Source organism: Phyllostomus hastatus, unplaced genomic scaffold, assembly GCF_019186645.2.
Source record: "Phyllostomus hastatus isolate PE091 unplaced genomic scaffold, TTU_PhHast_1.1 phas_contig_477, whole genome shotgun sequence".
Lineage (NCBI taxonomy): Eukaryota > Metazoa > Chordata > Mammalia > Chiroptera > Phyllostomidae > Phyllostomus > Phyllostomus hastatus.
Window position 1 is genome coordinate 5,133,983 of NW_025333889.1, and position 66,961 is coordinate 5,200,943.

At 54.3% G+C, this 66,961-nt stretch overlaps 3 protein-coding genes and 3 non-coding genes across 7 annotated transcripts in view; 5 read left to right on the forward strand and 1 right to left on the reverse strand.

Annotated features, from left to right (window-relative positions):
• NMUR1 (neuromedin U receptor 1) overlaps positions 1–2,290 on the forward strand; it is a 5,702-nt gene extending 3,412 nt beyond the window's left edge. The window contains exon 3 of the mRNA XM_045845819.1: positions 1,992–2,290. Within this exon, the coding sequence (XP_045701775.1) occupies positions 1,992–2,290 (299 nt within the window). The remainder of the gene's footprint in view (positions 1–1,991) is intronic.
• Positions 2,291–27,517: 25,227 nt separating this feature from the next.
• NCL (nucleolin) lies at positions 27,518–37,403 on the forward strand. 2 transcript variants are annotated; one of them, XM_045845816.1, is made up of 14 exons: positions 27,518–27,701; positions 28,743–28,859; positions 30,282–30,771; positions 31,142–31,330; positions 31,440–31,526; positions 31,722–31,863; positions 32,595–32,719; positions 33,637–33,760; positions 34,265–34,422; positions 35,139–35,262; positions 35,492–35,625; positions 36,140–36,266; positions 36,612–36,835; positions 36,940–37,403. In XM_045845816.1, exons 1-14 carry the CDS (start codon positions 27,684–27,686, stop codon positions 37,014–37,016), a joined length of 2,136 nt encoding a protein of 711 aa, XP_045701772.1. In that variant the 5' UTR covers positions 27,518–27,683; the 3' UTR covers positions 37,017–37,403. The 2 variants fall into 2 exon arrangements, with proteins under 2 accessions (XP_045701772.1, XP_045701773.1); XM_045845817.1 differs by having other exon boundaries at positions 27,519–27,701; positions 31,142–31,327.
• LOC123823285 lies at positions 31,573–31,642 on the forward strand. The gene has a single exon (XR_006786516.1). It is a non-coding gene; the product is annotated as a small nucleolar RNA SNORD82 (small nucleolar RNA).
• LOC123823286 lies at positions 35,749–35,828 on the forward strand. Its single transcript, XR_006786517.1, has one exon. It is a non-coding gene; the product is annotated as a small nucleolar RNA SNORD20 (small nucleolar RNA).
• LOC123823284 lies at positions 36,305–36,439 on the forward strand. The gene has a single exon (XR_006786515.1). It is a non-coding gene; the product is annotated as a small nucleolar RNA SNORA75 (small nucleolar RNA).
• An 18,379-nt stretch (positions 37,404–55,782) lies between the features above and the next one.
• B3GNT7 (UDP-GlcNAc:betaGal beta-1,3-N-acetylglucosaminyltransferase 7) lies at positions 55,783–59,937 on the reverse strand. Its single transcript, XM_045845692.1, has 2 exons — positions 59,790–59,937; positions 55,783–58,157 (listed from the first exon to the last, which is right to left on the reverse strand). Exons 1-2 carry the CDS (start codon positions 59,798–59,800, stop codon positions 56,963–56,965), a joined length of 1,206 nt encoding a protein of 401 aa, XP_045701648.1. The 5' UTR covers positions 59,801–59,937; the 3' UTR covers positions 55,783–56,962.
• Between the last annotated feature and the right edge of the window lie 7,024 nt (positions 59,938–66,961).

Below are 66,961 nucleotides of genomic sequence, written 5' to 3' on the forward strand. Positions count from 1 at the left end.
GTGGCGCGTGCGTGCATGTGTGTACGTGTACAGGCGTGCGTGGATACTCTTTTGGATTACCATTCTAGAAACTCGCACCAAAGGTAGTCATGGCTCACGGAAGGATGGGCCGCATGATTTGCGGGGTAGAGTGCAGAATGGAAACTCAGATTCCCAGTTCAAAAATTATTAAGAATGTCAAGTGAGCAAGCTCGGGGCCCTGTGCTCGTGCGTGGGGGCGCACCCGTAACACCAGCCCTGGTCATGGGACCAGAGCACAGACGGGGCAGGGGATACCTCACTGGGCTCCGGGACGGTGGAGCTGTCCATGGCATCTACACCCCCCAGAGCTCTCATCTTGGCTCCCACAGATGTCTTGGCTCTGTCCTCCTCTCCATCAGCCTGGGAGGCAAGGTCACAGGCACAGAGAGGAAAGGATTCTCAGGGGCGGGGATAGGTCCTGGCCCACCCCCAGGCCAGAGTGACGGGATGCTGAGGTGACTAGACCCGCAGAGCCACACAGTGGGACATGGGGGCAGCTGGAGAGACAAGACGACGAATTCCTTCCCTCTATGTCTGCAGTCCCCTGGGGACCACAGGAGTGACGGTGGTCTAAAAGAGAATTGTCACGAGGTGTGTCTGTGACAGTTGGTGTGCAGAGGTTGGGGGAATCAGGGCGGGAGTGTGGGTTGGGGTCGGCCAGGGCCTGGCCTGCTGGGGTGAGGCTCTGGGTCTCACTGTGGCCTAGACCTGGCTCTTTGTCAGAAACAGTGGCCCTGGGGAAGCCAGACAAACAGATACCAAGCCAGTCATTGATTCCTGCCCGGTCTCACCCCACCCCAGCGGGGCCTGGATCAGGTGGGTGGGTGGGGTGGGCCCGTGCCAGACGGGGCTGGTGAGGCCTTGCTCAAGGCCTCGGGATTACAGCCAGCTCACTGGGGACCGCCCCGTTCCGAGAGAGGCCCACCCTCCTGACTGCCCCGGAAGAGGGTCCCAGAGTGTGGTGTCACTTGTCATCCTCTGGAGCTCCTTGCCTGCCTTGCCGGGGGGGGGGGTCCTTAAAGCCACCTTGCCTGCTGGCTTGGGGCCCTGGCTTTCTTCTCTCCCTCCTTCCCTCCCTCTACCCCTCTTCCCCCACCTTCCCTTTCTGAAGGCCTACTGTGCACCAAGCCGTGTGCTGGGGACATTGAAGTCTGGGATTACGAGGAAAACCGTGCCGGGGTGAGGTGGGAGAGACACTGCAGGAGAAGATGGCCAGCTGAGCAAGCACAAGTAATAAGAAACAGAAATCGAGGCAGAGCTGGTGACAGAGACCCCAGAAGGTCACGGCTGGTTAAGACGAGGGCTGGAAGGAGGCTGGGGAAGCGAGTGTGCGGCTCAGCCAGCCTCTCGTGTCTGTGGCTGGGGGGTGGGCTCCCCAGAAGTGGGCAGCTGGTGCAGGGCAGGGCGTTCGGCTGGGCCTGGGACAGCTGGAGGCCAGGGCTGGGAGGGCTTCTGGGGCCGCGGCAGGCAGGCAGGCGAGGTGGGCTGCGTGTGTGTGTCTTGCTCTCTGGCTCTCTGACCTCCCCACCACTGCTGTAGGATGGGCCCGCTCTCCCGCTTCCCTCTGCTCACGCGTCAGCGGGCATGGTCCCTGTGGGGGCGCCCAGAGTGGGCGTCAGCCGCACAGTCTGCGTCACGCCGGGGCTCGGTGTCCACAGCTAAGACTCACCCAGTTTGCCGAGTTCCGTGGCGAGGCAGTCGGGCTGGGCTGGCTTGGCTCCCGAGTCCGCACCTGGTCCAGTCGGCTGTGGACGGGGCAGGGGGCACACACCCACTGCCCAGTCCGTGACAGAGGCGAGAGCAGCATCTCCCAACAGGAGTGCGGCCAGGGCAGGCAAACTTCCAGAAACTTCCAGATGGACAACGGGCAGGGGGGTGCCCATGCAGTGGGAGAGGAGGTGAGGAGGAGCGGGGAAGGCAGCGGAGGGGGCTCCGGCGCGCACCCAGCCTCCTTTCTCCGCCCCCCGCAGTCGTGCTGGTCCTGGTGTTCGGCGTCTGCTGGGCCCTGTTCCACATCGACCGCCTCATGTGGAGCTTCGTGTCCGAGTGGACCGATGGCCTGCACCTGGCCTTCAAGTACGTGCACGTCGTCTCCGGCGTCTTCTTCTACCTCGGCTCGGCCGCCAACCCCGTGCTCTACAGCCTCATGTCCACCCGCTTCCGGGACACCTTCTGGGAAGCCCTGTGCTTGCGGGCCTGGTGCCGGCGCCGCAGACTCCGCGGCAGCTCCCGCAGCCTCAGCGGGGTGAGCACGGCCAGCACCCTGTGACGTGGGCTTCCTGCGCAGCAGGCCCGGGCTCCTCTGGCGGAGAACTGTGGTCCCGGGGGGCAGCGAGGGACTGACCCCCTCCGTAGAGCAGCCTCAGAGCAGCTTCGCCTGGAGGAGCCGGGGAGGGGGCCGTGTGCCGCTTTAAGAGCCACGCCTGCCCTCCTCCGCAGGGATGTCTTCACGTCCGTCCCCCTGTTTGCCCCGCCCCCCCCTGCAGCCACCTCAGTGACTGCCGCCTCCCCCACGTACCAGAAGGTCTGGCCTGCAGACCCCCAGGTAAAGGTCTCCCCTGCAGGACCACCGCAGTACGTTCACTGGCACCGCAAGTCTTCATCCGGGACGTCCGCACTCCTGCCGCCGGTTTCTGAAACGTTTTCCCCTGCGGGCCCTGCCTCTCCTTTGCATTTGTCGTCCCTCTCTAGCCTCCGGCCTCCACCTGGGACCCTTCTCTTCCCTGACCCCTCCCCAGCCCCAAGTCAGTGTATTGTCCTCTGGGATCTCCACCTGGTGGCGCTGCTGGGTGGCAGGGCTGCCGGCGGTCTGGGGGACCCGGTCCCAGTCTCAACCCTGTCGCCACCTGGCTGCGTGGCATCAAGCAAATCAGTTCCCCTTTCCAGGCCTCGGTCCTTTATGCAAAAAATGGGAGGGTCCCCAACATTCTGAGCGCCACACTTTGATACTGTAGCTGTGTTTTCTGTGCGTGTGCCTAAGTCACTGCTGTAGCAAAGCCCACTGATACCCTCGGATTAGCAAGGCGGAAATCACTCTCTGCATCCTCACCCAGCGCCCACCCAGTCCAGTCCCTCCCGGACCTCCTTCCCGTGCTCCCTTCTGGGGACTGGCTGCACAGCAATGTGAATATACTCAAACAATATTAAACTACACGCTTAAATGGTTAAGATGGTAAATTTTGTTGTGTATATAACCACAGTTTTAAAAAGATTTTATTTATTTATTTATTCATAGAGAAGGAAAGGGAAGGGAAAAGAAAGGGAGAGAAACATCAATGTGTGGTTGCCCCTCACATGTCCCCATCTGGGGACCTGGTCCACAACCCAGGCATGTGCCCTGACTGGGAATCGAACTGGCAACCCTTTGGTTCACAGGCCCTCACTCGATCCACTGAGCTATACGAGCCAGGGCTATGACCACAATTTTTTACAAGAAAGGATTAAATCTAAAGGAAAAGAAATAAGAAACCACCCATAACTTCACTCTCCAGAGGTGACCACTGCATATGAGACAGGGTGGGGGGCTTCTCTGGAGAAAGAAGTGTGAGCTGAGGCTGTGCAGAGATGTGAGTGCTCAGTGTCACCTCTGAAATGACCTCCCAGGGAGCCTTGGGGTGGCGTGTGGGGCATGGCCAGACCCCACACTTCAGGCTGGAGCCTGCAATTCTTCCCAAAGGCCAACTGTGGGCTCCTGGGGGCCTCTTGCTTTCGTTTTTTTTTAATTAAAAAATATATATTTGTTGCCTTTAGAGAGAGAGGAAGGGGGGGGAGAGAGAGAGAAAGAAACAGCAATTCGTTGCCTTCCGCATGTGCCCTGACTGGGGATTGAACCTGCAACCCAGGTATGTGCCCTAATCGGGAATGGAACCCCCAACCTTCTGGTGCACAGGATGACACTCCAACCAACTGAGCCACACTGGGCAGGGCCTACAAGCCTCTTAAATGACAGAGATGACTCAAGCTCCCAAGGAACTTTGGTCAGCGTGTGAAGACCTACTGCGGGCAGCGAGGTGCTGGGTAGACTGGGGAGAGCGAGGGACGTGGGGTATCCGCAGGCGCATGTTCCTGGTGTAAACTCGGTGCGTTCCCTTCAGTGTCCCCGCAGCTTGTCAGCGGATGGGTCACACCCGTTACAGGTCACTGGTCACCCTGGAAAGTGGAAACAGCAGCTCTGGGCTCAGCCCCTGAGAAACGTGGATGGAGGTGGAAAGGACAGCCAGCCAGACCCTACTCTCTCTGGGAGGCACTGACTCTGGTAGCCTGCCCAGGGCGGGGGCAGCATTCCCGGGCCCCCAGGGCTGGCTCCTGTCACCCACACCCCTCCTCCTCCCATTGTCAGGACTTGGGGTCCTCTCTACTTCCTGTCTGCCCCACTCCTGCCATTAACCTGGGTGCCATCCAGGTCCACACGGATGGCCGACTGCTCTGGTATCACCTCCTGATCTTCCCTGCCGCTGTGAGGCCTCTCTGTCACCCTGTCTTCTCGGCCCCTCGGTCACATCCTCACTGCTGGGAACTGCAGGCGTGCTTTCCTTTCGGACAGGGTGGACTCTAGCCCAGAAGTGCCTCCTTCCTGCCCTGACTCTGTTGCCCCCTGACTGATGTATTCTTCAACCCCTTCCGGCCTTCCCGGTCCTCCGCTTTCTCCTAACCTATCCGCTTCCTCTGACCTTCACCTCCCTTCTGGTGGGTCCTTGGGCCCACGGTCAACACGCACAACCCTCTCTGCCAGTATGTCTGAGGGTCAGGGTGAACATACTAGAATCACCCTTTCCTTCTCAGAAAACAGGGTTATTTTCTTAGGACATTCAAAGCCCAAGATGGATCTTATGCGCAAACAAAGCTGCGTGTGCCCACCCCTCCTTCTGTTGAGTGTCTGCCCGGAAAACGTCACGTGCACAGCACTCCGCACCTGTGATTGCTTCGTCAGGTGGTGTTTGCAAATCGATCTGACGTCTGGGAGCTCATCTCCTTTTGCGCATTTCTCAGTCTCCCTTCCCCATTCTTGTCTTTAAAAAATATTTTATTCATTTACTTTTAGACAGAGGGGTAGGGAGGGAGAGGCAGGGAAACATCAATTAGTTGCCTCTCACATGCCCCTATTGGAGACCTGGCCCACAACCCAGGCATGTGCCCTGGCTGGGATTCGAACCTGCAACCCTTCAGTTCACAGGCCAGTGCTCAATCCACTGAGCCACACCAGCCAGGGCCCGTTCTTGCCTTCTAACAGATCCACCAAGTTTTCTTTGTTCCAAGTTTTCCTTGTAGAGAGGAGTTGTCTTTGTGGGGGATGGGGGCTCCCTAGGATTTGAACTCCCTTTCCATTAAGGGGAATCCCTCAGTGAGTGACACCACAGAAGCGGGAAGGGTTCCCAACATTCTCCACTGCTGACATCACTGTGTGGCCCATAGCTGGCACACAGCTAGAGGGATGACCCACATGGGACTCCTACCTAGAGCAAGTGACACTAAGACCCATGACAACAGGGGCAGATGTGTCCAGGGCAGCAACATCCTGTCCAGGCTACTTCTGGGGATCCCTTTCTGCCTATTTTCTTGATATTCTGGGCCTTTCAAAAAATTCCTTTTCTGCTTCAGTTGGCCAGCATCGTTTGCTGTTGTCTGAAACCAAGAACTTGAACAGATCCACCCATCCACTGGTTTGAGGGTTACACATTCTGTTTGCCCCGTTAGTGTTTATCTTTACCCATTTCTAAGATAAGCAGATGTTATCATTTATTTTTTTAAACCCCCAACGGCAGTCTATAATACTTAATCATTCTGTTTCTCTGTTTTTAAAACTCTCTTTTTTTTAGAGAGATGGGGTGAGGGAAGGAGAAAGGGAGAGAAACATCAATGTGCTAGAGGTACATTGACCATTCGCCTCTCACTGCCCCCAGCTGGGGACCTGTCTTGCAAACCAGGCATGTGCCTTGACTGGGAATTGAACCCATGAGCTGGCACTCAGTCCACTGAGCCACACCAGCCAGCGCAGTATCTTATGTTTTATAAAAGAATATGAAAATATGTAGGCAAACCATTCTTCCTAAACCTCCTTCCTCCCATTTGGGACTCTCTGAACCTAAGACTAGGGCAAAACTATCCTTCCCTTCCCCATCCCCCAAACACACATCCCAAATGGCACCTTTTCAAATCCCAGTGTGGGGACAATTCCTAGGCTTTTGATCCTACTAGTGGGCCTTCTGTGCTAATGGTCAGTAAACAAACACTGACCAAACGAGCAGTGAAATGATGATTTCACTCCAACTAGGAAATGGTATTAAATAATTGAGAATGCAAAGCAATGGCTCTGGAAGAGTTCCTTAACTTCTGTGAGCCTGTTTTCTTAAGTGTGAAATGAAACTACTAATAACATCTAAAACACAAGTTTACTTTGACACGTCCATGATAAAAGTATGACAAAGCTACCAGTATCATGCCTGGCATAAAACAGGTATTAATGTGTTTTAGCTATAACCGTTACTATCATTAACAGCTTTGATGACAACCCCAGACGCCGTTTGGGAGCGAGAGGCGGCGCCCAGAGCCACGTGGCCGTCCTGTAGGTCCCACCGCCCGGGGTTGTGGTCTCCGCTCCGCCTAGCGTTGCAATATCCGTTATCTTCTCGGGTGCAGAATCGCGCTAGTACCACCAACACACGCGCCACTGAGCGGGTGGCGGCGCACCGGGGTCAACGGATGTGCGCGCCTGGAACCGACCCTCGCGCAAGAGCCCACAGCGCACGGCTGTTTTTATGACGGCCATTTTACCGCCCCATCGGTAGGGAAGTGCCGCGCTGTGTGACCGCCCACCAGGGCCCCTAACTTGCCAGGGCCTGCGCCTCTTTCCCGGCTAACCTGGGGCCAACCCCGGCAACCCCGGCGGCCCCCGCGCGGGCCGGGAATGCCGGACCCCAACCGTGCCACCCGGGACTAAGTTTTCCGCCCAGCGACCAGGCACAGCACATGCGGCCCCGACCCGAGACCCCGCCCCCTTTCTGGGGTCGGCTCGGGATTGGCCCAGAGGTGACGCGGGCTCTGATTGGCCGAGGGAGTGACGAGGGTGATATCATTTCCCAACATTAGCTCTGCCCGGGTGTGGAGTACCGGGCGGCTGCAGGCGTGGCGATGCTCGTCGGTGGGGGCCTCGGGGCCGCTGCGAACTCCTCCCGGGCGTCCGACCGCGCCTGCTGTGGGCGGAGCCCTCCACCCGCGTAGCCTTAAAAGGAGAACTGGTCCCGGTCGGGCCTGCGGCTTCCCTCTGGAAGTGAGGGTGGTAGGCTCTGGCTTGAGGCTCGGTTGTGTTGGAAATGTTGATGGGGTTAGAGGTGGGAGCTGCGCCAGTTAACTCTGGAAAGGTGGAGACACCTGAGTTGTAGGTACCAATTTTCTTCCCGTACGAGGCCTTTATTTTGGCCCTGTGTGCCTGCATTTGAGCACTCGGTCCTGGAATTAATTTTTAAAAAGTATTTATTTGAAAACGCGTGGTGAAGCAGATGAAGAGGAAAGGGAGGAAGTCCTAGAAGCTTGTCTCGTTTCCCTTGTGGAGTTTCCATCTCTAAACTGTGGTTCAAAAGAAGCTATGGGAGATCTGACCTACAAAAATTATCTTTTTCTACATAGTTTTGTACTCTCTGGTATAAGTAAAAGATTCCAAATGAAAGTAATTTTAGAATGAGGCCAACACGAGTTTGTTACAAGTGGAAACTTGCAAACCGTAGAGGCAAAACGTGCGTAGATAGCATGGAATGTGGAAAGCCCTGTGATGTGCCTAATAATCTTGTCCATTTTAAGCAGGAAAAAAAAATCAAAATGAACCGAAGAAAACGAGTCTTTCTCCAAAGGAGATAGAAGATGGGGAAGATGAGGACCGTGGCAGCAGAGATGAGGGGATTGTACGTACAGCACGGAGCAGTATAATTTATTAATGTCAACAGTCAAAAATCCAGACTAAAGCATTTAAACTACACTGTTTAATCTGAAAAGAGGCGTTGTGAACATTTTCCAGCTAGTTTCACAGGCCCACTCTAAACGTCATACCAAAATCAGATGGGTTCATTTTTAGAGAAGAAAGTTACAGACTACTCTCATAAACACAAAGCAAAAATCCGAAACAAAATATTAACAAACTGAGTATCAATGTTATCTAAAGAGAATTACGCATTCGTGACTATGTGCGGTTTACATTTGGGAATGCAAAAGTGTTTTTTTTTTTTTTGTTTGAAAGATGATATTGATTGCCTGAAAATACTGGTTTGACAGAAAACCTCTTGATTTTTATTTATTTATATTTTAAAAATATTTTATTTATTTATTTTTAGAGAGAAGGGAAGGCAGGGAGAAAGGGAGAGAAACATCAATGTGTGGTTGCCTCTCACATGGGCCCTACTGGGAACCTGGCCCACAACCCAGGCATGTGCCCTGACTGAGAATCAAGCTGGTGACCGTTTGGTTCACAGGCCGGCACTCAGTCCACTGAGCCACGCCAGCCAGGGCTGATGAAACTTCTGATGTGACAGAGGAACTCATGGACGTGGTACCTCTGGCAGGCTCAACATCAGGAAATGACTTATTTTGATGTGTTGAGAAAGGTCTTAAAAAATTTAGTGTAGACTGGTCAAAATTAGTCAGCGTTAGCACAGATGGTGGTTCTGCAGTGGTCGGTGTGAAACAACTGTCACAAAACTTAACTGTGAAGTGCCAGGGCTCTGGAAAGACACGGAACTTAAATCTGTGCATGGCCTCGTTGTGCAGGAATCCGTTTGTGGTGAAGAGTTAAAGACGGATCCTGTGACGGGCATAGTAATTTTCTCTGTAGCCTGGACACGGGCCCATGGCTCGCACCACAGGAAGTTCAGCACTTTGTTCAGTGAGTTGGATGCACAGTGTGAAAACCTGTTCTGCTCCGTGGAACTTAAGTGGCTGAGTCGTGGTATGGTGCTATGGCAGTTTTTTGAACTGATGGGAGAAATTGACTTTTTCATGTCTTCTAAAGGAGAACCTGTGACTCAGCTTACTAGCAAAGATTGGGTCAAAGACCTAGCCTTGTCGGTTGACATTGGGACTTATCTAAAGGTGTTGGAGATTTCTCCGCAAGGGCGTGCACGCGTGGTTACAAAAATGCATGATGCAGTTCGCTCTTTCCTAGCGAACGTGTGTCTTTGGGAAACGCATCTGGCAAGGAACAACTTGGCCCACTTCCCTACGCTGAGATTAGTTTCCGAAAATGAAAGTAATGCCCTGAACTACATTCCAGGAATTAAAGAGCTGAGGGCTGAATCCCAAAAAAGGTTCTCTGATTTAAAACTTGATGAAAATGAACTAATATTGTTGGGCTCACCTTTCTCAATGAATATTAATAACGTCAATGAAGAGCTACTATTGAATCGCAGTGCCACACTATAGTGAAAACTAATTATGATGATGTTGGAACCCCTGAATTCTACAGATATCTTGGGAATGGTTACCCTAAATCTGAAAAGCATTGGGCAAAAATCCTTTCTGTGTTTGGAAGTACCTATGTCTGTGAGCAGCTGTTTTTTCTGTTACGGAACAAAATAAAACTAAACATCGCTTCCAGGTAATGGACTTGAAGATGAGTTTGCTCCTGCACATTGGTGCACGGCATTCCCGGCCTGGCAGGGATCGACACCTTGGGACATCAGAAAGGGATGTCCGAGTTCAGATTTCAGATCGGAGGAGTCATGAATTAGGAAATTATTTTTTTTAATATTTACTTATTTATTTTTAGAGAGGGAAGGGAGGGAGAAAGAGAGAGAGAGAGAGAGAAACATCAATGTGCGGTTGTTGGGGGCCGTGGCCTGCAACCCAGGCATGTGCCCTGACTGGGAATCGAACCTGCGATGCTTTGGTTCGCAGCCCGCGCTCAGTCCACTGAGCTATGCCAGCCAGGGCAGGAAATTCTTAATAATTATTTCCATTTCCAAATTATATTTTTTCAATGTCAGAGCTCTAGCATCATATGTTTGTACCTTATAATGTATAAAATAAAGTGTGAGTATACTCTGGCAGTTTGTTTCTCCTGTACTTTGCCTTTCTGGTCCTTAGAATTGTACAAGTTTACAAACCTCTACCCTAAAAGCAGCCACATTTTTAAAAAAAGATTTTATTTATTTACTTTTACAGAGAGGGGAAGGGAAGGAGAAAGAGAGGGAGAGAAACATCAATGTGTGGTTGCCTCTTGCATGCCCCAAACTGGGAACCTGGTCTGCAAGCCATGCATGTGCCCTGACTGGGATTCGAACCGGCAACCTTTTGGTTCATAGGCCCACGCTCAATCTACTAAGCTACACTAGCCAGGGTTAGCAGCCACCTTTTTTCCTAAAGGCACTTGTGAGCCAGGGATGTGAACCAAGGAGCTGGGTGGGTGAATGGAATGTTTTTTTTAAAGATTTTATTTATTTTTAAAGTGGATGAATGTTTACATGCCTGGTGCAACCCCCTCCCCAAGGATGACACACCTGCGACAGTGACCCGTTGTGGGGCTCAGGGCAGGGTAACCCCCTTCCTTGGACAAAGCTGGGGCGGCACAGCCAACAGTGGCCTCTGGGCTCCTTTGTTTGGTGTTTCCAGTTTGAATTTGCACATTTCTATCGGAAGTTTGGTATTGTTGCTCAGCTTGCAGTCAGTGGTGGTGGCCCAGGAGCCATTCTGCCCCCTACAGGCGGGGAAGAGCACTCCTTTGCATTCGGACACTCCTGCCTCTGGGAGGGAGGTCCACAGAGCTTATGAGCATTTTTCCGGGGAGAAGGCCCCTAACTGTGAAATCAGAACTTGACTGCTCACTGCTGCAGAACCCCTGACATATATTGTAGAATGTTTTGGAGAATATAAACAAATGAAGGGGAAAACCTGTCATCTCAACAACCAGAGGTAACCCCTATAAATATTTAGGTGTGTTTTCTTTCAATTTTCTATGCACTGTTTTTATGTGGTTGAATGCATTAGGTATAGACCTTTTTTTAAAAAAAAAAAAGATGTTTACTTATTTATTTCTAGAGAGAGGAGAAGGGAAGGAGAAAGAGAGGGAGAGAAATACCAGTGTGTGGTTGCCTCTTGCATATGCCCTACTGGGAACCTGGCCCGCAACCCAGGCATGTGCCCTGCTTGGGAATCAAACTGGCGACCCTTTGGTTTGCAGCCCACGCTCAGTCCTCTGAGCCACACAGCCAGGGCAGGTATGGACCATTCTGAATCTGCTCCCCTCCCCCTTGTTCCCTCACTTAACAGTAAATCCTAAACATCTGCCAGTCTTCTGAGCTCAAAGCTGAGTTTATTTTGGTCTATTATGTTTTACTTTGTAATTTCTTTTTTTAAAGTATTTTTTTATTTTTCAATTATAGTTGATATACAATAGCATATTCGCTTCAGGTGTACAACCCAGTGATTACACATTTCTATAACTTTCTGAGTGATCATCCTAATCTAGTATCCATCTGACACCATGCACAATTATTACAATATAATTGACTATGTTTCCTATGCAGAATCTTATCGGGTTGGCCATAAAGTCCTTTATGCTTTTTCCATATGATGGCTCTAGTGGTGCTTAGTTGTCTTTAACTTCATTTGAAACAATTTTGTTAGGTTGTATTGTGACACCTGTCATATCAGTGTGCATTTAAAAAAACATCAAAATTGGGGAATTTTTGTGCAACCATTGTAATATTGAAGATGGAAGAAGATATGTAACATTTTCAGAATATTATGCTTTATTATTTCCAGAAAGGTAAAAACACCACTGAAATGCAAAAATGATTTGTGCACTATGGGTGAGGTGCTGTGACTGAATGTATCAAAGTGGTTTGTAGAGTTTCTTGGTACTATTGATATTTTGGTCAAATAATTCTTTGCTGTGGGGCTGTCTCATGCATTGGAAGATGTTCAGCAGCACCCTGGCCTCTCCCCACTAGAAGCCAATAGCAGTAGACAGCTGACTCCAATTGGATACTCAGAATATCCAAACCACCCTGGCTGGCGTGGCACAGTGGATTGAGTCCCAGCCTGTGAACCAAAGGGTCACCGGTTGGACTCCCAGTCAGGGCACAAGCCTGTGCTGTGGGCAAGGTTCCCAGTAGGAGGCAATCACACATTGATGTTTCTCTCCCTGTCTTTCTCCCATCCCCTCTCTCTAAATAAATAAACTCTTCAAAAAATATATCCAAATCAATAAAGTTATTGGTGAAAATGAAAAATGTCTTTTATTTCATGGAAAAAAATGTAATGGACGTGTTGGCCAACCCAGTACATCTCTGTGACTATTCTGTAACTACCAATTTGTACTTCTTAATCCCTGCACAAGTTTCACCCAGCCCTCCCCACCCCCCTCCCCTCTGGCTACCTTTAAACGTACCCAGCTCTATTCCCCTCCTGCTCCCTCACTTTGTTTTCTAGATTACACATCAGCCTGAAAGCACCTGGCTTTTGTCTTCCTCTGAGTGGCTTATCTCAAGGACTGAGTTGATTTGACTCTGTGAGGTGCGCGCCCTCAGGCCTCTGCCAGCCTGGGCGAGCTCTCTGGGCATCTCCCCAGTCCCAGCGCTGATGATGTCCAGTGCGCCATCCCGCGTCCTGCCGAGCTCAGAGTCGGCTGGAGAAAATCCTGTTGTCCCGGGAAGGAGCGGCAGGCAGGTCATATCCGATCACAGCCTCCCAGCAGAGGTCGTGGGACCACTCCTGAGCGGCGGAGAAGCGCAGCTGGAACAGCGGGCAGGGCAGAGGGAGACGGGGGCCGGAGGATTAGGAGAGGCCGGATTCTAAATAGGTGGCTCCCGCCTTGGCCCCGCCCTCGGTGCTCCCCGGAAAGGCTTCCATTCCCCTCGTCCCCTCATCCCCTCGTCCATGAGACCCCTATTCTCCCATGCGAGTCAAATCACACCACCACTGTTCTCATTCTCACTTGGGAACTTCATCTGGTAAGTAAAAAGCTGCCCTGCCGTCCCGTTTGCATTGACACACTTGCTGGGATCCCCAGCCTCCTCCCACGCTCCACACGCCCTTCCCGCCCTGAGCGCCCCTTCTCCCGCCCTGGCAGTCCCCTCCCCCGAGCCCCAGGAGCCATCCCTGCCTCTTCAGGCCTTTCCTCCAACTTCCAGCTCTGTCTTTGGGGCGTTTTTGTTTGTATTTGCTCCTTCCACCAATATTTAAACATGCCCACATCTCTGACATACTCCTTTTCATTTCCTAAGTAAAGTTTCAGCCCTGGCTGTTGTGGCTCAGTGGATTGAGCACAGGCCTGTGAACTCAAAGGTCACTGGTTCAATTCCCAGTCAGGGCACAAGCCTGGGTTGCAGTCCAGGTCCCCATCGGGGATGTGCAAGAGGCAACCAATCGATGTTTCTCTCTCACATGGATGTCTCTCTCCCACTTTTTCTCCCTCCCTTTCCCTCTGTCTAAAAAAATAAAATTTAAAAAAAAAACCTAAAATTTTAAATTAGGAAACACATTCACATGATTCAAAATTCAACAGGTACAAATCGAAAGGTCTCTAACCCATCCCCAAGCCCTCAGCTCCTCTGTGTGGGAGTAACCAGTGTTAATTGGTTCCACCGTTGTACATGAACAAGCAATTATGTTTATTTTTCCCCACCTGTTTTCTACACAAGAACTAACAGGTTATACACGTTCTCCTGTACCTTACTTTTTTTCTTTTGTAAGATTGTATTTTATCTTTAGAGAGGGGGTGGAGGGAGAAAGAGAGGGAGAGAAACATCCATGTGAGAGGGAAACATTGATCGGTTGCCTCTTGTAGGAGCACCGGGGACTGAACCTGCCACCTAGGAACGTGCCCTGACCAGGAATCGAACAAACCTGCTACCTTTACAGGATGATGCTCCCGCGAGCCACACTGGGCAGGCCCGTACCTTGCTTTTTTTTCACTTCAAGTATCTTGGAGATGGCTGGGTGGTTGGTGACGCGGGCTGTGAAATCATTCACAAAGAGAAGGAGATGCAGAGACCAAACCTGTACTCACTGTCCAAGCGTGGAAGGGGGCGTGGTGTGGAGAGAGACGCCAGCAGGGAGATGCAGGGCCTCTGAGTTCTGATTGGACGATAACTAACTGCATCGGATGAAAGGGGCGGGGTGCTGTGGCGTGGCCCCGGGGCTGTGGGCGGTGTTTCAACACCGGAGACCTCCGCTGGAGGTGCAGGAGCTGAGGTTTGCTCCCGTGTGATCATCTGCGGCGGCGGCGGTGGCTTTCCAGCCATCTCCAGTCCCGGGGACGCGAGCTCGAAGAGTGAACCGGCAGTCATGCCTGACCAGGTCGCAGGCCTGCTCGGCGAATGGTGCCACAGTGGCAAGTGGTGCCGGTTTTGTCCTTTCAGAGGTCATTCCACATCAACGGCAGAGGGCCACTCCGTCGGTTGTACTGCTGGAGGGTTGGATGCTGTGCAGGGTTTAGTTAACCAGCGTCTCGGGTTAAACAGTGGAACGGATGGGCCCCGCGTTCGTAGTAGCTCAACAGAGCAAATATTTATTTCTCACTCAGCCACGGTTCGGGGCAGTGCTGTGGGGTCGGAGAGGTGTCTGTCCGTGTGGTCACGTAGGGACCCGGGCTCCTTCCCCCCGCGCCGCTGTCCTGTTAGGGTCACTGGCAATCTCCTCACTCAGCAAGTGGACAGGAAAGAACAAGGAGGATCCGGGGTGGGGAACTTTGGAGGGGCCTAGATGTGTTGGCCGCTGCCTTTGGCTAGAAGAGGGGTGTCAGGCTCATTTTCACGGGGGGCCACACCAGCCTCACCGTTGCCTTCAAAGGGCCGGATGTAATTTTAGGGCTGCATAAATGTAACTACTCCTTAACGGCTATGGAGTTGAAATTGCATTCGGCCCTTTGAAGGCAACTTCGAGGCTGATGGGGCCCCAGTTGACACCCCTGGGCTACAACTTGGTCCGATGAGCACAGCTGTGGTCCCCAGGGAGTCTGGGGAATGCACGGCGGCTCCCCGCCCGGGAGGAGGAGCGGGTGGGGTGAGTGGCTGGCCAGTCTCTGCCACGCGTGTCCTGCTCATGCTGCCGTGTTCTCCAAAGAATCTAAAACGAGCGTTTCCCTCAACCACATCTGCCTCCAGGTCCAGCCCTCCTTCCATTTACAGCCTGCCTCTAGTTTCTCCATCTATAATTGCTTCACTTTCAAAACATTCTCCACTCAGCGAAGTGACCAAATAATAAAACAAACCCAAATTAGGTCACATTACTTCCCCGCTTAACGTGGTAGGAATCCAATGATTTCCTACAGTATTTACAATAAAACCCAAACTCCTCTAACTCAACAACAAAACCCCAAACAGCCCAGTTAAAAATGGGCAAAAGAGCCCTGGCTGGCATAGCTCAGTGGATTGAGCACGGGCTGCAAACCAAAGCATCGCAGGTTCGATTCCCAGTCAGGGCACATGCTGGGGGGCAGTTGCAGGCCACGGCCGCCAGCAACCACACATTGATGTTTCTCTCTCTCTCTCCTTCTCCCTCCCTTCCCTCTCTAAAAATAAATAAATAAAATCTTTTAAAAATGGGCAAAAGAACAGACTCCAATGTGCAGACAGCAGGTAAAGGTGGCCAGGGGGGAGGGGACAGGGTTGGGTGGTAAAGGTGAAGCGGGAAAAGCTGGGGTTCGGGCTGCCTATCACCGCCAGAACCAAAAAGCAGAGACAGGGGTTGAATCTTTATGCGATTTGCTTAGATGGCCGGCGATCTGAGAAGACAGCGGGTTATGTACCCTAATGGACCGTCTTAAATTCCATTTTACACCAACCCTTTTTATAAAGAGAAGAAAAGTGTAGGTAAGGGGTATGGAATTCAGGGGAAAAGCTAATCAGATAAAAAGCTCCATTCTGCCGTGGCTGGTGTGGCTCAGTGGGTGAGTGCCGGCCGGGGAAGCAAGGGGTCGGTGGTTCAGTTCCCAGTCAGGGCACAGGCCTGGGTTGTGGGCCAGGTCCCCAGTAGGGGGTGCATGAGAGACAACCACACATTAATGTTTCTCTCCCTCTCTTCCCCTCCAAAAATAAATAAATACATCTTTTTTAAGAAAAAGCTGCAGCATTCTTTCACCCGTGGGGGTGGACTCTCACCTGGAGGACAATGGCTCAGATAACATCTTGATTGCCTGCAGGCCTCCCCAGACACAAAGGTGGAACTGTTTCCCCGTCTCCCGGAGTCAGGGTGGGTCATACCTCCAGTTCCCGGAACAACAGCTTTTACGGGCATTGATTACTAACTTTAGTAGCTATTACCTAAACTGAAATTTTCCAACTCTTGGGTCCCCCATTAAGGGGATCAAGAAGTACGGTACAGATTGGCAGTTACGAAACAGTGCAGGGGATGCAAAGCATAGGAAACATAGCCGGTAACGTTGCAGCAACTACGTCTGGTGCCAGGTGGGTACTGGGAATATCATCGGAGGACCACTTTGAACGGTGCGTGATCGTCTAGCGCGATGGGGTGTTTTCCCCAGGTCCTCCGTGGACGCGGCAGCTTGCCCTTCCCTGATCTGCACTCAAGACCTCCGTTGGCTCCACCCCCGCCCTGCCCCCCAGCCCCCATTCCTCCCTCAGTTCCCCTCCTCCGTGGCCGCCCGGGGGCAGTCCGCCTCCTTTTCCAGGCCGCTCCGGGTGAGGCCCCTGCGCCCGATCTGGGCTGGGCCTTGTGTGCACACCCCGGGTGCCTTCTGCAGCTCCCGGGCGGCATCTGTCCCTCTGAAACCCTGCGGTATCGGTATCGTGACCCGCCCCGGAACGCTGCCACTGTGGACGGGCGGGAAGCGCAGCTGAAGGTGGGCCCTGGGACCATGCGTGCCTGCCCTGTTCATGGACCTACTGCCCGTGTCCGGCCAGCCTCCCTTTACCTGCCAAGTGAGGATTTCCTGCCCACTCCCAAGTCCCAGCCTGACCCCTGACCAGAGGCCAGCTCCAGCAGCCTGCTGGCCACACCCCAAGCTACATAGGGGACGCCCATCCTCCCCTGGGGGGCCCCCATGCTCCCCAGGCTTCCCTGCAGACGGCGGGCTGGTGGAGACAAGCATGACCAGGAGCCCCCGGAGGCTGGACAGAGGCACAGTAAAGGGAAGAAGGGCCCAGCATATTTGTGGGAAAGAGCAGTGAGGGGGTTCCCTGAGGCCACCCGCACCGCAGTTTTGGGGCCCAGTGCAAAGGGAAAATACAGGGTTCCTGTACAATTATTATGGTTTCAAGATGGCGTCAGCAAAGCATTAAACCCATCCCAGGACCCTTCTAAGTGTGAGTCGCATGCCCACGAAGCCAGCCTACTGGCACTCGGAGTCTGGGTTCCCAGGAAAGCTCTGGGTCTTTCTGGAGTGGGATCCCCTGGAGGTACCCAGCAGCCTTCACCCAGCCCAGGCGCCCCAGCTGCAGCAAAGCCAGGAATCGCCTCTGCGCTGCCACCTGCTGGCCATCCTGGGCCACTGCCCCTTTCCAGAAAGAAGGACCCTGGGTGGGTAAACAGGAAAACTGGCCTAGTGACTGCCAGGTCACCCAGCTTTTCCTTTGACTGAAAGGGAAACGGCACCCCATCCCAACGGGGGCCCGGGCATTCTGCACGAGGTCACAGAGCACCTCAGCGATGAGGGCGGCACTCACCTGTCACACTCGAGCCTGTCTGTCCTTTATAATCCCACAAAGTAGAGAAGATACACCATGGGGACGAGGGAGTGAAATTGAGTTGGAGTTTCCTGGCTCCTGTGGTTGCCCGCCATGACCCTTCTCTCTCGTCTCACCACTCCCCACCTGGGCCTGGGTTGGGGTGGTGGCCCAGCCCCACACTTAGCAGCATAATCCCATTACCTGGTGTCAGGATGGGCCTATGACCCAAGGGCAGTGGAGGGCACTCTTAGCTGGGGCAGCTGGGAAGGACTTGTCCAGCTCCCTCCTGACTCTGAGATGTGTGGCCAGGAGGTTTGTTGCCTGGACCGCAGCGAGAGGCATGTTGCCACAAGGATGAAAGCTGCTCGGAGCAAAAGCTGACATGGGGGCGGGGCAGGGAGACAGAAAAGCGAGTACAGGGTGACATCTTTGAGCTGCTGGATCAAGCCAGCCCTGAAGGGTGATCGGGCTGCCCAGCACTTTGCGCTGCTGGGAACCCGTGAATCCCCTTGAGTTTGTGAATAGCTGTGAGCAGCTGCTTGCAAAGAAAGGTGTCTCGTGCAAAAGTCTTCCAAACCTCTGTCTGCCTCTCTAGCCCCCTCTGCTGTGGATCTTCTGTTTTGACCTTGATTCCAAGTCTTCAAGCCCCTCGTCCCCCTTTGAGTCCTCAACAGGGCACCAGCGCTCTCTCTCCAGGGCCTTTGTACAAGCTGTGGTGCCTGCCTGGAGCCCTCTCCCCTCCCCTGCACAGACCCTTATGGTCTCAGCCGAAATGGCATCTCAACAAGGCTCTCTTTAACTCCAGTGCACTCCAGAAACACCTGCTGAGCTCCTGCTCTGCCAGCCAGCAGGCTAGGCCAGCACCCCTTGGGGATCTCTGGACATGCTAGTGATTTCAGGGGGCGGTGGGAATCCAGTGGCCACACTCAGGGCCTCGGGTGAAGAGGTCTGGGCCTGGAAGCAAGTGCGTGGCTGGGTGCATCTGGAGATTTCAAAGAAAGCCAGGAGGCTGGAGGGCAGAGGCAGGGGGGAGTGGGAAACAGATCTTACCGTCAGGGTGTTAATGGGAGAAACCAATGCATGTAAAGAATTACAGATCAGCACATCTATCAGCGTGCAGTCAGGGTTACTAGTGACCCGTTCCCATAGAAGAGAACGGTCCCAGCTAAGCAAGGGGGTGGGGGCTGGGGCACGATGAAAGGCATAGGTTCAGGGCAAAGCAGGCTGAAGGCCAGGATGGGAAGCCACCCCCCCAAGGGGCGGGGGGCGGGGCATAGAGCCAAGAGAGCAAGTCTTTTGTTCTGAGGACTTATATAATTGGCAGGATGAGGGTGAAGAAGTTACATATTGATGGACTAGTGAAGGTGGTGCCAGCTTTCCCTGGAGGGGAGGGGGGACGTACTACCCAAACTTAGGTATGTGGGGTGGTGGGGGGGGGAGTCTTTTAGGCCGGATCCTGGTCTTGCTCCAGATCCCTTTGTTTATCTTGTTGTAAAATAGGTATGTGGGACAGGAGGCAGTTAATCAAAGTTGGGGCACTTTCCCAGAGTTATTTATGGGCTCCTTTTGTAAGCATTAGGGACTCCCTTGTAAAACAGATAGTGACCAGAGGTAGGCAATTCACCAAAGTCGTTTTATGGGCTCTTCCTTTGGGCGCTGTGGACCCTCCCGCATTCCAGGCCTCGGGGTGAAAGCACAGCTTCAAGGCTTTCTTTCCCAGACAGTGGAAACGCTACATAGAACTTCAAGGACTCCCCCCTCCCGCGCTACCATGGTGCATGCTGGGAGGTCGGGACACCTGGCAGTATTGTCGGACCAGTCCCAGGACTCCTGAGTCAGTGGGTGAGACAGGTCTCCCTCCTCCCCCTGCCTCGGCTCGCTCTTCATTCTGCCTAAGTGGTCAGACGTGTCTCCTGGCAACCAGGATGCTGGATGTGGGCCAGGAACAGCAGCGCAGTCCCAGAGTTCTTCCTCTGCTGCCTTCTGCCCCAAGGGGTGCGGCCGTGGTGAGGAGGGCTGGGACTCTGGGTACATCGGGGAGGCAGTCCATCGGCCTCCATGTTTGCCAAGCTGCTGCTGACTCAGCTGCCACGGCAGGTCTGCAAATAACAGTGATAGTTCAGAGAGAGCTGTCTTTCTTCTCGGAGTTCATGTATTTTCTTTTTTTTTTAAGACTTTATTTATTTATTTTTAGAGAGGGAAGGGAGGGAGAAAGAGAGAGAGACACATCAATATGCAGTTGCTGGGGGCCGTGGCCTGCAACCCAGGCATGTACCCTGACTGGGAATCGAACCTGCGACACTTTGGTTTGCAGTCCGCGCTCAATCCACTGAGCTACGCCAGCCAGGGCTGGAGTTCATATATTTTCATACGGAATGTGTTATTGTGGTATCATTCACCTACCCTAATAGTCACCCTTTTAAAGTGTCAACGTTAAGAAACGGGTAAACCTGTAAGAAACTCTCATAAGAGTCTGAGTCAAACAGAGGACATTATTCTGGGGAGCAAGATCTCAAGGACTCCAGAGAATAACAGTTTTGCCACTTTTTTTAGGCACTGGGAATTCCGGGGGGGCTCCCCCACCCCAGCACGCCAGTGCCTCTCCCCCACGTTTTCTTTGCCATTCTCTTCTCCTAAGTCCCCAGAGTCCCCACCTTTTTTTTTGCCTCTGTAACTTGTTTCTTCTACTGCTGTGACTTTCGAAATGAGCTTTTGCTTGTGTTTGAGTTCCTCGGCTCTGAGTTCTTCCACAGCCGAGCCTGGGAAGGGGGTTGCTGAGCCGAGGTCTGACGTCGGGTGCCCTTCGCCATTCATAGTACCGTGCGCCGTTCATTCATGCCATCAGTTAACCTCCAAAGCGACCTCGTGAGTTTGGGGTAAGAAGAAAACAAAGAGATTAAAGAGGGAAAGTAAGGAACAGTACATGGAGGTGGGAAAAGCAAGACAGCAATTGGATTACAGGGCAGTTAATTACATAATAATTACGTGCTCTCTTGAGGGTGGTTATTTTCAGAGGTGTGTTAACCTGGGTGCACAGAAGCAGCGGAGGGGCTCACCTGGGGCAAGGACAAACCTTTCACTGAAAAGCGCTGTGCCTGGCGTGTGACTGCCCACCGGGACCTGCCCAGTTAGCAATTCATGGTCAGATCACCCTGTGAGGTTCCTTTCCATAGAACCCCTTTTTTTTCAGTCACAGAAGTGTGCAGTCCTGTGGTGGGGTTTTGTTTTTTTATTCTGTATATTCACAAAGTTGTGTGACCATCACAACTATTTAATTCTAGAACATTGTCATGACTTTATGGAGATAGTCATGAAATACTTTGAGCAGCCCCTCCCCATTCCTGCCCTCCCGGTCCCCCGGGTCCCTGGGAACCAGTGGTCTCCATCCTGTCTCTAAAGATTTGCTAATAGCCCTGGCTGGCGTAGCTCAGTGGATTGAGCATGGGCTGCGAACCAAAGCATCGCAGGTTCGATTCCCAGTCAGGGCACATTCCTGGGTTGCAGGCCACAGCCCCCAGCAAGTGCACATTGATGTTTCTCTCTCTCTCTCTCTTTCTCCCTCCCTTCCCTCTCTAAAAATAAATAAATAAAATATTTTTAAAAAGCGACTCTTTCTTTTAAAAAAAACAACAACAAAAGATTTGCTAATGAGTGGAGCCATAAACTATCTGGGGTTTTGTATCTGGCTTCTTTCACTGTTTTCAAGGTTGATCCATGTTGCAGCATGTAGCATGATCTATGTTGTAGCATGTGCCCTGACTGGGAATTGAACTGACCACCCCCCTCTGGTTCCACAGAGCCACACCAGCCAGGGCCCTTTTCACTGTCTTAATAGTGCCCTTTGCAACATGAAAGTTTTATTTTGCTGAAGTCTGGCATATCTAATTTTTTTCTTTAGTTGCTTATGCTTTTGGTTTTGTATCTAGGAAAGGATCGCCTACCCGCAAATCAGAAAGATTTAGGCCTATGTTCCCAGTCAGGACACAGGCCTGGGTTGCGGGCCAGGCCCCAGCAGGGGGCGTGCGAGAGGCAGCCACACATTGATGTTTCTCTCCCTCTCTGTCCCCCTCCCTTCCCCTCTGTCTAAAAATAAATAAATAAAATCTTTAAAAAGTCAACTATGAATGCATAAATAAGTGGAACAATAAATCTCTCTCTCTCTCCTAACTTCTACCTCTCTCTTTAACATCAATAAATTTTAAAAAGCCCTGGCTGGCATGGCTCAGTTGGTTGAGTGTCATCCCACAATTGTGGGTTCGATTCCCAGTCAGGGCACATGACTGGGTTGTGGGTTTGGCTCTCCTGTCTGGGCCCCTATGAAAGGCAGCCAATCAATGTTTCTCTCTCATACCAGTGTCTCTCTCCCTCTCTTTCTCTCTCCCTTCCCCTCTCTCTAAACACTCTCTCCTTTCTTCTCTCACTAAACGCGATGAAAGCCCTGGCTGGTGTGGCTCAGTGGACTGAACGCTGGCCTGCAAACTGAAAGGTTGCCGGTTTGATTCCCAGTCCAGGCACACGCCTGGGTTGCCGGCCAGGTCGCAGGTTGGGGACCTGTGAGAGGCAACCTATCAATGTCTCTCTCGCTTTCTTTCTCCCTCTCCTCCCCCTCTCTAAAAATGAATAAATGAAATGTTACAAAAATAAAAATGAAAGCAATGAAAAAATGTACTTGAGTGAGGATAAATAACAAACAAACAAATAAATAGCTGAAGTGGCAACAGTGAGGTGGTTGAAGACTCGGAGTAAGACTCGCGTCCGGGAGGCCGATTCAGAAGTGCTGCGTCGTTCATCCAGGCAGGACATGATGAAGGCGTTACTTAGACGCAGTGGGACATGGGCCGACTCCAAAGACACCTGAAGGCCAGGCCCTGGGAAGCATCTGCTGTGCGAGTGGAGGGAGAAGGTTGGGTCTAAGACAGCATCCGGCTCTTGGCTTGGAGGGCTGGACGCTGTAGTATCTCCTTTGCCGAGGTATGAAAGCTGGCAGTTCAGGGTGGAGGAAGAAGCTGAGGTCAGTTTGCGACACCCTGAATTTGAGGATTTGTAGGACACCAACAGGAGGTATCTGGAGCCCAGGAGGCAAGGTGTTCTAGGAGAGGGACCCTGATTTGGGCATCCTCGGGGGCGGGTCTCCACTGGGAGGTGGAGCCGTGGCTGCCAGCAGAGAGGGAGCTCCAAGCAGAGGGCAGGGGGTGGGGGTGTGTACAGTAGGGAGCGGGCGCGGAGCCATGGAGGCTATCCAGGGAGAGAACTTACAGGGGGAGAAAGGCAGGAAGCAGGGGAAGACAGTGGGGGCAGGGGAGACGGTCCAGAGAAAAGCAGTGCAGAAAGAGAAGGTCCAACAGTCTGCTTTGCGCTAGCGATCAAGAGGGTGTTGGGGGTCCTGGGCGGGACTGGCAGCAACTTTTCTCCAGTCTTCCCAGAAGCTTGCTCTGGTGCAGGACAACAGAAGGCAAGGAGAGTGTGGTGGGGGGGGAGGGTGTGGCTGAGATCTATGGGTGGGCCTGGGGGGGGGCGGGGGTCCCCAGGGAAAGGATATTGGTTTTTATTTCATTTTTTAAGATTTCATTCATTTTTGTTTTAGACAGAGGGGAAGAAGGCAAAAGGGATGGAGAGAAACATCAACGTGTGGTTGCCTCTGGCACGCCCCCCACTGGGGACCCGACCTGGCCCGCAACCCAGGCATGTGCCTCAACTAGGGATCGAACTGGCGACCCTTCGGTTCTCAGGCCAGTGTTCAATCCACTGAGCCACACCAGCCAGAGTAGGATATGGATTTTTTTTAAAAGTTTTTTAACTTATTGATTAGAAAGAGAGAGAAAAACATTGATTTGTTGGTCCACTTACTCATGCATTCACTGGTTACTTCTTGTATGTGCTCTGACTGGGGATCAAACCCACAACCTTGGGTGTCAGGATGATGCTCTAACTGAGCTATCTGACCACGGGGAAAGGCTATTGTTTCAGAGAAAGACTCCAGCTTCTCCTGGGCCTAGAAGGGGCGGGGGAGGGCGGGGGAGAGGGGGGAAGCGAAGGACCTGGGCTGTATTCAAATCCCAAAGTGGCAATGCCCTGGGGAGGTCTGTATCTCCCTGTGAAGTGCAAAATGGGTGACTCTGTTGAGAGGGAGGGGGTGGGGAGAGGTGAGGAGCCCCTCAGAGAAGACAGGAATCCAGGCTGGGGAGATGGAAACCAGAGGCCAGGTCCAGTGCAGAGCTCCTGGAGAACTTTTTGAGCAGCTGCTGAGCAGGACGGTTGGAGACCCGGACCTGTGTTATCACGAGATTTCTCTCCAGAGAGTCCCAGCGTCCTGGAGGCAGAAGGGAAAGCCGACCATGGGCCTAGACTAGGAGATGCAGCCGGGGAGTCAGCTGCGGAGAGCCTCTGGGCCCACGAGCCGCCCTCCAGCAGGCTCCGGGGGCCCCGGCCACTGGGTCAGTAGCGGAGCGGACGGCCGACCCCTGAGCTGGCAGTGAGCTTCTCGGGCTGCCTCCAGGAGACAACGGCCAGGTCCTCTGACTCTGGCCCCTGAGCCCTGGCTGCCTTGTGCATCAACACGCTGGGTAAAGGGCAAGCAAGGCCGGCAAGGGAGGAAGAGCTTAGAACCCCCTTCAGCAAAGGCCTCGGGGAACCCAAAAAGACAGAAGCTAGCCTGGCATGGGCTCAGCCCGTGTCCACAGCCTCATAGCAGACACCCTGGGCCTCTGGCCTCAGGTGGGCGTGGAGCACGGGAGCGGAGGCTGGCAACTCCTCCGGGGGCCAGCGGTGGTGCCCTCGGACCCTGGGCTTTGGGAAGCAGCCTGGGTCCCCCCACTGCGGCTCCACCTTCAGTGGAGGAACCTACTGGGGACCTCAGTCTGCAGGTGGCAGCAGTGTGTGGCTGGCGCCTCAGGTCCCATTTGGCGTCTCAGCAATTCTGGTAACCTTGGAACGGACTGCCTGCTTGAACTCCCTCCGTGTTAAAGACCCGACGTGATGTTCCTGCTCTGGTTGGAGCCCAGCCGATGACGCACTGGGTTCCGGAAGTTCTGGGTCTGGGGACTGGAGTGCACCCTTCTGAGGACCTGCAGACTTCCTCCAGTGTCTGTCGGACCCCTCACTGACGTGAGGCCCGCTGTGGCCCCACTGGGCTTCTGGGTCTGGAAGTGTCCGTGGATGCCCAGAGTGGGCACCTCAGTGCAGACGGGTGCACTGGGTAATGAGGGCTGGTCTGGCCATGGCAGTGGGCTGAGCCAGCGGTGGTCGGCGACTGCTCAAGTGACCCTGCGGCTCTGGGCTGGTGTCAGAGGCTGGCCAAACTCTTCAGTGTGGAAATCCAAGAGAAAGAACTACAGGGAAACCTCTATGGCATGTGGTAGCCTCACCTCTCCCGCACCCAGTCCCTCCTCTGCCTGAACTGCCACCAAAAATCCCAACCAAAGGTGGTGCTTGGGAGGGCATTGATCAAGATGTGAAGGGCAGCCCTGGCTAGTGTGGCTCATTGGATTGAGTGCCAGTCTGCAAACCAAAGGATCACTGGTTCGATTCCCAGTCAGGGCGCATGCCTGGGTTGCAGGCCAGGTCCCCAGCAGGATGCGCATGAGAGGCAACCGCACATTGATGTTTCTCTTTCTCTCTCCCTTCTGCTCTCTCTAAAACAAATAAATACAATATTTTAAAAAATATTTGTTTTCCTCCATAACTTTTTAAAAAGACTTTATTTATTTTTAGAGGGGAAGCAGAAAGAGAGGGAGAGAAATTTCAATGTGTGGTTGCCTCTCACGCGGCCCCTACTGAGGACCTGGCCCACAACCCAGGCATGTGCCCTGACTGGGAATCGAATTAGCGACCCTCCAGTTCGCAGGCCGGTGCTCAATCCACTGAGCTATGCCAGCCAGGGCAAAAAAATAAATGAATTTATAAAGAACTGGAATATCACTTGAAACTTAGTAGGTATTACGTAAGTAGTAGATACTCCTATTTTTCTCTCCCAGACTGACCCGAAGCAAGGCATTCGAACACTAAGTTGCACTGCCGTTCTCTGCGGCTTCTTTTACACACATACATCGCCCATTCATTTAACAAATAATTTTTACCTCGGCTGCAGGAACCCAGCAGAGAACAAAGCTTGTGTCCTCATGGTTGGGGAGCGACCAAACCAACAATGAGCAGCCAAGAAACATGCCAGGCATTGGTAAGTACCTGCAGACGGCAATTAGGGTGATGTGATGGGGAGTCTGGGTGGCGCTTCTCACTGGAGGGTTGGGGAAGGCCTCTTGAAGAGGTTATATAAACTGAGATCTGCGTGACAAGGAGCCAGCCGCGCCGGTATTTCTAAGTTCATCTCAGTCCCTGGATGGTGCCCACTGCTCATCTCTCCAGCCCCTTCCCGTGAGTGCATTAGGCTTTCTCTGTGCCTAATTGTCTGGAAACACCAGAATCTTATCCCACCCTGCCTTACCTCGTGCTATTCTTTCTGTCCCGTCGCCTGGTGTCCCCTTTGCCCCCATCCCCCGAGTTCGACACGTGACCTCCTCAGACCTTAGGGAAGCAGGCTGCAGGCCACGGCCCCAGGCTCCTCCCTGGTCAAAGCGCCCCAGCGGGTTGCTATGGGTTTCCCGTGTGTTCAGCCCCAGGAGTGCTCTGATAAGGACTGCAAAATAACCTGGCTGCTCACAAGAACCCCCACGGGCCTTTGTTAACGTACAAAATCGGAGCCCCAACCCAGACCTCTCTAATCAGCATCTCCAGCGGTGATTCTGAACATGAGTTCCGTTGGGGAACCGCGTCGTAGCTGAAGGTATCCTGGTTTTGTAGGCACAATGAGGGGCCAGATGCCCGGAATGTATCCTAGGGAGGCTGGACACCGAAGGAAGTGCTCTGGGTTAGGCTGGGCGCCAATTTACCGTGCCTCCAGTCACCTACAAGAACAACTGGCAAAGGCACAGGAAAGAACCTTCCATGCCCCCGCCATCGAGGGAGCCTTTCCCCGGGCTCTTTGGACCTACTTACTGCTGGACCATGCGGTAACGCTGACTGCTCGGCCACCAAGTAACAACGGAACCAGTGCGTGGTCAGAGGCACAGGTCAGTGGTCCGCCGGACCGAGCTCCCCACCCAAGTGATGATAACACGCTGGGACTGCCAGAAAGTTCCCTCTCCAAGCCTGCCCCCCCCAGGAAGAAATACCTAGTACCCGCGGTTACTTGGGATTAAATATATGTGTGCACTGTCCACAGTAAATCTCACAGACACACGCGACTGCCTTTGTTTTTATTTATTTATTGCCTTTACGAACAGCCCTCAGGAGGCAACTTTCAGGCACGTGGCCCGGGAGGGCATCACCTGCAGACGGGATTTTCTGGCCCCGGTTCGTCGGCGGGCGGGCGGGGCTCGGGTGGGCCTCGGACTCCGACGGAGTGAACCGTCGGTCGCGGCCCATCAGCAGGGAGAAGGGGGGCTCATTCCTTTCCCCACGGCCGCCGGAGGCTGAGCGTGGAGCGCAGGATGGGGACGTCGAGAACGTCCGCCCGAGTCGACAGGATCCGGACACAGCCGGGCACAGGAGACGCGTGAACCCACAGTAACCGAGATCCGCCACACGCGGCCCCCCAAAAAAACGTCCGCGCCACGGCGCAGGCTCCGCGAGCCGCGGAGAAGCGCTTCAGTGACTGCGCGCCCACCGCCCAATCAACGCCGGGCTTGCACAAAGCGAATCCTCCCCCGTTGGGCGCCGAAACGGAATCTCCTCCCACTCCTCCGGGGGCCTCGGCCCGCCCACTCCCCCCGGGCCCCGCCCCGCGCCGTTCTTGGTAGAGGTTCGCGATTGGCTCTTGGGATGAGCGCGAACTCTGGTTGGTTGAAGCTGAGTCACGAGGGCACAGTCGTCGTCTTTCCAGAGGCGATTACTGGGCAGGCTCAGTCTTTCGCCTCAGTCTCGAGCTCTAGCTGGCAGCGCAACGTACGCGCTCCGGATCCTCAGTACCAGCGGCCGCCATCGACGTCGTTAGGTTCCGTTGGGCTCATCTGCGCCACTCACGCGCCACACACTCGGCCGTCATAAGCCGCCATCATGGTGAAGCTCGCAAAGGTAAGAGGCCTTTCTCGCGTAAGCACGGACATCGAGGCCTGTTTTCCGAGCAGCGCGCGCGGCGCCGCCGCGAGGAGGAGGCCCCGCACGCCATCCCGGGCGCGTTCGAGGGCGCCATGCTGCGGGAAGTCTCGCGTGACGAACGCGGAGGTCTCGCGTGTTTTGGCTGGTGGGTGGCGCGGTGAAGAGCTTCTGCAGGTGTCGTGGGTGGTATATTCCTCGGTGAAAGACTTGGGCACTGAGCGTGGGGAGGGGGCGCTGGGCTTCGGGGTGGACCGATGAGGCCAAACTCCTGCGACTGGCGCGAGCGGGGCCCCGCCTCCCGACGCACGTGTCTGGGCGCGCGGCCCGCCACGTGGGCCGTGCCGGCCGAGTCGCGGCGTCTCCGTGGGGGACTGCGCTTTGAGGCGGGAAGCGGCGGGATTGCTGTAGATGGAGGCCTGCGGCCTGTGGGCACGAGGTGGGTTCCAGAAGGAAGTCCTGCCGCCTGCTCTCCGTGCCGGGCTGCGCGCACGTGGTGGCCTGAGAGGTACCCCACGTGGCCCCAGTGGGTCTGGAAGGGGCGGGGTTTCCCGGGGGAAGGAGAACTGCACGTGAAGACCAAAGGTAGTTAAGAGATGTATATTTTTTCCTCTAAGTTGTCCTAACTTAAATTCATAAAGTATGGTGGTAAAAGGTAACAGAAACTACCCTTTTCCCCTAGGTAAAGGGTTGTGGGTTGTTGGCCATTAAAGTGGCCCGACTGTAGGCTCCTGAGTATTAAGAAATTGTATCTGGTGTAAGAATGGGTTCTGGAAGTCGTTTTTAAAACGGGTGCGCTTCATGAAGGCAACAGGAGGAGGAAGGTACTTCCCTGAAGTTACCTTTTTGTTTAAGGTGGGCTTACGTTTCGCTCTTTGACAGTATGTATGAAAAGTGGGCTCTGAGAACGAGACGGCTGCACGCCCCCCCGCACATCGCTGTTAGGGGGAGTGGTGGTGAAACGTGAGTGTCGTCCTGGAAGTGTGGGAGGTGTAACGTGTCCGTAACCGTCTGTTTCAGGCTGGTAAAAACCAGGGTGACCCCAAGAAAATGGCTCCCCCTCCGAAGCAGGTAGAAGAAGACAGTGAAGACGAAGAAATGTCAGAAGATGAAGATGATGAAAGCAGTGAAGAAGAGGTAATGGTGTACAGTTTTACACAGAATGGAGGGTAAAACCGGGTGGTATTGGAGGTCTGAAAATGACAGGCAAAATTAAGGCTGTATCCATTCACACGTGTCCTGTTGTAAGTCGAATGTTTCCCAAGGTCTTCCTTGACCTGTCAGAACATCGGGAGGGTGAGTATTTGATTGAGCTTGAGAGAAAAGGTCCTCGTGTGCCCTCGACAGGGCTTAGCGTGATGATACATAAATCGTTTTTCCAGTTTCAGTATGTCAGCCCCACGTGCTAGATGAGGAGACAGCCTGGGCTGCTGTCCTGTATGGGGCAGTACTGAGCCGGGCACCCAGGTCTGCGGTTACCCTGCCCAGATTTCGTTTTGTAGCCTCCAGGCAGGTCTCCGTTCTTTGTACGAGTTCTGTAACGCTAAGCACCGTTACTTTTCTCTGGTGAGGATTGCTACCTCCCTGTGTGCCACTGTTGGCACTGTTTGGTACTCCTGGCTACTGTTGCTTGACTCTGAAGAAAACCAAAAGTTTTTAAGATTTTATTTATTTATTTTTAAGAGGGAAGGGAGGGAGAAAGAGAGAGGAAAACATCAATGTGTGGTTGCTGGGGGCCGTGGCCTGCAACCCAGGCATGTGCCCTGACTGGGAATCGAACCTGTGACACTTTGGTTCGCAGCCCACGCTCAATCCACTGAGCTACACCAGCCAGGGCTGAAAACCAAAAGTTTTATTTCAGCACATTACTGGATAAAACTGGTGGCCAACAGAAAGTACCTTTCAGTGTGACTTCAACGTAGATAGGTAATGTGTGTATCAAAGCTAATTGCTCATCCTCTAATTTGTATTAATTTTGTAAGGATTGAGCTTATTTTATCCTCGTTTTATCTCTGGTTCTAAGACTGAGGTTTCAGTGAACTTTATATCACCTTCCATAGATAACACTTAGAGATTTCTGAGTGCAGGGCTTTTAATTACAGAAATCAATGACTAATCCTAAAAACAACATGTAGAGTTGGTCCTGTTAATGATTTTCAGAAGAGAAAAACATTTGAGGCTTCAAACACCTTGCCTAGGGCCACAGAGAAGCAGACAGTATCCAGGTGGTCTGTTTGCAGAGCACACTTACGGTGTGCTGCTTCAAAGCTGAAGTGGTTAGAGTGTGGGGCCCAGAAATTCACAGATCTGGGTCCAGAGGTGTTTGAAGTGTGAAGGGTTCATCCTTTATGCTTGGATATTTTCCCTGGAAATGAAGACTGTTAACCTCTCAGGTATACAGAAGGACATGTAGCGTGATCCTGTGGTTAATGTGCTGGCATGTAGCTAACGTACCTGGTCTTGAACCAGAGGCAGTGCCAAAACTTAGCATTTGTTTATGTGGGACCAAGGCTTTTTAAGTTTGTGAATAGACTCCTGTTTGTTTTATTTACTCTTTAGGTTATCATTCCTCAGAAAGGCAAGAAGGCTGCCACAACTCCAGGAAAGAAGGTGATAGTTTCCCCAGCAAAAAAGGTTGCAGCCACGCCAGCCAAGAAAGCAGTTGTCACCCCTGGCAAAAAGGCAGCAGCTACGCCAGCTCTTGGCAAAAAGGCAGCAGCTACACCAGCCAAAGCAGTGGCCACACCTGGCAAGAAGGGAGGCACACCAGGTAAAGCACTGGTGGCAGCCCCTGGTAAGAAGGGAGCAGCCACTCCAGCCAAGGGAGCAAAGAACGGCAAAAATGCAAAGAAGGAAGATAGTGATGAGGAAGAAGATGATGATAGTGAAGATGATGATGAGGAGGATGAGGATGAAGATGAGGATGAATTTGAGCCAGAAGTGAGGAAAGCTGCTGCTGTCACTGCTGCCTCCGATGATGAGGAAGATGATGAAGATGAGGATGAAGACGATGAGGATGATGAGGATGATGAGGATGATGAAGAAGATGGTAAGGAGTTCTGTTGGTAGTCCTTGAGCTCATGTTTGTAAGATACATTAGGGGTGAGGTTGGGGGGTGTGCCACATGCAGACATACTCTTCCTGTGACACCACAGGGCTAGATAACAGCCCTTCCAGGGGTCCTCGGGGCTGGTTTTTGTGCACTGGAGTGATACCCATGGGGAATTGCCCGCCCTTGAGAAAATGCTTAACATATCATATTCTGTGAGTCTTTTTCAAAATACGGGGGTATGCTTCCAAGTGACCTGTTGATTCTTGCCATAATTACTAAGCACAGTATTTTTTTTCCTTGAGATCTAGAACAAATGTTGATGGGAGATAATTCTCTTGAGTTTTTAACTAGGTAGCGTCTCTTTCAGACTCTGAAGAAGAACCTATGGAGGTTGTGCCAACCAAAGGCAAGAAAGCTGCAAAAGCTGTTCCTGTGAAGGCCAAGAGCACAGCTGAGGATGAAGAAGATGATGAAGATGAAGAGGAGGACGATGAAGATGATGAAGAGGAGGAGGAGGAGGACGATGAAGATGATGAGGACGATGAAGAGGAAGGTGGTAATCAAGTTAGATTCTAAATTATACTGGTATGATTTTGTTTAAGGGAGGTGTTTGAATATGTGTGGCTATGTGTGGGTGACACAGATTGTTTGAAATCTTGTCCCAGAGCCTGTTAAAGAAGCACCTGGAAAACGAAAGAAGGAGATGGCCAAACAGAAAGCTGCTCCTGAAGCCAAGAAGCAGAAAGTGGAAGGTAACTGGTAACTGGGCAGGATTGGGGGGGTGGGGTGGCACTCAATAGCACACATGATGAACAACAAAGGGACTTAATACTGAAACCTGATGTTACGTGGCAACGTGCTGATGTGCTGTGTATACAGACGTGTGCTGGAAATGAAGTTCCGATCCTATTTTATGTTAGATTAATTCTAGTTTATTTTTTGTACAGCCACAGAACCAACTACAGCTTTCAATCTCTTTATTGGAAACTTGAACTTCAGCAAAACCGCTTCTGAATTAAAAACGGGTATCAGTGACGTTTTTGCTAAAAACGATCTTGCTGTTGTGGATGTCAGAATCGGTATGTCTCGGTAAGTATGGGAGAGCCGACCCATAGCATTTCTTCTGCACATCCTTCCTGGTCTGCTGATGCTTTCTTTCCTCCCTTTCTAGAACCTTGGTCCTCTACCCTGAAGCTTGACTATGTCCTCAGAGTTTAGACATTAATGAATTGTCCTGTAGGTTATCAGATTGTGAAGCCCCCAAATCGAAATTTCTGTAATGCCCCTTAACTTTTGATAGCACAAAATGATTTTTAAATTTTTTTTATTATCTTAATTGTTCAGGTGGTTTTCTGCCTTTTACTCCCATCCCAACCCACCCCTTAGCCCTTCCCACCTCCCTCCAATTTCAACCCCCTCTTGTTCACAAAATGATTTTTAATAAGCTATGAGCGTTTAAAGCTTTTATTATCTAAAATTTTCAGATACCAAGTAGCCATGATAGTGAATGCTTTTAATCAGACGGGATTCACTTAATCTAGATGCTTCAACGGGTTCTTTTGTTAGTCGTTATGAGCAGTGTAGCTAAAGCAGACAGTCTCAAAGGTGAACTTGCATGGGGTCTGGGACTTAGAGCGTGCTCTGCATCCCTAACTTTCAGAGCCTGCCTTTATTTTGCTAATAGAGTGGCTGCCTGTAAATTAAATCTTTGTTTGCACTATCACATTAGTGCCGCTGCTTGCCTAGAATATGTTAGTGTAGCTCTTGTTTTTGTCTTTTTCAAACCTGTGATTATGTGTCTCTGCCTTGCCCCCATAAAGGAAGTTTGGCTATGTGGATTTTGAATCTGCTGAAGACCTAGAAAAAGCCTTGGAACTCACTGGTTTAAAAGTCTTTGGTAATGAAATTAAACTAGAAAAACCAAAGGGAAAAGACAGTAAAAAAGGTATGTACTGTTTTAGGTAAAGCTTTTAATTTTATTGATTTCAGAGAAAGAATCTTTTTGTTTGTTCGCTTACATGTTGATTAGTTAATTCTTGTGTGTGCCCTGACCAGGGATTGAACCCACAGCTTGGGTATATCAGGATGACACTCTAACTAACTGAGCTACCCGGTCAGGGTCTGCTTTAGGTAATTGTGATGCTTATAGGTAACTTGTTAATGGAAATGTTTCTAGTCTTAATTGGCCAGGTTAAGTAGTTGAGCCTTTTTCCTTTGGTTTCCTCATAGTATTGAGGGTTGAATGATTGAGAATGTTGAATGTTCACAACAGTGTTTGGCACTGATTGCTGGTGTTACAAATTCCCAAGTCAGACAAGAAACAAACAAAAAATGGTTAGATGTATAGGCATACCTTGGAGATACTGTGGGTTTGGTTTCAGACCACCGTAATCAAGCGTCATAGTAAGGAAGTTGCAGCCTTTTTGCTGGTGGAGGATCTTGATTTCAGTTAGTTTAAAGAAGAAATGCAATACCTACGTATGAAGCACAGTAAAGCGAAGTGAATAAAACAAGGTGTGCCAGTACCTAAGTTAGCACAGAGAGGCCTTTCCTCCCTGGAACCAGATCAGGTCCTTGACTGTTATTTTTGTATCCTTCATATACTTGGTCATGTTTCATGTGTGTATGATTTTTTAAATTTAAAAAATACTGAGCGCCTACTAGGTGGTTGTAAGTGTCCGGCACATGGTTTGATGTCCATTGTGACAGCAGCTTGTCTTGCCACTGCTGCGTCTCCGTACTGCCAGAGCGTCTTGTACATTGTAGGGCCTCGGATTGTATCTTAAACGTGACTTTTCTGTTTCTCAGTATCTTGCAAGGGAGGTTTTTTAACCCATCTGGCTCATTTTGTTTTTTATCTAGATCGAGATGCGAGAACACTTTTGGCTAAAAATCTGCCTTATAAAGTTACTCAGGACGAATTAAAAGAAGTGTTTGAAGATGCCATGGAGATCAGATTAGTCAGCAAGGATGGAAAGAGTAAAGGGTATGTTTTGTGTCTACTGGATTGTTGAGTTTCGTTAAAATTAATCCACTTCTAATTTATAAAAGAAACATTGATCTAACTTTCCCTAGGTGTATGATTTTGGGCAAATTCGTCTATAACATATGCTTCAATTTCTTAACCCGCACACTGAGGGTAACGCAGTTAACTCGGTGTCTTCAGAGATGGGTTAATGCCTTCCAGGCGCCATGAACTGTGCCCAGTGCACAGTGAGTGCGCTGTGAGGGGTGACGATGAGGCACAGTGGCTAGGGTTGCCGTGAACAAGTTTTCTAGGGGTATTTGGCAAACTTTGTGTATTGGGGCGAAAGTTTTGATCGAAAAGTGGAAGATGGCAAAAAACCACAGGCAGACATTAGTATAAAATATTTATTGTGCTTAATTAAAGCAAGGTCATGTCGCCGAGATGAAAACATTTGTACTGAATGATAAGGTTTGAAAAGTGAAATCTTAGGGTTTTTAATGCACCTCCCTCCCCGTATTGCAGGATTGCTTATATTGAATTTAAGACAGAAGCTGATGCAGAGAAAACCTTGGAAGAAAAGCAGGGAACAGAAATAGATGGGCGATCCATTTCCCTGTACTACACCGGAGAGAAAGGTCAAAATCAAGACTATAGAGGTGGAAAGAATAGCACTTGGAGTGGTAAGAATGTATACGTTTTCTACAGAGTTCCAGAATTGATGGAGAGAGATCCTTTGCATCTTTGAACTTTGAATATAAAGTTGACTGATTAATTTGAATATAGGTGTAGATTAAGCAGGTTACACCTCTGTTAATAGTAGTTCAGTATCTATGAAATTTTGCATTAGAACATAGCTCTGACTTGCTTGTGTATGTATGTTTTAGACTTTAAATAACTTACATTATGTACATTTTAAAATTAGAGAATTGTTCTAGGAATATACAGCCCAGTAGTCAGCTTACACACCTGACACGACAGGAATAGAAGGAGGCAGAACACAGTGCATAGTAGGTACTCGGTGTGTTGAGATACTCGGTGGGGATTCCATCTGCATCAATGTTAACATGTTGAGAAAATAGTATGCTAATGCTCCTAAGCACAGAAAAGATTTTTTTGGTTTTTTTTTGTTTGTTTGTTTTTTGTTTTTTTAGATTTTAATTATTTTCAAAGAGATGGGAAGGGGGGAGAGAAACATCAGTTGGCTGCCTCTCAAATGCCCCCAGTCAGTGACCTGACCTACAGCGTAGGCATGTGCTGATCGGGTCACAGGCTGGCACTCAGTCCAGAGCCACAACCGCCAGGGCAAAGCACAGAAATTCTTAACAAGGTAAACAGCTGTGACTGCAGCTGTGAACCACTGTTTCGCAGTCTTAATGTGGCATCTCTTTATTTGTAGGTGAATCAAAAACTCTGGTTTTGAGCAACCTCTCCTACAGTGCAACAGAAGAAACTCTTCAGGAAGTATTTGAGAAGGCAACCTCTATCAAAGTGGCCCAGAACCAAAATGGCAAATCTAAAGGGTAAGATAACTCGTACCTCTGTGGTGTTGCTCTGGTCTGGAAGAGTGTCTTGGCATAGATAGGTAAAACCGTGCTTTCCTGGCTTTTGGAAGCGGGATTACTTCAGACAAGTCTGTGTGAAACAAAGAACATGGTTTACGTGCTTGAGGGAAAAGGCTCAGTGGCATTAGATGTGGTTGCAAAGGAGCCACCAGCTTGGTAATTCTAAATATTGGCTGTTCGTTCTCAGGTATGCATTTATAGAATTTGCTTCATTTGAAGATGCTAAAGAGGCTTTAAATTCCTGTAATAAGAGAGAAATTGAGGGCAGAGCAATCAGGCTGGAGTTGCAAGGACCCAGGGGATCACCTAATGCAAGAAGCCGTAAGTTACCATTAACAGGGCCTCGTGGTCGGGGGATGGCTGTCCTCGGTGCCGTGCTGTCGCTTTTTGGTCAGGTCTAGAGGTGAACACTTGGGGTTTCTGTTGCTGCTGAGTCCATGACACTGGATATGATGACTGATTGTCTGAGAAATAATTGATGAAATCCCAAGAAAATTCCTCTAGATAGTCAAGTTCTGATCCAGCCCCGTCGACTCTGAGCAGCAGGTGTGCACCCGGGGTCCGCGGCCCTGTCTGGGTGGGCTCTGCTTTCCGTGAGCCGTCTGAGGCGGCAGTTCAGGTGCTTTGGTGACCCAGCTAATCTTGAGGGGGCAGTTGATTTAAGCCCTTGGCTTTCATTAAGCATTAGTTTGCTGAGATTACCTTCTTTTTCTCATAGAGACTCTTCAGGATTCTGCTAAGACAAGTGTTCTTGGCCAGTAGTTATTCTAAACATGTAAGTCTGGCGTGTCGTCATGAATTAGGATTTTAAACAGTTTATCTTGTTCTTCCCCAGAGCCGTCCAAAACTCTGTTCGTCAAAGGCTTGTCCGAGGAGACTACAGAAGAGACGTTAAAGGAGTCGTTCGATGGCTCCGTCCGGGCCAGGATAGTCACGGACCGGGAGACGGGATCTTCCAAAGGGTAAGCTGCAGGCAGCGACGCGGGGGGCCCGTCTGTGTGTCTTCTCATTGAGCTCCTTGCTGTCGGTCTGTGGCAGTTTATGGATTCGCACGAGAAGAAGAGACAGTTCACAGAGCTAGCATTGCTGTGCCTCCAGTCTTCAGAGGCACATCCTGCTGTTCTGTGAGACATTCTGGTATTCGGGCTGTCAGCCAGCTTGCCAGCGAGAGCTGCTCTGGTCTTTCGGGCCTTTTCTCCATTGAGTGAGGCTACTTTCTCGGGGATCACTAGCCACTGCGTGAGGTTAGCTTTGGCACGTATTCTGTATCTCTGCTGTATAATGGGTAATTTCACTTGGCATTCTAGGTTTGGTTTTGTAGACTTCAACAGTGAGGAAGATGCCAAAGCAGCCAAGGAGGCCATGGAAGATGGTGAAATTGATGGGAACAAAGTCACGTTGGACTGGGCTAAGCCTAAGGGTGAAGGTGGCTTTGGGGGTCGCGGCGGAGGCAGAGGAGGCTTTGGAGGCCGAGGTGGTGGCAGAGGAGGCCGAGGAGGATTCGGTGGCCGAGGCCGGGGAGGTTTTGGAGGTAAGGATCGAGGAGGGCCGCGCAGTCGCCCCGTCACTGGGGAGGGGAGAGCTCCTCCTGGCAGCTCGGCTCCTGTTCCTGAATGACGTCTCCCCTTCCTGCAGGCAGAGGCGGCTTCCGGGGAGGCAGAGGAGGCGGCGGCGACCACAAGCCACAAGGAAAGAAGACGAAGTTTGAATAGTTTCTTCTATTCCTGTCTTTCCCTCTTCCGTTTGAAAGAAAGGACTCTGGGGTTTTTACTCTGTTCCCTGATCAATGGCAGAGCCTTCTAAGGACATTCCGAGACAGCGCATAGCCCTGTGGTCTACTGGGAAACCCGTATAGATAACATTTCAAGGGAGATGCCCCGTTGGTTTTGACTGGATATTCATATAAACTTTTTAAAGAGAGGAGTGATAGAGCTAACCCTTATCTGTTTTGAATTTATATTGTTTCTTCCCATGTACAAAACCATTTTTTCCTACAAATAGTTTTTTTTGTGTGTGTTGGGGGGTATAAAAGAAAGCAGAACGTTTTATCATGATTTTGCTTCAGCAACTTTGGGACAGATTAAAAGTCCTAAACTCTGGTGCCAGACTTGTACTTCCTAGAGTGTTTCTCCTGGAACGGCGGTGGCGGTGGGGCTCTGCCACCTCGGATCCGCCCCGCCCCCGACGGAAGTGCCTGGTGCTCGGGTTTCAAGTGCCCCAACCCCGAGTTTTGGTGGAACGGAGGTCTGTGTGGCCTCTGCTCAATAGCCGGCTGGACGAACAGTGCTCAGGAAATACGGGCCTCAGGCGACGTGGCTGTGAGCGCGGATTCTGGAACAGCCAGTGACTAGCGAAGGGAATTCAGAGACTTGGGGACGGCAGCTGGGGAGGAAACTACCTATCCAGTAGACGGGCCTCAGGTTAAACTGCCAAGAAAGACCTTTGGCTTTGCAGAAAATGTGTAACGACCCAGACATTTTGATTGATTAGTTTTACTAAATCCTCATCCAAGGATATGTTGATTATAGAGAAACACTGATCTGTTGCCTCCCATATGGGCCTGTGTTGGGGATCTGACCGGCAGCCTTTTGGTGTGGTGTTTTGCCATGCATAGGGCGCTCCCGTGTATGACGTGCGCCCTTACAGTGTTGCCGTGTGCAATGCACATCCGTATTGCCCCCTCGGAAAGTGTGGGCACAGTGTACTATGTGCAGCAGAACTCGGTGTGGGGGGCAGCGCTTCAGTAAGTGAAGCCACCCGGCCAGGGCCTCTGCTAGGCATTCCCTGCCTTCCACCCCCCTTTTAAAAATTAAAGGCCAATGAACCCTGGCTGGTGTGGCTCAGAGTTGCAGGTTCAACTCCCAGTCAGGGCACGTGCCTGGGTTGCAGGCCAGGTCCCCAGGAGGGGGTGAGTGAGGGGCAACATTGATGTTCCTCCCCCCACCTCCCGTTTCCCTTATCTAAAAGTAAAAACAAAAAAACCTAGGGATGTTTAGGCCAAGGGGCTAACGGGATGAATTTGGTTGGAAAACAGTGCCCTAGATGGTGCAGCGCTGAGATTTTGAACCTAGACAGCCAACCCCAAAAACCTGTATTAATCAGACTAGTAAAATATGAGATCAAAGTGTACGACAGTGCTGGTAAGAGGAAAGAAGGCCGCTGACCCGGAGGATGTATTGGATAGCTCCGCTTTGTCTTGGTTGAGTTTTGCCAGCGGGATGGGGACACGCAGGCCGTGTGCACATCACCTGCCTGTTCCGAGTACTAAAGGCTTAGAGCAGAGCAAAACTCCTGGGACCAGAGCTTTGAGGGGTGAGTGTCGATACAAGTTCGGGGTTGCCAGGGGAGGTCTCCAGAAATGACCCTTGGCCAACTCAATCCTCGAAGTTCCAGTTCGAGTTCATCGAGCATATTGGGTTAGGACTCAGCTCTCTTTTTTGTTGTTGGTTCCAGTGAGAAAGACACATGATGCATTGTTCACCTATTTGTGCGTTCATTGGTGGCTGATTGTTTAAAAAAAATTACTTTTAGAGGGGAGAAAGGAAGAAAGTATCAGTCAGCTTCCTTCTGCACTCTCCCAACTAGGGTTCTGCCCCGCACCCCAACCCTGTGCCCTGAGGGAATCGAAGCAGCACCGTTTTGGTGGGCAGGCCAGCACTCGGGCCACTGAACCACACCAGCCAGGGTTTGTTGGTAGCTATTTTATTTTTATTTTAATTGTTCAAGTACAGTTTTCTGTCCTTGACTTCCAGCCCAGCCCACCCACCCATCCCTCCCCACCTCCCTCCCATTTCTACCCCCCCTAGTTTTTGTCCATGTGTCCTTTATACTTTTTTCCTGTGAACCCTTCCCATTCTCCCCTGATGTTAGCCCTGAGCGGGGATGGAACCCGCCGAGCTACCCGGCCAGGACAGGTCTCAGCCCTGAATGTGTCGTTATCTCGTTAATGGCAGTTGGCTCCTTCAAACTACTGCCTGGGGTCCGGGAGTGGTCTTCCGGTCTCCTGAGAGCCGTCGAGGATGACCACAGGGAGGGCCTTGTCCATTACTCTGCGGCCTTCTCCCAGTGGGCACCTGCCCGGCTGGCTGCCTTGCTCCTCGTTTGGCAGGCCTGTGCGTTCAGGCAAACCTGACAGTGCAGCGGGCCGTTTGGCCATCCAGGAGCGTGACCGCGGACTGCAGCTAGCTCAGCCCCGAGGTCCGTGCTCAGTGCTCGGTATGACTTCCGAGAGCCCGGACTGGGGTTTGGGTGGCTTCCCTGGCCGAGGGGAGGGCAGGGAGGCAGGCTCAGCAGCCCGACTGCAGGGGGCCCGGGGCCCGCGGGCAGGGCGGGTGCTGGAAGGGGTGCCTGCCCTGCCACAGAGTGGGTCTTCACCTCCGATAAAGCCATGCGGACACCGTACCCGCGGCGCGCCAGTGTTGACCGCCGCCCTTCCACACACCTGTGGGGCAGGTGGGGGCGCGAATCGGGGTTCTTCCCGCAGCCCCATCCCTCCCCGTTAAGGGACTAGTCCGGCCCCAGGAACGGGCGGCTCCGACCCAAGGCACGCTCGCTGCCAGTGGAACGAAGGTGATGGACGGGGGTTCCGCTGCAGGGCTGGGGAGAGGCGGGCTGGCGTTCAGGGTCAGACCCTGTAAACATCCTCTCCGGCCTCCCTGGGGCCCGGTTTCTGGTTCGGGGGGTTGGGTGAGGACCTCGCAGCCATTTTAGAAAAGCGGTCGGCTCCTTCCAGCAAATGGTTGTCGCTGCTTCTGCCGTCCCTTCCAGCAGGTGGCAGCACAGCCCCAGGAGTGGAAACCCGTCGGAGCCGCGGGAAGCCTGGCGGCGCGTTTCGAGTTGCACGCCCGCGGCTCTGGAACTCCCAGGCCGCACCCAAGCTAGCCAAAGGGCCTGTGAGTACGCGGGGAGTGCACGCGAGGCACTTGGAGAGGCGCTGCAGGCCCCCCGGGGAAGTGGACTCCGGCGGGGCCCGCGAACTGAGATGTGCTGAATGTTTCTGCGCTCTCTCCGAGCTATCCCCTTTGCCCACGCTGGGTCCGCCGAGATTATCTCCCTGTGTCTCCGTCTCTGGCCTCAGCTCTGCAGTGCCCGAAGCTTGCCCCATCCAAACAGAGTGTCCCCTGACCTGACCTCCCTGCCCAGCTGTTTCCTCTTCCCTCGTCGCCCAGCTGAGAAGGCCCATGCTCCTGCCTCCTACTCCTCGGCTCTCAACGATGTGGCCTAGGTCCCCACGCCCCTCTGGTGCTCCCTCAGGGCGGGTCAGAGGCTGCAGCTCCAGCCAGTGGTCAGTCCTCCCTCCGCCGATGGCCACCCCGGAGCATCTGACTGGTGATCCCTGCTCCCTGCCTGAAACTCCCTCCCCGCCCCTGTCAGAGGTGGGCAGTCAGGGGTGGGCAGCCGCACCAGAGGGGAGGCTCTGCGGCAGTAGGCTGGGGTGAAGAGGGGAGGAAAAGAACCAACGGGGGCGCGGGATGAGGGCCTGTCCACGGACTGGCTTTAACCCATTAGTAGATGTGAACCAATGGCTATTCCTCATAAGCCCAGAAACCGCAGACAGCAGAACGGCCTGGAGGGGTGGTTGCCGGCCCACCTTCGTGGGAAGCTGAACTGCTCCTGCCAGCCTCTGGGCGAAGGGACTGGGTGTTGTTCACTGGTCTGCGCGTGGGTCTGGAAGAGTCCCTGGCATGTGGCAGGTGCTCGGTGACGAGCGAGGGAGCCCTGGAGGAACTCCTCCCCCAATTCCGAGGCAAGCCACGGTGCCAGATGGGAGAGGATCTTCAGTCCGGGAGTTCCTAGTATGCGTTTAAAGTTCTCAGCATTTTTGTGTTGGGAATTATTTTGGCAGTCTGGTGAAGCCTTTGAACCTCTCTTAGAATAAATGTTTTCAAAATGACTTCTTAAGAAAGGGATTACAATGGGAAACAACTATTAGAATAGTTACTTAAATACTGAAGAACAGCTTTTGTGATAGAATGATAGAGATGTACTAGACAGCATGTGGTGACATTTAAAAGACAGTTCGTTAGGGAGTGGCTCTGGTGATGGCAGAGCGGCTTCTAATGGACTAATGATAAACTCTAGACGAATGTGAAAAACCAAGTTTCAGAGGTGTACCAGAAACCCAAGGACATACCTTTCTTGACATAAGGTGAGGACACCAGGTGAGATCCGTGTTTACCCCGCTCCCCCCACCCCCCAAGGGCGCCCCTCCCTCCAGACAGTGATTCCTCGGGCACAGACTTTCGGCAGAAAGACGGCCTGACTTCACCGAGGAGTCCCATTGGAGTCTGAGAGTGGACGTCTCCCTGAGAATGAGGGAGACAGAGGAGAAAGCCGTCAAATCTGCCCACCAGCTGCTGCAGGTCCTCGGCTGAGCCTGAAGTGGGTGCGTGTGCACAGGGCGAGGCTCCAGGGAGCCCAGGGAGCCCAGGGCAGTGAGCGAGCCCTGGCCGTGGGGTCCTGCAGCCGTGAGCTGCCAGGGAGAGTGTGGAGTTCAAGTTCTGCCCAGTTAGGGGGGATTGACAGACACTTCAGGTTTCTCTTTGAAACTCAGAAGGGCCATATTCTAAAGATTTTTATTTTTAGAGAGAGAGGAAGAGAGGGAAAGAAACATGGATTGGTTTCCTCCTGCACATCCCCAACTGGGGACCTGGCCTGCAACCCAGGCAGGTGCCCTGACCGGGAATTGAACCAGTGACCTTTCAGTTCGCAGGCCAGCCAGTGCTCAATCCACTGAGCCACACCAACCAGGGCAGGGCCATATTTTAGAAGTGATAGCCATATTCCAGGCCTGAGGAAAACAGACTCATCCTAACAAAGCCTAGAGCTAAGCCCCCCACATACTGCAATCTCTCGAGAATTTCATTAGTAACTGGAACAAAATTCAACAGTGTCCAGAGGAAGATAACAGAATCCACTCTCTCCAGCATATCATACACAATATCCAGCAGGCAGAACACAGCACCAGACATATAATGAAGTGTGAACATGTGGGACATGCGCCTGGCCGGGTGGCTCAGTTGGTTAGAGCATCGTCTTGAAATGCCAAGGTTGAGGGTTTGAACCCCAGTCAGGGCACATACAAGGATCCAACCAATGCATGCATAAACAGGTAGAACAACAAATCAACTGTTCCTCTCTCCCTCTTTTGTCTTTCTCTCTAAAATTAATAAGTAAAAAAAATTAAAAACAAAAAAAGAAAATATGGCACATAATCAAGAGAAAAAAGTCAAAACTCGTTGAAATTTGTAGGCAAGGGCTTACCTACATCATTATACATGATTTAAGGAAAATGATTTTCAGGAAAAGGTGAATATATTAAATGAAGAAGTGGGGAATTCCTGGAGAGAGAGAGGGAAACGAAGAACCAAATGGAAATCCCAGAACTGAAAAACTATCCGAAAAATATCACCTGAAGGGCTTAACGGTAGAAGGATCGCTAAACTCGGAGACAGACCCCGGAAATTCTTGGTGGAGTTCAGGACACGCTACCCCATGCGTGGCCCCTTGGGACACTGAATACTCCAACTGGGGACCGAGGGGTGGCAGGCGCAGGGCCTTTCTGACGCTTCCCCGACGCCGGTCTATCCCAGCTGCTTGCGGAAGAGGTGCCCTCTCTACGTCTGGAGGGAGGGGCACCCTCATCTCTGCAGACAGGTGACCACAGGGTCACAGGGTCGCAACGGAACTCTGAAGGCGCAGACCCTGCTGTTTCCCCCGGCTGACTACACTAACCCTCAGGTCCTTGTTCTCGAATCTTTTTGGTCCCGTTACATTTCGCACAACTCTCCACTCTTCATCCAACCTAACGAAAGAAAGCCAGGTTTTCCGGTGTCTTCAGGAGTTCCTTGCCTCCCGAAGGCCCCCGGGTCACGCGCACGGTGTATTAAGTCCATCTGTACGCTCTTCTCTTACCAATCTGTCTTTGGTCACGGGGGCTCCAGGCGAGAACCTAGGAGGCCAGAGGACAAAGATCCTTCTCCCAGGGTGCGTCATCCACACGGAAGCTCAAAGAGAGAACCGACGGGGAGCAGTGGGCAGAGCCTCCTCAGGGACATCGGGCCACGGAGCTGAGTCCCGGGAGGAGAGGGGACGGTGACCGGTGCACCCTTCCCCATTCTTTCACTTTAAAGAGAAGTGAAAGTTCTCTTCCGCTTCTCTTTTTCTGTGTGTTTAATGTGCATCTCCTGTGCAGCTCGTTCTTGTATGTTGCATCCAGTGTGGCCATTTCTCCTTCGTTTAGTCCCTTTTCCCTGTCACCCTTATGGGCGTGAACAGATTTCGGGGTGCCTTCTGGCTTCTTGTTCTCTAGCGTTGCCTTAATCCCTGCTGTAGCCTGCCTCGCATTCTGCGTTGTTTTCAGGTGTTCCGGCTCTCTGAGCTTGTGCAAGGTGAACGGGACAATAGCCTCCTGTGTCCCTGTGGGGAAGCACCCGTGGCCACAGGTGGCAGTGGGGGCCTTGGGGGACTGGAATGCGGTGACTGGGGGGCAGTGGGGAAGAGGAACTCTCCCTTATTATAGATTCTCTTTGGTCACTTTGTGCCGTGTCCATATAGGTATTGAAAAGGGAAGTAAAGTAGTTTTTAAAAAATCGGATGACCAACTAGGGAAACAAAGAAACTTCCCCCAAAGGTCAAGGGGAGGCCCGGAAGCCCCCAGCCGTGGCTGGAGCCCGCAGACTGACTGTCCCCTCTGCCTGTGTGTGTGGCGTCTCCTGCCCAGCCACTGTCAGCGGTGCTGGTGGCAGAAGGGGGGCCCAGGGCATCCGAGGAAGCCCGGACAGGTCACGAGGACAGCGCTTGGGCCCAGGGACAAAGAAGGCCCTGTCTACCTGGATGTCAGCCTTTGCCAGCCCAGCCCCTGGGCAGAGGGCAGGGCCAGGCAACCAGCAGTTCCACACCCCCAAGCGCTTCGCAAGCTCTGAGGCAAGGACGAGCTGCGGGCCTGGAGCTCGGGGTCCCTATGGGCCACTGGTTTTCCCGCAGTGCCCTGAGATGCGGCTGGCCCTCTGCTGGCGCGGGACGGTGCGGGGGACAGGTCTCCCTCCCCAACCTGCAAGGCTGGCGGGTCTGGGGCAGGAGGGCCCGGCCAGCCGCAGGGGTCCTGCCCTCCGCCCCAGGACTGAGGTCCGGGCGTCCCCTCGTGAACTCATGCTCTTTGCCATTGCTTGTGGTGCGGACCTGGAAAGGGTTTCTGAGGTCTTGGCTTTAGACATAACTTGTTCCATCCAGCACACGTTATCATTCTGAACTTTTTATCTTAAGTTGGCTTATCTTTCACTGGCTACCCAATTACTTTATTATTGCACCTTTACATCTTCCTTGTTTGTCGAATCTTGTATGCCCTTTAATGTTTTCAACCCTTCTGAGCGTCTGTCCCTGGCTGGTGTGGCCCGGCTGGCTGGGGAGTCACCCCCACACACCGAGAAGCGTTCTGGTTCCACCCCCTGTCGGGCAAGTGCGAGAGGCAACCAATCGGGGTGTCTCTCTCACATCGATGTTTCTCTCTCTTCCTCCTCTTCTAAAAGTGATGAAAAAACGTGTTCTCAGGTGAGGATAAAAACAATTTCTGAGCACCTGGTTTCCATGGTGTTGAATTGCTCACCTCGGCAAAGGGTCATGAGGTTTCAGGGACACCTGGCCTCCCCTGACTCAGCCGGGAGGACTCAGGGTCTCCACCCAGGTCCCGGGAGGAGGGGCCTGACCTCCCAGGCAGCTGCCCTCCCCGGCCCGCCCCTGGCCCCAGCTCTCGGGTGTCCTGCTCCCCTCCCGGGCAGCCTGGCGGTCCAGGGCCCGCAGGCTTTTGAAGCACAGAAGGTGGGAATGTGAGTGCACTTGCTCGGACGGATGCTTCTCTTGCACGTAGGCCCTTTGCTGCACGGTCGTAAACTGGAAATATTTCAGTCGATTCGGGGTTTTCGTAGTAACCAAGCGTACACCTGCAAATCACACACCTTCCTTTTCGCCGCTGTGCTTGCCCTGTCTGCCTTGTTGTTTCACGTCGTGTTCTTGCACCGCGACCTTGCAGACCCGGTCAGCCCACGACTGTGGGGTGGGCAGGCGTGTTGTGCCCTTGACCTTGAGGAGAAGCACTCTAGTGTTTTATCATTCCATCGGATGTCAATTTGGGGGTTGGAATCAGTGTTTTAAAAACTCTCTTACTGCACTGGCCGGTGTGGCTCAGTGGATTGAGTGCAGACTTGTGAACCAAAAAACTGCAGCTTCAATTCCTGGCTGGGGCACTCACCTGGGTTGCAGGCCAGGTCCCCAGTTGGGGGCATGTGAGAGGCAACCACACATTGATGTTTCTCACACATCGATGTTTCTCTCCCTCTCTCTGTCCCTCCCTTCTCCTCTCTCTAAAAGTAAATAAATAAAATATTTTTAAAAAACGTAAAAAAAATCTTTTACTAGGGACACTGTCAAGCAAATATCGAAGTAGCATGCCTAGGATAATGAACCCCCTAGCCCCCGGCCCCCCAGCTTTGTCCAGGCTGGTGCCATCTGTCCCTCATTTTCTTCCCCTTCCCCGCTCTGGGTGATCCGAAACATTTTCCCAATATTATATTATCTTGTCTGTAAATACTTCAACATGTGTCTTCAGAAGTTAGTGATCCTTGCCCTGGCCTGTGAACAGAAGGGTCGCAGGTTCGGTTCCCGGTGAGGGAACGTGCCTGGGTTGCAGGTCAGGTCCCCAGTTGGGGGTGGGGTGTGAGCCACACCAGCCAGGGCCTATCTTAAAATTAAACACTAAGCCCTGGCTGGTGTAGCTCAGTGGATTGAGCACGGGCTGCGAACCAAAGTGTTAACAGGTTCGATTCCCAGTCAGGGCACATGCCTGGGTTGCAGGCCACGGCCCCCAGCAACCCCACATTGATGTTTCTCTCTCTCTATCTTTCTCCCTCCCTTCCCTCTCTAAAAATAAATAAATAAAAATCTTTTTTAAAAAGCTTTTTTTTTTAAAAAAAATAATAAAGTTAAATGAAACACTAACTCCTTAATGTCAAACATTCAGTGTTCAGATTTCCGTGGTTGTCTCCTAACTTTTTTCCACTTTCTTTATTCGAATCAGCAATCCAACGAGAGCCACGCGCGCCTCTGAAGTCCCTCTCAGCCTGCGAGTCCTCCCGCCCTCTTCGTTTTCCTGCTGAGGGCCCCGCCCTGGCCATTCCTTCGCCCTGCAGAGGGCCACAGTCTTTGGCTGTTCTGCATGACGTCGCCGTGGACGTCGATGTACAAGCCCCTGCCGGGGTCCCTGCTTTCAGTCCCCTTGGGAGTATGTCTGGGCGCGGAATCAGTGATTGGATCGAGTGGCTTCTGAGGGAGTGCCCGCCCGCTTTCCGCAGCGGCCGCGCCACCTACGCTCCCATCAGCAACGCACAAGTTAATTTCTTGTTTCTCCATGCCCTTGCATGTACTTATTTTCCATTATTTTGATAATAGCCATCCTAATGGATTATAGGCATATCCTAATGAGGTATCTAAGTAGCATCTCATTGTGGTTTTGATGTGCATTTCCTTAATGACTAATAATATTCAACATCTTTTCGTGTGCTTGTTGGATATTTGTTTCTCTTCTCTGGATGAATAGCTATGCAAACTGTTTGCTCACTGAGCTGTATTTTTTATGTGCTATTAAATTGATTCTCTAATATTTTCTTGAGGATTTTTGCAGCCAGCGGACCCACCTAATCTGCTCCCAGATTCCTGAGATATTTATTATTGTTTTAAACAATAATAGTTAAGTTTTGGGCCTTCACTGATATGGCTCAGTGGGCTGAGCACTGGTCTGTGAACCAAAAGGTCACCAGTTTGATTCCCAGTCAGGGCACATGCCTGGGTTGCGGGCCAGGTTCCCAGTAGGGGGGTGCATACACATTGATGTTTCTCTCCCTCTCTTTCTCCTTCCCTTCCCCTCTCCCTAAAAATAAATAAATAAAATCTTTTAAAAGAAAATAATTAAGTTTTGGTATGATAGCAATAGATAACCAACATAGGCTCAGGTTTGGAAAGCAGGCCCCTTTTTAGTGCAAAGAAAATTGAAATTCTTATTCCCTTTCTTCTGCCCTGGGTCCACCTTTCTTCACCCCAAATCTGGGGTTCAAGCCACAACTCCAGACTTTCAGAGACCTGAGAGCCCTATGGAAACTGATGCGAACTCTGTACTTGAACTAGGGCTGACCACAAATGACAATCCTGACGGACTCTGGGGGGCAGGGCGGATGGAAGCCAGACAGCAAGAAGGACCCCTGGTGCCCAAGGAAGAACCAGTCTTGTGAGGAGGGGAGTGGGGAAGGGCAGGCTCACCGGGGCCCTGAGGGTGGGAAGCATCAGATCTTGAGGAGCGTGAGGGCCCCCTTTAACCCCAGGTTCTGGGGGCGAGTCTATCATTTTTGTTGTTGCCTCATAACCCCTTTCTTTGGGGGGCGCATCCTTCCCTGCCTGCCCTGTTGTGTTATGATTCCACCCAGGCCATGCGGTTCAAGTGGGGCTCACGCGCCCCTGAGCTCAGCTCTTGCTATGGACGCGGGTTCATTCATGCTCGGTCGTGTGGCATGAACCGGCCTGACTACAGTCTCCCTTTGACTTCTTGCCAGAAATGTCAGACGAGACACTCGTTTTGTGTCTTTCGGGAGTGTGAACTGTAAGGGCCATCTAAGTCTGGAGCTGCCTGGGACCCCCTTTCCCCCACTCGGAGATCAAGTGGACTCAAAGAAAAAAGCCATAGAGGAAGAACAATCACATGAACACAGAAATATAAAACCAGAGAACAAAAATTTCACTTTTCATGTGATGGAAGCATGGATATTGCTAAAAAATAACGACCAGAAAGCTTCTTTCACGTGAATGAATCAGAGTCTTCAACGGTTGGCTTTGCAAAATGTTTGCAACAATGCAGTTTGCAGTTTGCAACCGCAGACTATACTGCTATGCTGGAGGCATAAATACTTTCCATAACACTTTAAAAAAATATTTTGATGAGCGACTTGAGTTGCGTTCACTGAAGTTCTTCAACATCTCTCGGACTATCTGATATCTGTCCCCAGCCATTTGCAATAGTAAATGAAAATAAAACACGACTCTGACGTCGGAGTTTGTGAAAACAGGTGACCACACCGACGCTGACGTCGGAGTGCGCGGCGGCGTCTCTCAGACACGGTTCGCCATCGCATACTGCGCATCCTTAGGAAACGCGTGTTATAACCAAACCGACGGCTTAAACGTTATGGCTTAACGTCAGTCACGTACAAACCCTCAGCTGGTCATGACCTTGAGCCTATGTGACCCCGATACATGTAACAACATTTTTAAAAAGAGCTTGTTTGTACCTCTCAGATGATGACCTCCACAGAGTCACCTCCCCTGTACCCGCCCACGTAAAAGACATGGGGGTCTATCATTTTACCTTCTATCCAATCCCAAAGTTTCCATGTGTTGCTTTTTCCCGCCTCCCTAACCTATCACCCATGGATTTCAGGTAACCCTGGTAAGCCGCCTCTTTTGACTGTAACTTATAAACTAAGGCGCAAAATCGCCATACTCTGGAGTATTTTCTCAATCCCTTAAGACACAGGTGGCAAGCACAAGGCCCGAGGGCCGAATCCGGCCCTCCACCTTGTTTTATTCGGCCTGGTACCTTGTTTCTACCCAGCGGCAGTGCCAAGCTCTCACTTAACTGTTAAGGAGTAGTTACATCTATACAGTCCTAATGTTACATTCGGCCCCCTTTGAAGGCAACAGCAAGGCTGATGTGGCCCCCAGTGACAATGGGTCTGACGCCCCTGCCTTAAGATTTTGCTTCCCAGCAGTTGTCAGTTTGGCCCCAATAAACTCGTAAAAATTCTCGCAGGGCCGACGTCTTGCGCACTAACACCAGGTCGATCACGGAGCGTGTTGAAGGCTCTCACCACTTCGGTCTTTCCGGCAGCAGCTAGGCCAGCACAGCAAGGCCGGGTCTGAACCCGAGGATCCTTATGACTCCAGCTGCATTTAGTTTTGAATCCTAGCTCTGTCTGTGTGGCCCCCGCCCTCTCTAGCCCTCAGACACCTAGCCTTTCCCCCAGATAATCAGCAACCCCTCTAGGCTGCAGAACACAGCAGCCCGGCCCCACTAATGGTCAGAGTAGGAACACCTGCAGGCCAAAGTAGCAGTTACGTGTCAGCTCCTGAGCCCTAAGGTAGAACAACCCCTGGCCACTTTCCCATGAGGTCAGACCCAGGGACAATGTCAGAGCTGGCCCTAAGATCCGATCAAATGATCCATCACCCTTTCCTCACCCCCGATCAGTCAGCTCCCAGCGTGACCCCAACCCCCAATCCAGTGTTTCGTGGTTTTGCCCTGCAGGATCCGTAACCTCCACGCCATTAGGGAGTTCAGGCTTTGCAGTGTTAGCTCCCCGCCCCTGGGTGGCGCCATTCCGATAAAATGGCCAATATGTCTCGACTGCAGTGCTCGGTGCGTGGGGTCTGGCTCTGCCAGGGCGGGCTGCGAGAACTCTTTCTCTAGCAGCTTCTCTGTCCACGCTGCAGTCCAGGCGCTGGCTGGCTGCACTGCACCTGGATCTCGGGCTGCTCTTCCGAGCTTGTGTTTGTTACTGGCAGCATTCAGTTCCCGCAGGTGTAGGACCGAAGTTCATTCACGTTTCCTTGCTGGCTGCCGGCCGGGAGCTGCTCTCAGCTTCCAGAAGCCACCCTCATTTCCGGTCACTTGGCCCCATCCATCTTCAAGTCAGCAACGGCACGTGGGCTCCTCCTGCTTTGAATCTCTCCGACGCCTGTCACTAGCCCGAGAAAGCTCTGTGTTTTTAAAGGCTCATGGGTCAGGCCCACCACCTTAATGTCCCGGTTGTGAGTCCCAAAGAAATTGGATCCAAGGAGGAACACACCAAGGCACATCGTAATTACATTAGCCAGGGTAAAGATGAAGAAGAGAATCCCAGAAGCAGCAAGAGATAAGGGGACAGTTACCTACAAAGGAGTTCCCATCAGACTGTCAGCTGATTCCTCAAAAGAGACCTCACAGGCAAGAAGGGGCTGAAAATAACTATTCAAAGACAAGAAAGGCAAGGAAGGACCTACCCAAGATTGCTCTATCCAGCAAAGCTATCATTTAGAATGGAAGGGCAGGTAAAGTGCTTCCCAGATAAGGTCAAGTTCAAGGAGTTCATCATCACCAAGCCCTTATCATATGAAATGTTAAAGGGACTTATCTAAGAAATAAAAGATGATCAAATATATGAACAGTAAAATGACAACAAACTCACAACTATTAACAACTGAACCTAAAGCCAAAACAAAAAAAAAAAACGGAGCAAACAACTAGAATAGGAACAAAATAATAGAAGTGGAGATCACATGGAGGGTTATCAGTGGGGAGGGGAGAGAGGGGGAAAAGGTACAGGGAATAATAAGCATAAATGGTAGGTACAAAATAGACAGGGGAGGTTAAGAAAAGTATGGGAAATGGAGAAGACAAAGAACTTATGTACAATCTGTGGACATGAACTAACGGGGGGGAATGTGGGTGGGAGGCAGGGGTGCAGGGTGGAGGGGAGTGAGGGGGGAAATGGGACAACTGTAATAGCATAATCAATTTTTTTAAAAGAAATCCTTCTTTATACAAATGAGACGAAAGAAAAGGGTAAATCTCCATGGAATCCCACGGATTTTTCCAGTATTTTAAAAAAGATGTCATTTATTTATTTTTAGAGAGAAGGAAAGGGTGGAAGAAAAGGAGGAGGAGAAACATCAGTCGCATGTGCCCTGACGAGGGTTCGAACAGGTGACCTTTTGCTTTGCTGGGCGACCTTCAACCGACTGAGCCGTAACGGTCAGGGCACGTTTTCCAGCATTATGAGACGCACATGGCCTGAGTTAAAGCGGATGACTCGGGATACCAGTTCCAGATGTCACGTAACCAGCCCAAATCGTCCTACTGTCACGTTTCCTACGTGGTCAGTTGGGGGCGCTCCACGCCTGCTCCTGGGATTGCAGAGCTCCCGGGACTCCTCCCTGCCCCGCCCCTCGTACCCTCGCTGGGGCCCGGGCCCCGCCCGCGCGCGCCGCTGCGGAGGGGTCGGCGAGTGCCCCCCAGGACCGAACGGCCAGGGCCTGCAGGTAGGTCCCGTGGTCAGATGTTGCGCTAGGGGGTGCGCACCCCGCAGGGCTGCAACGCGCACTCCTTTCCAGGCCTCTGGGGTCCAGTGGCTCCCGCCATCCGCGAACCACCCCTCCCGGGACGGCAAAGCGCGACCTCCCACACTAAAGCCAACGGTTCAGCGAAGGCCACGGGGTGGCGCGCTGGGCTGACCGCCCTCGACCACGCGCACCTCCCGGCAGCTACTCTCCGCCCAGCGACCTCAAGCCTCCAGGCTGGGCGGGGATTCCCGGCGTTCTTCTTAGATTCGGCCGCACCGGGTTAACTCCCCGCCCGGTGGCTAGTTCACGTGTGCCCGAGTCACCTGGGCAGCCGCTTCAAACACCGAGGCTCGCGCCCACCCCGACCGCGCGTGGAACCCGACCGCGCTGAGACCTGGCTGCAAACGCGGTTTTAGAGCTTCCTCGGGGGCTTTTCCGGACAAGTAGCGGGTCTGAGCACGCCCCCCCCCCCCGCCCCGCCTCCGGAAAGCGTTGCGCTCCAGGCTCAGCTGGAAGGTGTAAAGTTCATTCCAAGATGCAAGTTCCGTATTGGAATTATACGCAAAGAATGGCATTCTACTCTCTCACGTGTCTGCGTGCATTTTAATAGAAAAGCAATGGCTACAAGCTACCTTTTGGGAAAAGATAAATGCATAACAAGCACGAGGTTAAGACGTTCTGTTCATGCGAGGGCCAGCAGCTGCTGCGAGCGGGTCGCAGCAGAGGTCAGCATCGCGCATTCAGAGGGAAGGAATTTCAAACGGGGGCAAGACGGGCTTTTCCACGGGGGGCGGGGGCGAAGTCCACGGGAGCTCTGCGGGACAAAAATACTAAATACCAGTCAAGCATCAGACATAACACGGAACTGACTACCCCCCACAAACACACATGGAAGTCACTACTAAGGAAGAAGGGAAGCTCTTGGGACGTAGGGGGTCTGGTGCACACACCCGAATTCAAGTCGCGCACTGAATGACGGGGGGGGGCGGTTTCTTTGGCAGCCTTCATTTCTAAACTCGACCGCGGTGCATAATGGGGTTCTAGGAGTCCCCCTCCCTGCTCCGCAGTGCAGGTGCACAGAGCCACTCCCCTGGGATCGGCTTCTTTGATACGGGAAAGGCCCTTTGAGTGGGCTCCTTTGGTTATGTAAATGTGGCCGCGAGGGCACCCGTTGCCCTGCGGCGGAACAGAGGCTTTTGTGGCCCGACAAAGCCACCGCTTCTCCAGGCCCCTTGGAATGCAGCGCCGGCCACGAGGGAGGCGGGGAGGTGTTTCTGGATCCGAAGCCCGGGGCCTTGGGAGAGGAAAGACCTTGAGACCCGTCTCCCCACATTCAGGTTCGCGATTGACTGAAATTGACTGTGAGGAAAGGCCTGGAAAGTTACTACACAGGGACCGCCCGCGTGAGTTGGCAGGGCTCTCCTGGGACTGGGAGCCTCCTGACCGGAGCACCCCCCTCTTGCTGCTGCCCTCGGGGGAAGGACGGCTGAGCCGGCGAGGGTGATGAAGAGGAGGGCCACTTTCTGTCTGAAGCACGTGTTCCTGCGGACTGGGCCGCAGGTGCACCTGAAAATCTGCAGGGCTGTGCGGGCTCCACAGCGCCACCGTGTGGGGCGAGAGGGTCCCTGAAGAGTCCCGTTCAGACGCTCCGAACTCGCGCTGTGTGGGTTTAGGGGAGGCCTGGAGATTGCAGACAATTTGGGAGTGAGAGGGCTCCAAGAAGGAGAGGTAGGGTTTTGTAAGGAGGAAAATAATTTTATTTCTACCCTTCTGGGTTCTTTACTGAGACCGCCCGCCCCCCAAATAAAGGAGTGACAAGAAAAAAACCCATAAATTTAATGACGTGTACACCTCCTGCATACATGGGAGGTGCCCAGGAAAACCGAGAAACTCCCCGAAATGACCCAGGCCACCACTTTCAGTATCAGTTGAAAACAAAATAAAGATGCTGGGGGGTGGGGAGCAAGGGAGGTTTCCAGGAAAAGCCCAGTAAAAGGGTATAAGATGGTAGAGTCACAGATTCAAGTCGCTGCCTGCCTCCTTGATCAGTTTCTGGCGATTAAGAGCCATCCTCTTCCTGGCGAAACGGAGACTTCCTTTTTAAATGTGAATATCCCTTACAAAAGAGTAACTTGTACTTAGTTTTCAGAGCTTCTCCTGTGTTGGCTGTTTTTTTTTTTTTCCAAAATAAATAAATAAATAAATAACCAGCTCAAGATAAGCCTTCTGCCAAAGAGGCAAATTTTGGGGTGTCATATTCTACTCCCCGTCGTTTTCTGCCAACACGGGTACACGAGGGATTAAAATGCAGTCCGTCAGACTTACTCCCTGAGTTGCGGTTATTTTGATTGTACGCGTGAAGGGCTTATCGTAGAGCCAGGTGTGTTGAATGTGCTCCACAAAATGGCAGTAATTATCGTTATTACTGGCGATCAAGACTGTAAATACTGAAAATCCTGGAAACTTCCAGAATGGCCTCTGTATCTGTTTCCCCATACGATTGCCGATTAACCTCGGAAAGGCCAGTGCTGTCTGTGGAGGCAGCGGGGCTGCACGCCCAGGTGGCCGGCCGGAGGAAACCGGGGTCAGCTGGTGGTGGTGGAGAGGCCCAGAGCCAGGCCAGGGGTGGGCTGCAGGCTGCAGTCAGCTGGGCAGTCTGGACAGGCTGGCTGAGGGTCAGGGCCAGGGTGGGCAGTGACCCGCGGTTCTCTGCCATTAGCTTTTTCTTTCGTGGAGCCCCCTTCCTGTTGAGGGGACAGAGGAGCTGGGGGCTGGCGAAGGGGCTGGCCTTGGGCACGGCTGCCTCCTCATGGGCCCCAATGGGGGATTGCGGGTGTGGACAGGTTTCTAGGGTCTCCATCTGAACCTGTTTCTTCCCTGCTCGGGAAGCTGCAGTGGCTCCTCTACGCCTGCAGAGGGCACCCTAACTCCTAGGCCTGGCCCGTCCCTCCAGCCTCCTCCATCACAAGGCTAGCGCCCGCTCTTCCTCTGGGAGGCCAGGTAAGCTGCTAGGTGGGGAGGGGCTCCGTGAGCCTGCTGCCCACCCTGTGCAGGATGTCCTGTTACGTGGGCCCCCTGCCTTTGTTTTTTCCTTCCTTTTGTGGTGCTGCGCTGGCTCCCCAGCTTAGGTACAGGCCCCCGAGGTCTGAAATGGGGTCAAGAGCAAGGACCCCCAAAGGGCAGAGGCTGAGGAAGTCCCCATCCGTGGGACCAGCCGGATCGGCCCAGAGGAGAGGGTGCACAGGTGAGGTCTCTACCGCTTGCCCCGGCGGGGCTCTCAGGCTCCAGCCTGAACACCCTCCTGCAACTCAGCCCGGGACGGGCCCTGCCTCCCTCCCAGCTGCTTCCCCTTTCCACGCCCCAGCCCCGGCCTCTGAGGAGCACCTTTCCGCCTTCAGAGGCGCGGCCAGCCCCCTCCCCTGTGCCAGCCCGGGCCCGGCCCGGGCTCGGAGTGTGAGTGATGGACCAACCGGGCCTGTGCAGTCACAGGCCCCGCCTCGGGAGGCCCTGTTTGGCCTCACTCTCTGCTGGGGCGATCTTGAAAACCTTAACTTTTTAAAACCAGGGGCCCACAGACTTTGCGGCCAGCCAGCCTAGAGGGGAGGTGTGGGGGTCTGTGCTGAGGAGGAAATAGCCGGGGCGTCGTCCCTCTTCTTCCCCGAGGGCAGCGGGGGCCACGGGGGGGCGTCTGTGTAGTCTCGCACCCCGTCGGTGCTCCAGGGTGCTGTGTCAGACTAGGAAGCAGCCATTCCCACCGCCCACCCAGAGGAGGGCCCTGGGTGTCTGTCTCGGGCACCCAGCCCACTCGGATGCCTGAGCTGCCCACTGGTGGGGAGATGCTCGTTTGCTGCCTACAGACCCAGGGCCCTTCTCCTGGGGTGGCCGCCCTCCCCACCCTGGATGCTGAGGTGCCCTGCACCATGGTGGTCCCCCAGGACCAACTCCCCACCCCCTGCCACCGTTTCAGTGTTTTTTTGTCAACCTCATCAGTGCGTCCAGGTTGCCTGAAAGGCCATGGGAAGGGGAAGCCCACCGGCACCTGCCTGCCCCACTGCACCCACTCCCTGCAGCAGCAGCAGCAGCCTCAGGGTCGGCTCTGGCCTTGGCCTTGCCCTCCGTGGGAATGCACAGTTAGCTGGGAGCTCCCCCACGGCCCCGCCCCCAGTCCAGGGCCACCTCTCTCGGCCCCTCTGCTTTAGTCCTGGCACTCACCCCCCCTCTAAGGCCCTTCAAGGGGTCCCTTGTGCCCACCAGCTGAGAACAAGGACCAAGCTGTGTTTCCTGAAATCTCCAGCAAACGTGGCCCCAGACAAGCCCTCCGATGGAAATGGGAACAGGAAGTTTCACACCACAAAAAAACCAGTCCCCTTTTATTGAGAAAATAGTCAGTTCCTCCGTGTTTTCCCAGGTGACTTTGCCCAGAGGTACGAGGCGGCGTCCTTCTGCAGCCACCCCTAAGGACCCCCGAGCCTGGGAGGGGCGGCCCACACCGGACACACCCTGCCTCTGCAGGGGCAGATGCTGGTCTGCTTGGCCCTGGGGTGGCCGGCTCTGGAGGGGCTGTGCGGGGTGCGGGGCCCGAGGGAGGAGCTGTTTCACTGGGATGAGTGAAGGGAAGAGCACCGCCGTCTCCCGGGGCCTGGCGCCGTCTCCCTCCAAACCCTTCATAAATAAAACTTCATAGTATTAGAGGTATGTTCACGTCCAGGGCCAAACCAGCTGGTTTCCGGGCCAGGGAGCCGGGCCTCTGTGAGGCCGCCCCAGGGCCCTCGCCTGGGGCTGGTCGGGCAGCACCGTGGCTTCGGCGTAGACCGCTGCCCTCTGGCCCTGCGTCGGGCGGGGGAGGGGGGCGGGGGGCTGCTACCCATCCAGAGGTTCTGAGGATCGCTGAGGTAGTAAGAGCAGCAGGTTGCGCTTCCAGACGGGGGCGGGATGGAACAGCCAGGGATGCAGCCAGGCCTGGAGCCACCTGGGAGCTGAGGAGGCTGAGCAGCCAACTCCAGGCAGGCCCGGGGGGAGGGGGCGGTGCAGGAGGGTGTCCTGGAGCGCCCTGTCTCCAGGAGACCCAGGGGCGCAGACTGGGGGGCCTGTGAGCCTGCACAGGGTTGAGCTTCTCCTGTAAGGGCCGAGGGGGCCTGTGGGGAGACTGAGGCATTTCACGGGAGGAGGAGATTCTGTGAGGATGACAGAGGGCAGCCACGGAGCCACCCAGGGCCTGGCCTGGCCCAGGTACCTGAGCACGGGATTCCTTCAGAGGCCACCAGGGCCTCCCACCAGGTCAGAGAGGGCGAGGCCACGAACCCAGGTTAGGAGGGCTGCCAGCAGCTTCGTGCCCCGCACGACCTTCTCCAGTGTGGGCACTTCGGAGCGCTCCTGGGCCGCAGCTCCACTCTCTGGGGCACCCCCACAGGGAGGCCCCTCCGGCTACCTGTGCCGGCCACCCCCAGGGGCACCCGAGGCCCAGCTCCTCCGCCGCCCTGCAGGGCACCGCAGGCCCCGCCTGCCCCGGGAGCCCGGCCGGTCAGAGCACCTGGAGCTTGCGGGAGCAGGTGAGGTTGCCGTGCACCAGCCCCCACATGGCCAGCAGCTCGGCGGGCAGCAGCTTGTGCACGACCAGCATGGAGCGGAAGAAGCACGGCTCCTTGTTCATGCGGCTGTTGCGGTTCCGGGAGATGCCGAACGTCTTGAAGCCCTCGTGGGCCATGGGGTGCACGCCCAGCACCTCCAGGCACATGCCCAGGAAGACGTCGTCGATGGGGTAGAGCTCCACGGTGTCGCAGGCGCGGTGCAGGCGCCGGGCCAGGCCGCCGGCCATCAGGAAGCCGCCCCCGCCGGCGTAGGGCGGGTAGCTGGCCTTGCTGTACAGGGCCCCGGGGATGTAGTACTTGTTGTCCTTCTTGCGGATGGGCCGGGCGTGCTGGAGCACGTCGCCCACGAACAGGTCTTCCTGAGGCCGCCGGTCGGCCAGGAACTCCAGCAGGTTGGTGGGGTTGACGAAGACGTCGTCGTCACCCTTGAAGACGAAGCGGACATGGGGGCAGTAGATGTCCAGCCACTTGAGGAAGTGGATCTCCTTGAGGGTCAGGTTGAAGAAGCTGTCCAGAAAGTCCCACTGCAGGATGTCGCCGTAGAGACGGTCCTCGTAGGCCAGCAGCTGCTGGTAGTGGGCGCGCTCCTCCTGCTTGGAGGCCGTGCCCAGCAGGAAGAGGGTGCGCCTGGCGCCGCGGCTGCCGCCCACAGACTGCTGCTCCAGGCCCCAGGTCTGGCGGATGGCCTCCCGGCGGTCGTGCTGCGTGATGACCGACTTGATGACCACCAGCAGGTAGACGTCGCCGTGGCACTTCTCCGGGTGGTTCAGCAGCATGGGGAAGTAGCGGCAATGGCGGTAGAGCAGGAACTGCTGGAAGTGAGGCTCCAGGCCCTGGAACCAGGGCTGGTGGGTCAGGTTGACGTTGGCCGAGCAGTTCGCCGTGGTCACGTCCCAGGCCTGCGGCGCCCCTGAGGCCATGGGCACGGGGGTGACCGAATCCTTTGATCTCTTCCAGAAGTCATTGGGGTTCGCCAGGTGTGCGTTTGGCTTCCGGGCCTCTGGCGGCCCTAAGGTGGGTGGCGGGGGCTCCTGCAGAAACTGGCCGGGGGTCAGACCACGCTGGAACACGGCCACGGCCACGAGCAAGGCCAGGGACAGGCACACACTCTTGTAGATGACTCTCTTCCTGGGGGTGGGGGCGGGACACACAGAGGACACACAGGTGAGTCCCTGCGACCCTCCCAGCATCTCTAGGTGGCCAAGTCTAGTCCCAGGGCCCCAGGCAGTCAGAACAGGGTTCTGCTTCCCCTCCCCGCTCCTCCCTACCCAGTGGGGCTCCCGACCAGCACTAGGGAGGCGGGCTGGCCTGCCACCTACAAGCCAAGTGACTTCCAAGGGGTTCCCTTAACCTCTCCAAACCATGATTTCTTCTTCCACGACATGAAGCCAGCCCTCTGCCCTGTTCTCCGCCCCCCAGCAAGGCACCCCTTTTGCTTTCATTTCCTGCGCGGACCCCGTGAGGCGCTGGGGTGAACAGTTCAGGTGAATCACTGGGAGAGGCAGAGACAGGACCTGCTCTGCTGCCGGAAAGCGCACTCCAACATGGGGACTTGGGGAGCAGGCTCTGACGTGGGACCTGAAGAAATCTGTCCCTCTTCCCTCCACCCCATCCATCAGACTATAAAAAAATAAAGCAGCCCAGGGCATCTTGTAGCATGACCACTGTCCCCTGAGCCCCCCATCTGCCCCCTGCCCGAACATGGCACTGGGCGAGATGCTCTCCTGCCCCAGGAGGGGAACGGATTCGGACCCTACCTCCCAGGGACGCTGCTGGCCCAGGGAACCCTATCACACCCACTTCGGAAGCAGACATTAGAGCTTTTTGCCAGGAGGGCGGGCAGGCCCTGGGCCTTGGGACCCTTTTTCTTCAAGCTCACGTTCTGGGGGTGGCCAGGCCAGTGGGATGATGTCCCCCAACTCCAAGTGGGGAGGTGGGTGCCAGGCTCTGGGAGGAGGCAGACTGCAGTGTGGCCAGTGGCCAGTCGGGAGCCCTGCTGAGAAGCCGGGGCCCCCAGGAGTGGCTAGCTGGAGGAGCAGACAGCCAGGGAAGGGGAAGGTGGAGGCCATTGGGGCCAGCCTTTCCCACGGGGTCCCAAGGTTTCCTGCGCATGGAGTTGCGGGAAGGCCGGGTCATCTCAGGTACTGCCGTGGGGAGGGGCTGCGTGTGACCCAAGACCCACACTCGGAGCGTTGGGGAGCAGAGCGCTCGGTTCTCCCGCCAAGGGGGTTTCAGGGAAGCCCCCACACCGCAGTAGGGGAGGCCGAAGTCCAGCGGCGTCACCACAGGGAGGGGGAGGCAGCGAGGCCCCTCGACCCCGGGGAGGAAGGAGAGGAGAGGAGAGCCACTGGGGGCGGAGGACGGGATCGCCCAGGACGCAGGAGGCCCTCGGAATGGAAGGCAGGAGCCCAGCTGCCGGCGAGACCTTGAGTGCCCAGCTCACGTTGTGGGATCTGGGGGATCTGGGACCGCGGGGAGGGCTGGGCGCACGGGCTCCACGGTCTGCCGCCGCCGCCGCTGCTGCCGACCAGCCGGTCGGGGCGCCGAGCACTGCCGCGTATCTCCATCAGCCAGCGCCGCGCCAGCCCATCTGTCCCGGGGAAACTGCGGCCAGCCCCGGACACCCAGCGCGGCATCTCCCGTGCCCGGAGACGCCCCGCGAGCTGTGCCGCACCCCCAGCCTCCGGGGGAGGTGAAGCCCGGGGTTTCCGGGCCCCATCCCAGGCCCCCCAGCCCGACGGCCCGCGAGCCCCCACTCACCCTAAAGACATGGCGGCCCTGGCCGGGGCGGCGGAGGAGCGGAGCGCGCGGGTTGCTGCTCTGGGCGCTGCTCTGGGCGCGCGGCTCGGGCAAGGCAGGCGGACCGGGACGGGGCGGGCAGGGGCCGAGGCAGGGCCGCGCCCCCGCCGTGACTTTCTCTTCCCGGCTGCGGGGGGAGGGGCCGGGAGGGGCGGCGGCGGCCCAGGTGCGTTAACCCCTTCGGCGCCCCCTGCCCGCGGTCACGGCCGTCCGCCGCGCTGCAGCCGGGCGGAAATCGCCCACTTCTCGGAGGCGGAACCCGAGGCTCCGGAGCCACTCGAGGTCGCCCTGTCTGATCAGGGGTGACCGAGTCCGGACTTTCGCTCGCGGGGGTACGCGGTTTCCCCCCAGAGGAGCTTCCCTGGAGTCGTCAGCCCATGCGGACGCCTAGGGACCCGGACACCATCCACCTCCAACCTTCGGTCGGGTGGGGGCGGGGGCGGGGAGGGGGGGGGTGCAATTCTCTGTGTTCCCACTTGGACTTTTTCTTGGTGGGGGAGGCAGAGGCAGACTGTTGGGGTTCAGGACCCTCCTCTGCACCCCCAAGCAGCGGCCCTCTCCACGCCTGGGGTTCCTCCCTGCTGGGAAGCTCCCCCTCACTATCAAGGGAAGACCTATCTGCCTGGCCCAGCCGCCTTTCTTCTCACCCACCAACAACTATGTCACTCAAAACCGTTTTCGTCCCCAAGCCTTTATTAATCTATGTGCGCCAGACCCAGCGCCTAGTGGGCGGGCTGCCCTAGACAGACTTGGAGGGGCATCTCGGCCCAGCGGGGGTCTGAAGGGTGTTCCCGTCCAGGTGACTTCCAGAATCTTCTACCAAGTACACACTTCGACTGCCCCGCCTTCCCCGGAGATGTCCCTTGTAGCCCTGTTCCGTGGGGAGGCCCCGTCACGGAGCACACACTGGGACCCTAACAAAGCGCATAGAATTGAGAGGAAGCACTTCACAGCCCAGTAAGGAGCCCTAACACTCAGCAAGCATTTTCAATACGCCAATCACAGTTCCGGGCTGCTTCCGGGCCGGCGGACTCGCGCAGTCCTCAAGGCACGTGCTGCCGCTCCAAGTGAGTTCTTCCCACGTGAAGGAGCAAATGCAGGTGCCAGGAGGGGAACGCCCAGCGGGCCGCGTCCAGTGATCAATAAGCAGACCCAGGGAGTTGGACTCACGGAACGTCTCTCAGGGACAGCAGGGACAGGGAGTGGCTTTCAAGCTAGATCCCAGGCCCCTGCAGCCCTGACGCCGGTTCAGCCTTCGCCCTAAGGCTCAAAGGCCCTTTAGAGGGGGTGGAGAACTCCGAGTCGCCCTAAAGCTCAAAGGCCCTTTAGAGGGCGGAGGACTCCGAAATGCCACGCGGAGCTCTCCTGAGTGCTATCAACTCCAATCAAGGCACGTGAAGGGCCTTCCTGGAGGAATCCGGCAAGATAACCCGGGGCCCCGCAGCGTCCCGGGGACCTGCCTGCTGCTGAGGACCAGCACTCAGAGCCCAACTGACCACCCATCCCACGGGGCCCCCGGGAATTCACCCCACCGCCCAGGTTGCTGTGTTCTTCACGTTCACTTGTGAAGCTCCAGGTCAGTGTGACCTTAGGGAGGAGGGCCAGGGGCAGGCCTGGCTGGGGACAGGACCGCCCAGCCTCCGCACTGACCTTTCACCCGGAGGCTATAGGTTGCCTCAGGTGCTGGTGAGGGGCAGACACAGCTGCTCCTGGGGAAGAGGTTTGGAGTCCAGGTTTGAGGACCAGAGGGGAGGGCTTTGTACTTCCTGGCTGTCACTGGGGGCGGGTGGCTTATTCCCTTGAGACTCAGTTTCCTGTGAGCAGTTACACTGGAAGAGATGACGCACGTAAAGCACGCAGATGAGTGTCTCCTACACGGTGGCATCACGACAGGCTAGCTGCTATTAATATTGTTATTGTTACTATTGATAACCCAACCCACCAGGCCCCAGAACCCACCAGGGCTCAAGGAGATCAGGATGAGGGGGGGCACCCGAGGTCAACCGGGTGTTTGCCAGTGGAATCCGGTTCACTGAGAGGAAGTTTGTCATCGTGGGTTCACTTCGTCTGTGTCTAGGTGGGACTCAGAGTGGGCCTGGATGACAATGAGATACTCAGCCCCTGCCTGGGGGATGGGAGGGGGTGTGTGGGAACGGCCAGGCCCTAGTCAACTTTCCCTATCAGTGGACCGGCCCCCCCAGCTAAGCTGTCGGGTCTGTGTCTGTCATTTCAGACGCACTTTGCTGGTCCCGGCCCCTCCCTTGGCCCTTGTCTTTGGGAAGAGCCCTGGGAGATTCCTGCTGTTGTCTCAGGCCACCGCTGGGGGGATGAGCAGGGCCCCTGGGGAGGGGGGTCATTCTGTGGATGGAATCTGCCCTGCCCCACAGTCCTGGCTGAAAGCATGTGGAAGCTGCAGAACCAGGAGATCGGGTGTGGGGGGTGGGGTGGGGTGGGGGTCAGTCTGTCTGTAGCCCTGGGGGGAGGGATGGGAGTTTGCTCTGTCCTTAGCCCTGGGGGGGGTCAGGGATGGGAGGAGCTACTTGGCTGGAGTCCTGAGACCTGAGCAGAGGAGGTGGGGTAGGCGTCCCTGTCACTGGGGCCTCTGCTCCCCTCAGGTTGAGCTCTGCCCTGGAAAAGGGAACTCAGGGAGACCAGCTGCTGGAGAAGCCCAAGAAGCTCCTCCTCCCTCTTCCACTCCTTCCCCCCCTCCCCCACCACCTCCCTGCTTCGTCTCCCTCCCCCCTTTCCCTTTCCCCCTCTCTCTTCCCTCTGTCAGCCTCCGGCCCACCCTCCAGAACCAGTGGGAAGAATCCAGACCATGCTGGTTTGGTGCAGTGACCTTGAGGCCCACCTGGGCCCAGGGACCTGCCTTGCCCTTGGATGTGGGGAGACAGCTGACGGGCCAGAGGTCGCTCTGGGCCCATTCTTTTTTCTCGCTCACTTTTAGTGAGCTGTGCCTGACTGCCAGCACAGAGGAATGACGTGGCTTCTGTGTATTGCGAGTGAGACCATTACCATAGCAAGCTCAGTTATCATCTGGCACCTGTAGACGCAAAAAATGTTTCTCCTTTTCTTGTTTTTATTCTTACTCTATTACAGTGGTCCCAGTTTCCCCCCCTTTGCCCTCCTCCCTGCCCAGCCTACCCCTGAGTCGACTCTTAACTGGGCAGCGTAGGGCTGACTTGGGGAGACCCCGAGAGCTGGACTGCAATCTCACTTCCCTGCACTTGTATTTATTTAAGTAAAAATAAAATTAATTAACTTTAAATAACGATTTTTATTTATTTACTTCTAGAGAGTGAGGAAGGGAGGGAGAAAGAGAGGGAGAGAAACATCAATGAGAGAGAGATACCCGGTTGCCTCTTGCAAGACCCCAGCTGGGGACCTGGCCCTGACTGGGAATCGAACCAGTGACCTTTCGGTTTGCAGGCCGGCACTCAGTCCACTGAGCCACACCAGCCAGGGATCACCTTGGTCTTTAAAGACCCCGAGTCAAGTCTGCACTGCAGGGGCCGCCGCGGCCAGTGCTTCGAGTGCAGTGGGCTACGCGTGCAGCAGAGGGTCTACCGATGAACCCTGGAGCATCGGATGCTGTCTCTCTGTAGTACAAGGCGTGCCCTTGAAGATGTGTGCCCGCCTTGGGCAACCCAGCAGAGCAGCGCCCTGGGTCCAGGACGCTCTCTCCTCATTGGTCCAGCATACCCCATGCAATGATCTGATTGGAGGGCTAGCCAGTCTTCCCACAAAGGACAGAGAGTGGGCCTCCCCGGGGCTCCTGGGCAGTGGCGGTGGGAGGTCAGTTTTGTGCTTCTTGCTAATAGATGCTTTACGTGGGGTAGCATTGATGTCCTCGTAATATACCACGTGAGGAGGACCTCTGGTCCTGGTCCACCCATGTCCGCCGCTGAGAACCTGACCCATTCTGCAGGGTACCCTGGGAGGGGCTGCCCAGGCAGGGTGGGGGCATAACACACAAAGGAGGAAGAGAAAAAGGCCGAGAAGGAGTTAGCAGAGAGGTGGGAGTGGGCAGGGAGGCCAGGGTTTTCCAAGTGTGGCTGGCTATGTTCGGAGTCTGGGAGGTGCCCTCGCCCAAGGGCAGATTGGGTCGAAGAGACGCCCCAACCACAAGGGGTGAGAGGTGCTGGGAGGCAGTTAAATGAGGCCCCTTGCAGGGTCCCCATATGAGCAACACAAGTGACCACAGCCTGTTGCCACGGACCTGAGGTGCCCCGTGTGGCCAAATCCTGACAGAGTCGAGGCTGACCCCACAGCCAAGACGGTGGCATGGTGTTAACCAGTAAGATGAGTCAAAATCAAAATTCCAGAGCCTGCCAGCAGAGAATCTGAGGGGGCCTGGGAGATTGTTTTTCCAGTTTCCCAGATGACCCTGATGGACACGCAGGTTTGGGAGCGACAGGCGCCGAACCCCCAGTTCCAGCTCCCTGGGGCAGCCATGGGCAAGGGCCGGCAGGGGGCACCTCCCCCTGGGAGCTTGGGGAGCAGGACCACAGGACCAGGGGGCAGTTCTGGAGGAACTTGGAGGCGGGGCAGAGGTGAGTGGACTTTCCCAGTGAAGCAAGGGACAGGCAGGGAAGCAGAGGAGGGTTTAGGAGCTTGAAAGGAGCGGGAAAAGGTGGGATCTGAGAACGTCAGAGAAGGGCAGCGAGAAGTGTTAGGGTGGCCCTGTGCCCCCTGGGGACCCAGGCTCCTGGCTGAGGTGGGGATGTCCTGGGCTCCTCTGGATGTGAGTGACGCAGACCCACCTCAACGTGGCTCTAACAAAAGGAACTTATTAACTTGTATGATGGGAAACCCCTGTCCTTTGCTGTCTCCTGGCCTCTCCCCACAACCCACGCCCCTGCACAGTCCGCCTGCCTCTTGGCCCTCTCCTACTACACCCACAGGCCTCTGCTGTGAGGAGGAGGAGAAAGGCAGGCTTGCAGATGGCCTCAGCGGTTCAATACCACCTGGAGGACCCCGGAGGAAAGGGTTCCGCCCCCCGTCCAACCTCCATATGTAAAATTCCAGGGAAGGACTCTCACTGGTCTGGCTTTAGTCATGTGCCCGCTGATCACGTCTAGGGGGACTGGAGTAGTGTGACTGGCCAGGCCTGAGTCACGTGTCCCCTGCGGCGGGCGGCAGGGCCCTGGGATTAGCAGCCTCACAGGAACTGCCTGGAAGGGGCAGAACCCTTAGAGGAAGCTGCTGTTTTTAAGAAAGCAGGGGAAGAGATGCTGGCCAGTCCTTCAGCTCGGCCAAGCACCTTGGACTCTTGAACTGCCCTCCAATACAGACCCTCCGAGACCCGGAGCCCTGGAAGGAAGAAGAAAGGGGCGGCGGCTGCGTGGGAGGGAAATGTCTCTGCATGTTTTCCTGACAGATCTTTCTCTGCTGGGTGGGAGGAGCCCCAGGCTAGCCCGAGGAGGGTGGACGGAGCTCTTTCAGGGGTGGGGCACTCTGGTCCCCTTTCTGTGCCTGGATTCCCACTGGCCGGTCTGGGGCAGCCAAGTCCACCCGTGGCTTTGAGGTGTGGGAGCTGGTCAGGTGGGGCTGGAGCTGGGCAGCGGAGTTCAGCATGGCCCAGGAACCAGCGGCTGGGCGGGCTCGGGAGACGCTGGGTGGGGAGGCAGCGGAAGGGACGGCGTGCTCCCGAGGGCGGCCTTGGACCCTGGCCCGCCGGGCTGCCCACGCCCAGGCTCCTGTCGGCAGGGCGTGGTGGGCGCACTCACACAGCCACACAGAGAGAAAGAGACAGCAAATGCATCCTCACAGCAGATACACGCACACAGGCGTGCAAGTGACACAGACCCAGACCCTTACACACCCAGGGACAGACATACACACAGACATTCTCACATTCAGAGACACATACAACGCATACACATGTAGGTCAGATGCACCCAGACGTGTTCACACAAAAACATGCATGTTCAAGAGGCACACACATGCACTCAGAGCAATACACACCTGTGCACATGAGATATATGCGCACACATGAAGAAGCACATGTGTACACACATTTCCAGTGAGAGGTGTACATGCACACCTAGACGCATCCACAGACACACACCTTCGCACACACTGGCCTATGGCCTTTCCCAGGTGGGAGGGGCCTCTCCCAGCCAGCTCCTCTGCTACTGGCGGGACCCTGCCTGGCTGGCCCTCGGGAACCTGGGAACGGGCTCTGGACCGGCAGGTCTCACCTGCATCCGTGACTGGCCTCTTCATCTGTCCCGAGTCCTCCGGTCTGGGTCCAGCCCGGCCTCCGGGAGCCTCTGGGTGCTGCCCACAGGCCCGTAACACCACCCCCACGTGGCCACCTCGGCTTTCCCCTCCCGTTCAGCGGGACCCCAGCTGCCTCCCGCTCCAATGCACTCCCCGCTCCTCTGAGCTGACTCATCTCCCACAACCTGCCTCAGATGTCCCCACCCTTGGAGTGGGTGCTCCTCCCCACCCTGGCCGGCATCCTGTCTGCCTGTCTGTCCCTCCTCTACCTGTCCCACCGCACCAGCACGATGGAGAGCGGGGACAGGCCTTCCTGTGTTCCTGACGGGGCGGGGGAGGGGAGGCACGGGAGCCTGTCCATGCAGTGGCCCAGCGCGTGAACTGGCAGCACTGGCTGCCTGGAGGAGGCCCCGGTGGGGGGGGGGGGGCAGCCGTGCCTCGGCCACATTCAGGGGGTGGCTGGGCGTGCCCGCCTCGGGGAGCCTTGGGCGGCCCAGACTCCGGCCCCACCCCCAGCACACGAGTTCTAAGTCACACTGACACGCATTCACACACGGGTGGGCATCGTGCCCCCTCGTCCCGGGCAGCTGGGCTGCCCCCTCCCCCCAGGCCACCAGTGACTCACACCCTCGCCCGCCTGGCGGCTGACTTGGGCAGACACAGCCTCCTTTCAGCCCCTCGGCCTCCAACACTGGCTTAGTCTTCCCTCCCCGGCGCCGCCCCCTCCCCGCTGAGCCAGCCCGGCCTCCCAGCCCAGCCGCTCGGCCCCACGGGGAGGCCACCTTCCTCTGCAGAGCACAGGGCTCCTGTCTCTCGTCACTCGGCGCTTGTCCAAGCCGGCCCTGAATGGCTGCCTTTTCATGGCCCGGAGCCTGGCCAGGTGCATTCTGGGCACCCTTGCTCCCACC

What these genes read in the sequence shown, in the direction of transcription:
- NCL (XM_045845816.1), top strand. An exon ending in CAAAATGGCAAATCTAAAGG is followed by an intron (nt 35,263 to 35,491) that starts GTAAGATAACTC and finishes GTTCGTTCTCAG; the next exon opens with GTATGCATTTATAGAATTTG. An exon ending in GAGACGGGATCTTCCAAAGG is followed by an intron (nt 36,267 to 36,611) that starts GTAAGCTGCAGG and finishes TTGGCATTCTAG; the next exon opens with GTTTGGTTTTGTAGACTTCA.